This window comes from Cannabis sativa, chromosome 1 (genome assembly GCF_029168945.1).
Source record: "Cannabis sativa cultivar Pink pepper isolate KNU-18-1 chromosome 1, ASM2916894v1, whole genome shotgun sequence".
Taxonomy (NCBI): Eukaryota; Viridiplantae; Streptophyta; class Magnoliopsida; order Rosales; family Cannabaceae; genus Cannabis; species Cannabis sativa.
In genome coordinates this window covers 70,056,700-70,128,788 of record NC_083601.1, presented here as the reverse complement: position 1 = coordinate 70,128,788, position 72,089 = coordinate 70,056,700, and the positions used below count along the sequence as shown (strand labels likewise).

General features: G+C 36.6%; 1 non-coding gene across 1 annotated transcript; it reads left to right on the top strand.

The window, feature by feature from the left end:
* The first annotated feature begins 28,571 nt into the window (after nt 1-28,571).
* LOC133033791 (small nucleolar RNA R71) lies at nt 28,572-28,679 on the top strand. Its single transcript, XR_009685854.1, has one exon. It is a non-coding gene; the product is annotated as a small nucleolar RNA R71 (small nucleolar RNA).
* The last annotated feature ends 43,410 nt before the right edge of the window (nt 28,680-72,089 follow it).

The window sequence follows — 72,089 nt, the reverse complement described above, 5'->3', positions numbered from 1 at the left end:
ATAGTCTTCCATACTATGATTGAGATACCACTTGATGTGTGTGGGCACTACTCATCTCACAAGGATTTCGAAATTTCTCTCTATTTTTCTCTCTTAATTTCGTGGCTTTTCATCCATATAATGATGTGCAAGAGAAGAGAGCAAGGTTCCTTTATATAGGGAAAAGGGAGAGCACAACTTTCCAAATAAAACAGTTCCTTAATTACTGTGTAATTGATTAACTGCCTTATTTAGTGTGATCCACCACTTTCCTCTCATAGCTAGGCTTTGATTAGCAATTACATGGCAATTAAAAAATAAAATAATAATTGGGAAACACAAAGGGAGTGCTTCGGCCATAGAGGGAATATGGGCCTCACTTGGATTTTGCAGTTTCCTCAATTTTATTTCAATTTCTCCAAAAATGCCATTTTTCCAATTCTAATCATTTAAATGCCAAAACTAATTATTTAATAACTAAAATAGATTATTAAATAATATTGTCATTTAAAATAATTATTTATTAGACATATAAAGTCTCTTAATTAATAATTGAACCTAGAAACCCTTTTCTTTACGATTTCATCCTTAAACTGTGAGAATTCGTAAAGTAGACATAGTCTAACTTTTAGAATTATAATTGATTAATTAAAATCAATTAACTGAGTCTTACAAGCAGTATGGCCTCAACTAGTATGGGGACCATGGGTCTATATAACCGAGCTTCCAATAAGTCGAACCGAATTTACCAAGTAAATTCCCTAACTTATTAATTCCTCATTGAATCCACACTTAGAACTTGGAATTGCACTCTCAGTCATATAGAAACGCTCTATATGTTCCACGATATAGACACGTCATTAGTTATCCATTGTTATAACCCTAATGTGATCAATGATCCTCTATATAGATGATTTACACTGTACAGGATTAAATTACCGTAACACCCTACAATGTATTTTATCCTTAAAACACTTAACCCTGTATAAATGATATTTCACCTAAGTGAAATGAGATCTCCACCATTTATCTTCGTTTGGTTAAGCTCGAAGGAAATCATCCTTTACTTCTATTTGCCAAATAGAAGCTATAGATTCCATATTTATGTTAGCGCTCCCCCACTCAATTGTATTACCGTGTTCCCAAAATGTACGTATTACCCTAATACAAAACTAGGCTTAAATAACAAATCAAAGAACACGAATAACACTCTTGAGATTGAGCCTAACCATATCAGGATTTCGATCATGTGATCTAGGATCAACTTATGATATTGAATTGAATAGATATTTACGGTAAGTTTCAAAATCTAATTCAAAGTTCAATATCGGTCCATTCCAATGCATACTCCATGCATCCGATACTGGTAAACTTTGCCAATGTCCTCGAAAGGACATAACACTTTTCCAAGGTGTAAGAATACCTATCCCTGATTATACCATGTCAGTCTAAATCCAGTGTTCTGACAAATCAGGGAATCAACTTTTGAACATATAATAAAGATTATATTCCACTGTGCTGACAACACTATAATCTTTAACCAACTCATATGTTCTGGACTTAAAAAGAATTCATACATTATATACATATAATCATGAAATAAATCATGTGAACTATGCAACATAAAATGTTATTTCTGATCTTTATTAATAAGTAAATCTGATTATATGAAATGAGTTATATTTAGGGCATAAAACCCAACATTTCATTCCTAAGCCAGTGAAGGGGAGGAAGACGAAATTTGATGCTAGACGGGCTGAACGAGCTTATTCGGAGAATGAGCTAATTCAACTGAAGCGCGAGGCTAAGGTTAAAGGAGGTGCAGGGGCCAAGCAATATGCTCAGGAGCACTTGAATCCTGAAGATGAAGCTGAGGAAGAGCAGGTGACTCCGCTGAAGAGGAGGAAGAAACTTCCAGCCCCGCCCAGGCCTATTCAACATGCAATTCGCATTACGGAGAGGTTATTGACCTTTCTGACGAACTAACTGTTGGAAACCCCTCTACTCTAAAAGTTGCTAAGTCCAACGATTATCGAGGAGGAAGTTCGGACATGCCTGAGCAATCCAAATGTAGATCCGAGGTGATGCGGGCTCCTACTCCTCCTTTGCCAGTGCCTCCACAGGCCAAGAAAGGCAAAGAGATGCTCGCCCACTACATGAACGGGTTGGTTCCTGAGTCTTGAAGGAATTCACCAGGGTAAGCTTTTCTTGACGGTTTCCTTTAATCCTCTTTACTTAGATCAGATTATAAAGTTTTTTCTCTGCATAGGTTGGTCTGAAGTTGGCTTACGCATACTACCGGGTTAAGTCTGCTGCTTCCAAGAATGTGGCTCTGTCCAACACTATGAGGGCGGAGGTGGACTTGGCCAGGAAAGACGCTGATGATGCTAGGGTGGAACTTGGAGCTATTCCGATGGAGCTGGGTGAAGTCAACAAGAAGCTTTTTACTACTCAGAAGAAATAACCGAGTTGACTAAGGATCTCGAGGCTTCTAACCGACTTGAGGAGACCATCGAAACCTTATCTGCAGAGGTGAATAGCCTTCATGGTGAAAGGACGTCTCTTCGAGTTGTCCTCCATCGGGTGGAAGAGGAGAAGAAGTCTAAGGAGGAGGAGCTTACAGGCGAGGTGGAGAGGCTGGGAGAAAAGGTCCATGCCTTAGAGACAGCCGGCCTTGAGCTCTTTTATGACTTTCGGAAGGCTAACTCTCAGGCAAACTTTGATTACTTGGGTGAAGCCAAAGGAATGTATCTCGAGTTCTGCGCTTCCGAAGTGGCTTATGGTGAGCCTGATGCGATTGCTTCTTCCTCCGGCCAAAATGCTGATGTACTTCCCGTTCAAACAATAGATCCTCTAGCTTCTACCAGCCCAGAAGATCTGAACCGAGAGCCTGGGATTCCAGCTATTTAAATACTTCTTCTTTTATCCTTCTGTTTTTTATATATCTTATTTGCCCACAAGGCCTTTTTTAACACATCATGACCGGCCAAGCGTTCTTTAATCTTGGTATTACGTGCTTTTGTTATCTTTAATGAATTTCATTCTCTGTTTATAATCATCGTGCAATTGTGGTTGTTTTATCTTTACAAAATGCTTTGTATAGGTATAGGTTCCCCCTAAGTGACCGAGCAGACTTGACTCTTGGTCACTTGTTTATCACAAGTATGGTAACTTAGAAACATGATGATAATTTCGACTCAATTTGAATTTTGAAATAAACATCTTAATTCATATATTGATCGAAAATGTGTTTGTTACCGTAGTAACTTACATCAGACGTATTTGATCTAATCTGATCTTTTAGCTTAACATGAAATAAAACAAATTGCAGAAATAAGAAATTGTACTTTAAACGGTGGTCATCTGATCTGAGTACTTTTTTTCTTTTCTGGAAACCTTTGAGCGTAGTCTGCCCAGCAGGCCATTCACTTAAAAGTAAATGTTCATTCAGTACTTAGTGTGGTCTTCCGACCTTGTACTTTATTGGTAGTATTTTCTTAAATGTTCCCCATTCCAATATCGTGGTACTAGAATGAGTTGCATTTTTTCATCATACTTATCTAATTTGTATGCTCCGGATTCGAGAACTTAGACCACTCGATATGGTCCCTCCAAGTTAGGTCCGAGTACACCTGTCGTACTGTCTTTGGTGTTTAGAAATACTCTTCTTAGGACCATATCTACCACGAATAATTTCTGAGCCTTCACTTGTTTGTTGAAATATCGAGATACTTTTTGTTGATGGGCTATCACCTTTAAGTTTGCTGCGGCTCGTTTCTCTTCGATTTCATCAAGTGATTTGGCCAGGAGTACGTGATTGGTATCTTGGTTGTACGTCAAGCTTCTATGGGATGGTGGCTCCAGTTCTACAGGCAGCATAGCTTCATATCCATATGCCATAGCAAATGGAGTTTGTTCGGTTGCCGTCTTCTCAGTTGTCCGATATGACCATAGAACTTCAAGAAGATCTTCTGGCCAATTTCCTTTGGCATCTTCGAGTTTTTTCTTCAGTGTATCCTTTAAGGTCTTGTTGACTGCTTTAACTTGACCACTTGCTTGAGGATGTGCCACTGTGGAGAAAGTTTTGTTGATACTGTGGTTCGCACAAAAGTCAGTGAAGGATTGGTTGTCGAACTGATTGCCATTATCTGAAACTATTTTGTACGGCAGTTCAAATCGGTAGATTATGTTCTTCACAATGAAGTCTTGAACTTTCTTTGATGTAATGGTCGCGAGTGGTTCGGCTTCCGTCCACTTGGTGAAGTAAGCAACTGCTACCACTGCATACTGCACTCCTCCTTTGCCCTTGGGTAATTGTTCGATAAGGTCAATTTCCTAAATGGCAAAAGGCCATGGACTCTACATCTGAGTTAACTCGTTAGGCGGAGCTCGTGGTATCTTTGAAAATCTCTGGCATTTGTAACATTCTCAACATAGGCCTTTGAATCTTCAATCATCGTAGGCCAGTAATAACCTTGCCTTAGAATTTTCTTAGATGGGATCGTGCCCTGGCAAAGATGATTTCCATAAAATCCGTCGTGCACCTCAGATAGGAGTCATGCAACTTCTTCTGAGTAACACATCTGAGCAATGGCATTGAGAATCCTCTTCTGTACGTAATTCCCTCTACTATGATATACCGTGGAACCTTCCTTCTCATTTATCGAGCTTCATTCTGATTATCTGGGAGTTTCCCAGTGTTAAGGTAGGCGGCTATTGGTGTCATCCAGTTTGTGGAAGTATCAATCATTTCGATTTCTTCCATGCCAGTGATGCTAGGCTCTTCGAGGAACTAGATAGGAACCAAGTTCGCTTTGTCACTTACATTACTGCTTGCCAATCGAGCTAACCTGCACGTCTGCAGTTGTGTTTTCTTCCCTTGGAATTTCTCTGAGACCGTAGCTTTTGAATTATGCGACCAAATCATGTATTTTGGTCAGATATTCTATCATTTTTTCTCCCTGAGCCTCGTATTCTCTAGATACATGATTTACCACCAGCTGTGAATCACTGTAGATTTCAATGTGTTCGGCTTTCATGTCTCGGGCTAGTTTTAGGCCAGTAATTAGAGCTTCATACTCGACCTCGATATTAAATTCTTTAAACCCAAACTTGACTGTAGCGTGTTGGTGTTCCCCCCTAGGCGTGACAAGGGCAATTCCTGCACCAGATAGATGATCTGTAGCTGACCTGTCCACATGTAGTTTCCAGGTCAACTTATCTTCACTATTACGTGGCTGAGGTGTTTGTACCGGCTCGGGGTTGCTTTCTGGTATGCTTTCTTCCTTTCCTGTGCATTCTACCACAAAGTCTGGTAAGGCGTGACCTTTGATTGATGTTCGTGGTTGGAAAGTAATTTCATATTGGCCCAACTCCACTACCCACTTGAGTAGCCGCCTAGAGGCGTATGGCTTTTGCAATATTTGGCGTAATGGGTGGTAGTGTACACCCGAACAGGATGAGCTTGAAAATAAGGCCTCAACTTTCTTGTTGCTAGAATAAGGCAATAAGCGAGTTTCTCTATCAATCGGTATCGGCCTTCTGTGACAGTCAGTAGTCCCGTGATCCGTAAGGGGAAACACCGGGTAAGCTGTGCAATCCCACACCGCCTGGGGAAGGTCAAGTGGGATGATTCTGGGACTGTGTAGGTATGGGACTACACAGTTGAATAGAGCTTAAATGGATTGATTGGTACTACCTATGTCAACAAGGTGCATCTTGTTTTTCGGTAGCCCATCTCGAAAGAACTCCACAGTTAAGCGTGCTTGGCCTGGAGCAATTTCAAGGATGGGTGACCTCCTGGGAAGTTTTCCCAGGATGCGTGTGAGTGAGGACAAAGCACGCTGGAAACACTCGTGTTGGTCTGTAGGGTCAGTCATCAATCCAGGAAGCAGCCAGAGTGACGTGCTCGTGTATAAGAGCCATTATTCCGTGGGTGTAAGGACCCAATGGAGGCTTGAAATGGGGACGTTACAAATGGTATCAGAGCCTTGACCCAGCCGGAAGTGTGGTCGACGAGGACGTCGGACCCCGTAAGGGGGGGTGATTTTGACAGTCAGTAGTCCCGTGATCCGTAAGGGGAAACACCGAGTAAGCTGTGCAATCCCACACCGCCTGGGAAAGGTCAAGTGGGATGATTCTGAGACTGTGTAGGTATGGGACTACACAGTTGAATAGAGCTTAAATGGATTGATTGGTACTACCTATGTCAACAAGGTGCATCTTGTTTTTCGGTAGCCCATCTCGAAAGAACTCCACAGTTAAGCGTGCTTGGCCTGGAGCAATTTCAAGGACGGGTGACCTCCTGGGAAGTTTTCCTAGGATGCGTGTGAGTGAGGACAAAGCACGCTGAAAACACTCGTGTTGGTCTGTAGGGCCAGTCATCAATCCAGGAAGCAGCTAGAGTGGCGTACTCGTGTATAAGAGCCATTCATTCCGTGGGTGTAAGGACCCAATGGAGGCTTGTAGCGGGGACGTTACACCTTCGACCTCAATGACTCGTTTACTGATGTAATAGACTGGGTGATGTATGCTATTCTCTTCTCTGATTAGCACGACACTCACAACATGCTCCGTGACAGCTAAGTATATTCCAAGCTCTTCTCCGTCCAGAGATTTTGAGAGTACGGGAGGTTTTGCAAGTTGTGCTTTTAGCTCTTGGAAAGCTTTTTCACATTCCTCCGTCCACTCGAATTGCTTGTTTCCTCGCAGGATACCCAGATCGTCGTGACAATCTGATCGTCGACATCCTCTCATTCTGTTCAGATTGCTTCTTAGGTCATGAGTTATCCCCAACCTATCAAATACGGAAGCGCTTGGCTGTCTCAGCGATTGATTTGCTTGGTTGACAATGGCACCGTTAACCTAGTTGGAACTATCAGGTATGACCTCTCCTGATGAATTACTAGACAAGGTCTGCCCGCCTACCGCTAGGCCCACAAGGCATTTGGCGGCTGACCATTTATAGTCTGGGAAGTATTCATCGCTGGATCTTTGTTCGTCTCACCCAGGGGATGACACTCGGAGGTTGCTGTCCTACAGTTTGGTAGGCTTTTCATATCAGTATAGTAGCTTGCCGACTACGATTTTCAATGTCAGTATGATGAGCCCTTAACGCTTCCATCTCTTTGTCTCTCCACTCAACAAACATGCGTCTTTGTTCCTCAAACGCGAGATTTACTGCAGCGTGGAGTTCCTCCTGATCATGATGTAGGGTATTGGTATGACCTTGCATGAGTCCAAGAGTAGCGCAGAGGTTTTATATCTCCGTATCATTTCCAATGGTCGCTCGAACGTTGGTACTAGGTGGGAGGACTGTGTTATGAATGCCCTAGCTGGGTGCTTAACTGGTATTCCCAGCCTCTTGCACACCAGGCGCGATTTCATCTACAGGAGTCGTCACACCATGACCTACGTTTGACGGCTTATCAAAATTAACAACTGGGGGAACCCTTGCATTTCTTGGGTTCTGTAATGCAGGATCCACTGCCTGTGGATTAGTTGAATCAACTAGTCCCCTACGAGTCTGTCCCACCATCATTCTTGTGGTTAGATTTTGAACGAAGAGCGATTCTTGATCCATCTCTCAATGAAACACCAAAATGTTGACCTCGATTTTAGCCAACGACATGGAGTCTTATTTAGTAAGCGATAAGTAATTTATAGTGATAGAGATATAGTAAAGCAACGTAAATACACAAGAATTTTATAGAGGTTCAGCCCTAAATAGTTCCGTAATAGCCTAGTCCTCGTTATTTGTATTGACTCAAGAACAAGGAGAAAGTTTCCTTTTCTTATAGCTCTTACAAAGGTATCTCTGAATATGAATTCTTAGATAGTATCTCTCTACCAGAACGTTTTCGACCCTTTGCCCAGTGAGTATGCATCACTATTTATAGGGCTATGTGTTAGGTTTTATGCCCTAAATAAAACTCCATTTCAATGTAATCTATTTTATTCAACATCAATAAAGAAACAGAAGAATTTTTCATTCATTTGTATATGTTTTGGTTCACTTTATCAATTGCTTGTCTATTTGATTTATAAATTCATCTTAAACCCTTTTCACGTACTTGGTCATGTTTATTGTGTTGTCATCACATTGGAAAGTAAACTTGACTATGTGAATAAAATTTCCTAGATTTATCAGACACAGGGTTTTACTGATATGATAATCTACAACAAGAGTTTACTTGCATTTGGAGAAATGCTATGTTCTTTCCAGAACATTGGTTAAAGTAAAGGTCAGGTTGGATGCATGGAGTATGCATCGGAAGGGACCGATATTGAACTTTGACTTAGATTTAATTAAACTTACCGTAAAATCTATTCAAGTCAATATCGCCAAGTTGATCCTAGATCAAATGTTCTTAATCTTGTTATGATTAGGCTCAATCTTGAAAGGCTATTCGTGTTCTTTGATTTGTTAGGTAAGCCTACTTTTAGGTCAGGGTGATACGTACATTTTTGGAACACGGTAGTGCAATTGAGTGGGAGCGCTACCATAAACATGGAATCTAGAGCTTCTATCTGGCGAATAGTAAGCAAAGGATGATCTCCTTCGAGCTTGACCAAACGAAAATAAATGGTGGAGATCTCATTTCACATAAGCTGAAATATCATTTATACGGGGTCAAGTGTTTTAAGGATAAAATACATAGTAGGGTGTTACGGTAATTTAATCCCTTTACTGTGTCGATCATTCATATAGAGGATAATTGATCACATTAGGATTATAACAATGGATAACTTATGATGTGTCTATATGGTGGAACATATAGACCATTCTATATACTGAGAGTACAATTCTAAGTTCTATGCGTGGATTCAACGAAGAATTAATAAGTTAGTGAATTTTAGTGCTAAAAATGGTTGAATCCACGCATAGAACTTAGAATTGCACTCTCAATATATAGAATTCTCTATATGTTCCACCATATAGACGCATCATTAGTTATCCATTGTTATAATCCTAATGTGATCAATGATCCTCGATATGAATGATCTACACTGTAAAGGGATTAGATTACCGTAACACCCTACTATGTATTTTATCCTTAAAACACTTGACCCCGTATAAATGATATTTCAGCTTATGTGAAATGAGTACTCCACCATTTATGTTCATTTGGTCAAGCTCGAAGGAGATCATCCTTTGCTTACTATTCGCCAGATAGAAGCTCTAGATTCCATGTTTATGCTAGCGCTCCCACTCAATTGCACTACCGTGTTCCAAAAATGTACGTATCACCCTGACCTAAAAGTAGGCTTACCTAACAAATCAAAGAACACGAATAGCCTTTCAAGATTGAGCCTAATCATAACAGGATTAAGAACATTTGATCTAGGATCAACTAGGCGATATTGACTTGAATAGATTTTACGGTAAGTTTAATTAAATCTAAGTCAAAGTTCAATATCGGTCCCTTCCGATGCATACTCCATGCATCCAACCTGAGCTTTACTTTAACGAATATTCTGGAAAGAACATAGCATTCTCCAAATGCAAGTAAACTCTGTTGTAGATTATCATATTAGTAAAACCCTGTGTCTGATAAATCTAGGAAACTTTATTCACATAGTCATGTTTACTTTCCAACGTGTTGACGGCACTATAAACAGGATCAAGTATGTGAAAAGGGTTTCAGATGAATTTATACATTATGTACATATAATCATGAAATAAATCATGTGAACCATGCAACATTAAATGTTATTTCTGATCTATATTAATAAGTAAATCTGATTATATTGAAATGAGTTTTATTTAGAGCATAAAACCCAACAAACTCCCACTTGCACTAATATAAAACAAAAAGTGCGTTTCAAATAATCTCAATACCTTGATATACAAATCAAGTGTAGTAGTAGTAAACTCCTCGTAATAGGATCTGAAAGGTTGAATTAACCACAACCTTTTCTCCACCATTACTCTTCCTTTAATCACAAAATCATTGATAATGTGAAATTCCTCTCTATATGTCTACTCTCTTGGGATACTGGATTCTATATCTTTGGCAACTACATTTGGTTAATCAGGAAATTAACACTGTAGTTTAAGGCAATTTGGAATGATGCCAAAAATGTATAGAACTTTCCTTAGACTGAATAAGTACCTTTCCTGCAACCTTAACATTCAGTCCCTCTCTGGTAGACCTAGAGACTTCAGATAGGTTTTTACACTTCTCCAAAATCACTATTCCACCCCCAGAGTAACCACCATCTTATGAGAAAGATTTACTAGCACAAAGGAAAATTTCGAAATCTGATATGTTGTAGTCTATGAGTTTTAAACATACCCTTATAGACTAACATATATTTCCTCTTCTTAATCTTAAGATTTACTTGATTGTCTTCCAATGTTCTTCTCCTGGATTAATCTGATACCTACTCATTACTCCCACTCAACAGCAGGTGTCTGGTCTAAGGCATACAAAAGCATATCTAAGACCTCTCACTGTTGATTTAAGAAATTCTTTCATGGCTTTATCTTTTCTGGGATAGTTGAAACTTTTCCTTAGATAAATAAAATCTATACCTTAGAAGTTGTGAAGCTTCTATAGATTTCCATTAGAAAGAAAATGCTTCAGCATCTTACTAAAATAAGTTGCTTGCATTAGAGTAAGTAATTACCAGGTATACCACAAGCCATAGGTTTAGATAAACTCAAACCTATAATACTAGGAACAGGAAGTTTTGTTAAGTCCATTGAATGGACTTATAAACGAAAATTTCCTTTTCTGTCCTTGTCATAGAAAACTTTAGGTTACTCCATGTGAATGGATTAAACCATAGTTCTATTGGCTTTCTTCTTAGTTTCTTATCTTAACAATCCATTACTTGTTTAAACTCACAATGGATATTAATCACTAGTGTCTCCCAAGTCATAAGAAGGTGAGTTCCTAGAAACTCTCCCACTACGACAAGGCACCGTGAATTATGTCTAAGAAAACTAAATGATATTGATCTCTTCGGTTGTGACAAGACAACAGAGGCAGTGGGATCATCATATGTTATATAAGATGATAGAACACTTTTGGAATCAAGAATTAAATATCTCCTTTATTTGCTACTTGTTTTCAGACTTAGTCATTATCTTAGAAAAGTAGTATTTGTTTGAACAAACACTTTCTTATCTATTGACAATGGGATGGTCCACCCCTAATCACTTAGAAAAGCTAACAAACCATGGTTAACAATTCTATCTTTTCTTAAGATTTTTGATTAGGTCATCCATGAATCTAGTAATGTTTTACATTAAGTATACAACCATTACATCATTCTGAAATTGTATTACCATAGAAGGAATTAGGCAACGACTAGTAACTAATCATCAACATGCAACTCGAAATTTCTGGGGAGGTAAGTTTGGATATAATTCAAAAATCAATTTAATGATCTCTGAACTGCATATCTACTAACTATTTCTCCACCCCTATCAGTTCGCAAGATCTTTAACCAGTTACCTTAATGGTTTTAACCATTGCTAGAAATTAATGAAATTTTTCAAACATTTCAAATTTCTTGCTAAAAGGTATAATCTAGAGTTATCGTTTGAAGAATACAACGAAAAACTCATATCCACCCCTGAATGTACATTGATCTGCGAATGAGATGAACTACTTTCAGTGGATATAGGCATATTAACTCTTTGCAGAGATTGATCTTGTCAAATCCACTATGAACAAGATACAAATGCCATAGATTAAAAAAAAAATGTGGTAGTGTCTTTTGATGACATAGGTTTAGTTACATCAAAGAGTTCTTAGAATACTGCAAGTGGATCCTGGTCACAGAATACCTAACTCATATTCCATACAGTTTTAATCCATTAATAGAAGATGAATGTTGAACACTTGAGAAAGTGTAACTGTATTGTATTATGGAATTAGAAATATAAGAAAATTTCTGTTTGGAATCTAAAATTAAAGTCAAAGACTTAAATTTATACAAAATATAATGAGTAATTCTATCTTGGACCACCACTACTAATACAAACTCTAAGTCAGATTTGCCCATACAAGTAGAAGATTTCTAAGATTGAGAATTTATATCAATTGGGAATAGAATTTCGGGATTATAATCATATGCGTCATTTAATTTCTTAAGAGAAAATATAATAACATGAAATGATTTATAGACCATTCATCCAATGATATATTATGGAGCTAATTCGAAATGAATAAGCTAAGAGGAATTAGGATAATTTCGTTTATAAATAAGAATCCAACGATGCTTCGATTAGCGAAAGACAAAGTAATCTTATTTATGTAATCTTCTTATTTCATATCGTAAAAATACTAGTCTAAGGTGTCATCAATTGATGAACAGCTAGATATTGCATATACAATATTTATCTTTCGAGATCTAACACTATTATGTATGTCTAATGGTGAAAATCCATTAGGGATTTATCTCATTAGAAAAACAAACATGTTAGACCAACAATGAAGATTCGAAATTAAACTACAACTTAATAACAAAAAATAACATGGTTCAATATAAATTCATACACAATTCAGAAATTATAAGCATATAGCAAGTAGGAATGACAAGTGAAAATACTAAAACATACAATCCTAAATAATTTCCAAGGTTTTTCAACAAACTGATACAGTGTACCGTTTAGGCGAGAGTCAAAGCATCATCCATTGAATAGAGTTGTCAGCTCATCTAAAATGATAACCATTCTAGCAACCTTTTATTCGATCAAGATTGGAATTCAGCGTTGTCCCGTTTAGGCGAGAGTCAAGGCAATTCTATCTTATGAGCTTCCACCATTGTTTCATAATTTGTAAGTCAAGTATGGTCGCCACCATTAGGGTGATCCATACCATACAAAACACTTACAAACTACTTATCATGCGAGGTTAAACGGTGCGAAATTGCTAATGAACGTTCCTCCATTAGGGAGGATTACTCACTAAAACAAACGCGGTGTAAAACCCACAATGGAGATCGAATATCTTAATAATAATCAAGCTCATTATTTAAAGTGAGTTGTATTTTCTTTGATTCTCTTTATTTATTCTATTTATTTTAAATATATATTTATTTAATTAAAATTTCCAATTTAGAATGAAAAATTCCAAATATAAATTTTAATTTAATATTTATAAATTTTACTTAGATGGATATGAAAATAACATGAATTATTTCCATCTTAGTAATAATTTCCAATAAATATTTAGAAAAATATTCAATTTAAGTTGTTATAAAATTAATTTAAATTAATTTACAACTCAAATTTAATTTTCTATAAATATATATTGCATTTCGAAAAATTAAAGTATATAAGAATACAATTTTCGAAAAATGCATATTAAAATAAAAAAATAAATCCTGGAAAAATTATTCTAATTTAATGTTGGCCCAAAATTAATTAATAAAATTAATTTACAACAAAAAATATAATTTTCCTATTTAATTAAATATATATAAGAAAGATTTCAAATATTTAAGTATGATGATGAAAATCAACTTAAATATTAATTTTCTATTTAATTAAATACACTAGAAAAATACTTCAAGCAAAAATATCATCTATCTAGATTTTCCTTTGACTAATTAATTCAATTTCTAATAATATACTTTAATTCAATTTATTTTAAATTAATCAATAAATGAAAAAATCATTGATTTAAGTTGATCCAAGAATTAATTAATTAATTTACAACTTAATCTATTTTTCAAGGTAAAATTCGAAATTCTAGCATTTAAGAAATGCAATTTCAAAAATTGATTAATAAAATAAAGAAAAATATATTTTGAAAATTATTTAAATTTAGTTGAAAAAATAAATTTCAACTAAAAATAATTTTCTATTTAATTAAATATCATGAAAAAGAAATATTTATGTATGATGATAAAAATCAACTTAGATATTTAATTTTCAAATTAATTAAATGTATTAAATTCAAGAAATAAATAATTAAGTGTAGAGAAGGCTTAATTATTAATCTCTATGTAACACCCTAACTATTTTAGGCGTATTACGTGATTTTTAAACGTACTGTGCAGCTCGTTGCTAATCAACGAGGTTTATGGAAAAACGTGATTAATTAAAATTTTGCTTTTTCATTAAACTTATAAACCATTTTACAAAAGTCTCGGGATCCCGATTTATAAAATCATTTACAAACGTTTAAACTGTTTAACTTTTACATCAAAATGAAAGTCGTCTAACGACAGTTACAAAAATCTCAGCCTTGCTGTCCCGAGGATCGTACGCTCCAGGCCTAACCGCCCCGACATGTACAATCTCATAAGCTCGCTCACGGTCCATCGCCCATGCCTTGCCTTTACCTACACACGAACATAACCTGTGAGTCGACGTACTCGCAAGAAAAGCATAATAATATCATACATAACTAACTGCCGTGTCCAACACGATACTGAGTCCCGCTACTGCCATGTCCAACATGGTACTGAGCTACTACTGCCATGTCCAACATGGTACTGAGTTTTGAACGTTCAGGGGACGGTACTATTGACAAGTATCCTCCTGATCGGTCGAACCGGTCATACTCCGGCTGCTGGTCATACTCCGGCTATCTGCGACGGGATGGGTCGATAATCTTCGAACCACCAACCAAGTGTCAGCCTGATCGGTCGAACCGGTCATACTCCGGCTGCTGGTCATACTCCAGCCTGTACCGACGTGACAGGGTTGGATGGTTCGAAGCCTAAATACATGACTAATGTAATCTAGCAGGCTTCCTACATGCACGCTAAACATGTAATCTACATATGCATACTGTTATACTAATCTTACCTGGATTCCGATTTCAGGTGTGCCGGTCAACTTTGTGTTGGGAACCCGAAGTCGAACGGCGGATTGCGGCTCCTAAACCATAAAAATCACAACGCTATAAGTGACACGCTAAATCACCTCCCGGGGACTAAAACTTGGAACTAAAAGTTTCCCTATCGATAAAAAACATGGCAATACCCCTAAAAACCTAAAAACGAGGAAAACTAGGGTTCTGAAAAATCCCCCAACCGGAAGACCGGTTGCCCAACCGAAATTCCGGTTCTGGGAAATTCAGGACCCCCATCCGGAATTCCGGATGCACAACCGGAATTCCGGTTCCTCGCAGGCAGCAACCATAAAAATTCATAACTCGACCAATTCAACCCCAATTGGTCCCAAACTTTCCAGACCTGTTCTATATGTCCCAAATAACATATCCAAGGCATCAAACCTACCCAGAAACCACAGATACAAAATTTGCCATTGGAGCTCAAGCTTGAGTTCTAAACTCAAACTTGAGCAAAAACACCTAAACATGCAATCAAACCCACTTAATTCTACATAATCAAGCATAATATCACCTCTGAAAACTAACAGAAATTACAGCAACAACACAGAAACATAATCACACTATTTTCCTCCAAAAACCACATTTTTTCAAAGAAAACTCAAACTTTGAACAACCTAGCTACTCATGCTTCAAACAACTCAATTAACATCAAATAATCATGCTTTGAACTTCAGAAAATAATAACCAAACACAGCAACAAGAACAGCCACAAAAGCATGCATGCATCAACAATAAACCAAACTTTTCCTAAAATAAAAGAGGAGAAAGCTAGAAGACACCTACCACAAACAAGAATTCACTAGAGCTTTGCAAAACTAGCTTGAATCACCACAAAAATCCAGCTCCAAGCACCCAAAGGTTCAGCCGAAAAGAGAGAGAGAAAAGAGAGTGTTTGCTTTAAAAATTCTTTCTTTTTTTTTTTCTAAACTTAGAATTTTGAGAAAATGAAAAGGAATTAAAATAACTAAGTACTATTCATTTCAGCCAAATAAACCATGAAATAAACATTTAATTTTTCAAATAAAAAGTCACTAAAGACAAAAAGTCATTGGGGCAAAAAGACCATTTTGCCCCTCCATCATAAAATCACATAATTCATACTAAAGGGGTATTTTTGGGACATTCTAAATTCCCGGCCATTCCCGACATTCCCAATGTCTAAAACCCGTCCCCAAAATACTAACATACTAAGTTGTGATTTCTACTGAGCCAAACGCCGAGTTCCAAAATACCGGACACCGGAAATGCGAAATATAAAAGCTACAGATGACATAATCATGCATTTCTGAATTCCATGAATAACAGTAATAAATTATTTAAATAGCTATAAATAATTTCATAATTAAACATAAACAACTGCTAATTTCCAAATTAACTAAGCGGGCTTTACAACTATTCCCCCCTTAAAAGGATTTCGTCCCCGAAATCTAACCTGAATAACTCTGGATATTGAGCTCTCATATCTGACTCTAGCTCCCAGGTGGCTTCTTCCACCTTACTGTTTCTCCAGAGAACCTTGACCAATGCTATGGTCTTATTCCGAAGGACTTTATCCTTTCTATCCAGGATCTGCACTGGCTGTTCCTCATATGACATGTCTGGCTGAAGCTGAAGGCTCTCATAACTGAGTATATGAGAGGGGTCTGAAACGTATTTTCTCAACATAGAGACATGAAATACGTTGTGCACTGCTGATAAGGCTGGAGGTAATGCTAACCGGTATGCCACTTGACCTATCTTCTCGAGAATCTCGAAAGGTCCTGTAAATCTAGGGCATAACTTGCCTCTTTTCCCGAAACGTTTAATCCCCTTCATCGGAGATACTCGCAAAAACACATGTTCCCCTACTTGGAACTCGACATCCCTGCGTTTCGGATCTGCGTAACTCTTTCGTCTGCTCTGTGAGGCAAGCATTCTAGCTTTTATCTTCTCTGAACTGACTCTGGACCTAGGTATTTCCTCTCCCCTGTCTCATCCCAGTGGATAGGGGATCTACACTTCCTACCGTACAACAGTTCATAGGGTGCCATCCCTATCGTACTCTGATAACTGTTGTTGTATGAAAACTCTATTAACGGTAGGTATTTACTCCATGAACCCTCAAAGTCCATAACACAGGCTCTCAACATATCCTCCAATATCTGAATTGTCCTTTCGGACTGACCATCTGTCTGAGGATGGAATGCTGTACTGAATTTTAGCTTCGTACCCATTGCCCGTTGCAAACTTTGCCAAAATTTGGAGGTGAATTTCGGATCCCTGTCCGAAACTATAGACTTCGGTACCCCGTGAAGTCTCACTATCTCCCTGACATATAACTCTGCCAACTGATCCACTGTAAACGTTGTTCTAACCGGCAGAAAATGAGCAGATTTCGTAAATCGATCCACCACCACCCAGATGGAATCATACATACCCGTGGTCCTAGGTAACCCGACCACAAAATCCATCGTAATATCCTCCCATTTCCATTCTGGTAGGGTTAGAGGCTGCAACAACCCTGCTGGTCTCTGATGTTCAGCCTTGATCTGCTGACACGTGAGGCATCTCGATACGAATTCTACCAAATTCTTCTTCATACCGTTCCACCAGAAGTACGGTTTCAAATCTTGGTACATCTTGGTGGTGCCGGGATGCAGAGAATACGGGGTAGAATGAGCCTCCTCAAAGATCTCGTTTCTCAATTCCACACTGTTCGGAACACAAACCCTGGCTTTATACAAAAGCATCCCACTATCTGACACTGAAAAGTCTTTGGCTTGACCAGCCAATACCTCATCTCGGATCTTCACTAACTCCGGATCTGTCGTCTGAGCAACCTTTATTCTTTCTAACAGATCAGATTGCAGCGTTAAGTTGTGAAGCTGACCTACCACAAACTCAATGCTGGATCTAACCATATCCTCTGCTAGCTGAGGTGAGATCTGAACCATGCTAGCTACTTGCCCGGGACCCTTTCTGCTCAGGGCATCGGCCACTACATTGGCTTTTCCGGGATGATAGAGGATCTCGCAATCATAATCCTTCACTAACTCCAACCAACGCCTTTGTCTCATGTTCAAATCTTTCTGAGTAAAGAAATACTTGAGACTTTTATGGTCGGTATAGATCTCGCACTTCTCCCCATAAAGGTAATGCCGCCAAATCTTCAGTGCAAAAACCACTGCGGCCAATTCTAAATCATGAGTCGGGTATCGCTGTTCATAATCCTTTAACTGACGGGAGGCATAAGCGATAACCCGATCGGCTTGCATCAATACGCACCCCAAACCCTGTTTGGATGCGTCACAATAGACTACGAACTTCTCCTTGTCCGAAGGCAAAGCTAGTACCGGAGCAGTAATCAACCTCTGTTTCAGCTCCTGAAAACTAGCTTCGCATTTATCTGACCAGATAAATCGCTGATTCTTCTTTGTAAGCTCGGTTAGGGGCATTGAAATTTTGGAGAACCCCTCCACGAACCTACGGTAGTACCCAGCTAATCCCAAGAAGCTTCTGATCTCTGTCACTGTCTTCGGTCTCGGCAAATCCCTGACGGATTCAATCTTCCCGGGATCCACCTTGATCCCGTCTTTACTCACAATGTGCCCTAGGAAGGACACCTGAGACAACCAGAACTCACATTTCTTGAACTTGGCGTAAAGTCTATGTTCTCGAAGTCGTTGTAGTACCATCTGAAGATGTAACTCATGCTCCTCTTCTGACTGAGAGTACACGAGGATGTCGTCGATAAACACAATCACACAGATATCGAGGAAATCCTTGAATACTCTATTCATCAGGTCCATGAATGCCGCAGAGCGTTGGTTAGTCCGAATGACATAACCGTAAACTCGTAGTGTCCAGACCTAGTGCGGAAAGCCGTCTTTGGAATGTCCTCCTCTCGGATCCTCAACTGATGATAACCCGAACGGAGATCAATCTTAGAAAAGACCGTCGTCCCCTGAAGCTGATCGAACAAGTCATCGATCCTAGGTAATGGATATTTATTCTTCACCGTCACTTGTTCAACTCTCTCGTAGTCGATGCACATCCTCATAGATCCATCCTTCTTCTTGACGAACAAAACCGGGCTCCCTGTGGTGACACACCGGGCCGAATGAACCCTATGTCAAGCAACCCTTGGAGATGAATATTTAATTCCTTAAGTTCACTCGGAGCCATCCTATACGGGCTTTGGAAACCGGATCCACCCCTGGTGCCAAGTCAATCACGAAGTCAATCTCCCGCTGAGGTGGTAACCCTGGAAGTTCTTCGGGAAAAACGTCCAAAAATTCCCGAACCACCCTGATGTCCTCTGGCCGAATGGTGTCTGGCCGAGTGGTGTCCACCACCACGGCCAGAAACCCTAAGCACCCACCGTGCAATAATTCTCTCGCCGACATAGCCGAGATCACCGGATCCGAGATCCCCGAACCGAACCCACAAATACAAACGGTTCTTCACTTTCCGGTTGGAAGACCACCATCTTCCTCTTACATCAATGCTCGCCGAATATTTAGATAGGAAATCCATTCCTAAAATAATATCGAATTCGACTAAGCTCATCTCTATCGGATCGGCGCTTAACTCTCTACCATCTATCCCGATTGGCATAGACCTAATCCACCTATTGGAGATAACCAATTCTCCGCTGTGTAACGGGGTTCCAAACCCCGATTCATATCTATCAAAGGGTCTACCCAACTTACTAAAGACCGGCCGCCACATAAGAATGTGTAGCCCCTGAATCAAACAAAGACCGAATAAAGCGAGTTGTTAATAAAAAGCCGACTCCGTAACAACCGATGGGCCGGCATCCGCATCGGCTTGCGTGATAGCGAACACCCCGGCCGGAGTGGGTATCGCCGGAGCTCTCGGTGCCTCCGGCCGAGCCGGGGACATTCCCTCTTGAAGTGTCCGGCATGCCACAATGAAAGCATCCCTGCCCCTTGCACTCACCCCGATGATGCCTCTTGCAGCTAGGGCACTCGGGATAGGAGAATCGGGTCTCATTACCACCAGGACGACTCCCTCGTTCGGTTCCCCCGAACCTCTTGTTCGACTCGAGCCGCCGGAAGCGGTGGGTGCCCTCTTCCTCCGATCAATGGCCGAACCACTACTCCCCCTGCTATATGGCTCGATGCGGGGAGGGGTAGGAGCTCCGCCACTAATCGGAGTACTAGCTGACTCTGACATGCACCCCACCGCGCCCTCGCCCGCGGTGCCTTCTCCACCATCCGAGCATAGGTGGTGCCGTCGTCGGTGGTAATCATCGTGTCATGCCCGATCTTGGGATTCAACCCGTCCGGATACTTCTCCTTCCCCGCCGAAGTCGGTCGGCACAATTCCAGAGGCTAACCTCGCCAACCGGTCAAACTGAGTAGTATACTCAGTGACGCTCATGTTCTCCCGCTGGGTCAGGTGAACGAACTCTTTCCTCTTGGCGCTTCTGACCGCCTCATTATAGTATTTCGCGTTGAAGAGTTCTTGGAACCTTTCCCAAGTAATGGTGGTGACGTCATGGATCTGAGACACCATGTCCCACCATACCAGGGCGTCCTCCTGGAACTGAAATGTGGCGCACACCACTCTGTCATTACCGGTGACACCCATGAAATTCGGATTCGGTAATCACCGTCGCCCACTGCTCGGCTTTCGATACATCTGGACCTCCCAGGAATACCGGAGGTGCTTGCTTCCGGAACCGCTCATACAATGGTTCCAATCTATGGGCCGCCACCACTATCTCGGCCTGGGCAGCAGGGGCAGGTGCCACTGGAACTACGGGCACTGTAACTGCAGGAGCACCCTGCTGTGTCAACCTCTGAATCTCGAGGTCTTGCTCTTCGATCTGGGCTTGCATCTCCGCAAACCGTAACTCCCAATTCGGGGCTCCCTGATCGGCTGGGGGAGCCTGGGCAGCCTGTGGCGGGTTCTCATCACCCCGGCCACGAGCCCTGCCTCGGGGACCTCTGCCTCGGCCCCTAGCAGGTGGGGGAAACTGAGCTCCCTGTCCCTGATTCGACCCTACGGAGTTGCCCTGACTCCTGGTAGTCCGCCGGGCGTCCATCTAGTTAGAACCGCCTGCGAAACCAAGAGTTGGCATATCAGGTCGTATTCAAGGCGAGCTTACTAATGCCGCTTAATTTGGAAATTAGAAATGAAACATGCGCCTATTCTACTATCAGGCTACTAACATGCTTCCTAACAGGCTTTTCTTTTTTTTTTTCATACCTGAATAAAATAAACTACTAAAGCAATAAAGGCTTACTGAACCGTGAACCGAGCTAACTGCTGATGATGATTGTACATGTCGTGACGATCTTCAGAAGACAACCTGGCGGCTCTGATACCAAATTGTAACACCCTAACTATTTTAGGCGTATTACGTGATTTTTAAACGTACTGTGCAGCTCGTTGCTAATCAACGAGGTTTATGGAAAAACGTGATTAATTAAAATTTTGCTTTTTCATTAAACTTATAAACCATTTTACAAAAGTCTCGGGATCCCGATTTATAAAATCATTTACAAACGTTTAAACTGTTTAACTTTTACATCAAAATGAAAGTCGTCTAACGACAGTTACAAAAATCTCAGCCTTGCTGTCCCGAGGATCGTACGCTCCAGGCCTAACCGCCCCGACATGTACAATCTCATAAGCTCGCTCACGGTCCATCAGCTACAGCCTTGCCTTTACCTACACACGAACATAAACTGTGAGTCGACAGACTCAGTAAGAAAAGCATAATAATATCATACATAACTAACTGCCGTGTCCAACACGATACTGAGTCCCGCTACTGCCATGTCCAACATGGTACTGAGCTACTACTGCCATGTCCAACATGGTACTGAGTTTTGAACGTTCAGGGGACGGTACTATTGACAAGTATCCTCCTGATCGGTCGAACCGGTCATACTCCGGCTGCTGGTCATACTCCAGCCTGTACCGACGGGATAGGTCAATAGTACTGAACCACCAACCAAGTGTCAGCCTGATCGGTCGAACCGGTCATACTCCGGCTGCTGGTCATACTCCAGCCTGTACCGACGTGACAGGGTTGGATGGTTTGAAGCCTAAATACATGACTAATGTAATCTAGCAGGCTTCCTACATGCACGCTAAACATGTAATCTACATATGCATATCGTTATACTAATCTTACGGATTCCGATTTCAGGTGTGCCGGTCAACCTGACTGGAACTGAAGCTGAACGGCGGATTACTGGCTCCTAAACCATAAAAATCACAACGCTATAAGTGACACGCTAAATCACCTCCCGGGGACTATAACTTGGAACTAAAAGTTTCCCTATCGATAAAAAACATGGCAATACCCCTAAAAACCTAAAAACGAGGAAAACTAGGGTTCTGAAAAATCCCCCAACCGGAAGACCGGTTGCCCAACCGGAATTCCGGTTCTGGGAAATTCAGACCCCCATCCGAATTCCGGATGCACAACCGAATCGGTCCTCGCGAGCAAAGAACCATAAAAATTCATAACTCAACCAATTCAACCCCAATTGGTCCCAAACTTTCCAGACCTGTTCTATATGTCCCAAATAACATATCCAAGGCATCAAACCTACCCAGAAACCACAGATACAAAATTTGCCATTGGAGCTCAAGCTTGAGTTCTAAACTCAAACTTGAGCAAAAACACCTAAACATGCAATCAAACCCACTTAATTCTACATAATCAAGCATAATATCACCTCTGAAAACTAACAGAAATTACAGCAACAACACAGAAACATAATCACACTATTTTCCTCCAAAAACCACATTTTTTCAAAGAAAACTCAAACTTTGAACAACCTAGCTACTCATGCTTCAAACAACTCAATTAACATCAAATAATCATGCTTTGAACTTCAGAAAATAATAACCAAACACAGCAACAAGAACAGCCACAAAAGCATGCATGCATCAACAATAAACCAAACTTTTCCTAAAATAAAAGAGGAGAAAGCTAGAAGACACCTACCACAAACAAGAATTCACTAGAGCTTTGCAAAACTAGCTTGAATCACCACAAAAATCTAGCTCCAAGCACCCAAAGGTTCAGCCGAAAAGAGAGAGAGAAAAGAGAGTGTTTGCTTGAAAAATTCTTTCTTTTTTTTTCTAAACTTAGAATTTTGAGAAAATGAAAAGGAATTAAAATAACTAAGTACTATTCATTTCAGCCAAATAAACCATGAAATAAACATTTAATTTTTCAAATAAAAAGTCACTAAAGACAAAAAGTCATTGGGGCAAAAAGACCATTTTGCCCCTCCATCATAAAATCACATAATTCATACTAAAGGGGTATTTTTGGGACATTCTAAATTCCCGGCCATTCCCGACATTCCCAATGTCTAAAACCCGTCCCCAAAATACTAACATACTAAGTTGTGAATTCTACTGAGCCAAACGCCGAGTTCCAAAATACCGGACACCGGAAATGCGAAATATAAAAGCTACAGATGACATAATCATGCATTTCTGAATTCCATGAATAACAGTAATAAATTATTTAAATAGCTATAAATAATTTCATAATTAAACATAAACAACTGCTAATTTCCAAATTAACTAAGCGGGCTTTACACTCTAGTTTAATACTAGGAAAAAATAAACTTAAAATAAATTGTACCAAAATTAATTATTTAAATAATTAATTTCACAATGTATAATATTTTCCTATTTAATATTAGAAATAATAAGTAGCCTAGAAATAACTATCTAGAAAATATCTTATTTGACTAAGTATCTTTTCCACAAAATTTGAAAAAAATATCTAATTTAAGTTGTACTAGAAAAAATCTAGAACTTAAATATTTTCAAATTTAAATTTAATTAAATATCAAAAATTAAGTTGTAACCACTTAATTCAAAAATATTCCATTTTAAGTTAATATTCGAAAAGATATTAACTCAAAAAATATCTAAAGAATCTTAATAACCAATGCCTAAAATTCCTCAACTTAATTTTGAAATTTGAAATTCAAAAGATATTCAGATTTAAGTTGGTTAGTTGTAGATAACTAAATATCAACTTAAATAAGAATATTTAATGAAAAATTTAAATTAAGTTCCAGAAAGAATCTAGATGGTTATAATTCTATATTTAATTAAATACAAGAAAATACATATAGTTTAGCTTAGAACAAAAATTCTTTACACTATAATTTTTCTTAAATTAATTTCAAAATAAATGAAATTAATTATGTTGCTAATCAATTTTATTAGGTTAAACTAGTGTAATTAACCTAGTACAGTTGTTCAAATCAGGCAAATGGGCCTTCACAATTGGGGTGGTTCATGTGAGGGGGTGCTGGGTTCAGTATGTCGTCCCATTTCTATGGCTCCCAACTCTCACACAAGGCCCAAAAGAGAGGAATTTAACCTTAATAAGAACAACTGTTATTAATTGAATATGCCCAAAAACTAAATGGGAATAAATAAATTCTATCAAGAACTATGATAATTTATTTTAGCAACAACAACCTATATGTATCTATAATCAAATTAAACACATAGGCTCACACAGGCACACTTTGGATGGGTCCTATCATGTTGCTAGGTCATACACAGATGAAAGAAGATTGTAAATATACCTGTTGCAAATTATTAACTTGACCAAGGGAGCCATCAGATCATTAGATCTTGCAAAAAGTAACCATGGCTATTTGCAATCAAGTAATAATAGGTTTTGAAAACTTACAAACAAGCTAAAACACATACTCCTGCAACAAGGTTAGTTGGATAGTTGGATGTAGGATTTATTTAATTTTAAATTAAATATTTAATTTCGAAATAATTAATTAAATAATAAAAAAAAAATCGATAAATTTAAAAAAAAATTTGAAAAATTCGAAATTTTTAAAAAATTTAAATTTAAAATTAAACCTACAATTTTTGAAAAATTAGGTTTTAACCAACCTAAATATCATTTCAAAAATTTGCTAACTACTTTTAAATTTTAAATGTTATTTTATAAATAAAAATTAAATAAAAAATTAGAAAAGATAAATAAATATCTTTTTCAAATTTTAAATGTAATTTAAATAAATAAAATAACAAAATTTAAAAAATTAGCAAAAATATCTTATATCATTTAAAAATTACATGATTATAAATATCTTATTTTTAAATTTAAAATAAGATAAGATATAATCAAATTTTAAAATAAGATAGATTTCTAAGCAAGAAGATAGATACTAATTCTATTCAAATTCAAATTACACTAATATCTTGAATTAAATTTAAAAAATATTAAATTAATTCAAAAAGATAATTAGAATTGAATTAGGAATAGTAATAGTATAAATACAAAACTATACAAAAAAATTGGAAGTATTCCATGAAAAAGCATGAAAAATCGAAGAAAAAAGAAAAAATTGTGAAATGTATGGACAGATTTGCGATCGCAGGAAAATATGAGCACAGCCCCGATTTTTTCAAATCTTCAAAAAATCATACCTAATTCAAATAAAATCCAAATTAAGTTCTGTAAAAGGCTAACTTTCTTAATTTTTCCCATACTATCCAATAAAATAATTCCAGAAACAAAATCGCAATTATTTTTCACGAAAATTTACAAACATCAATCAATCATCAAATAACACTCAATACAACATGATACCATCCAAAGAACATACAAACATTCGTTTTAAAGTCCAAATTTCTTGCAAGTAAATCAATTACCATGGCTCTGAGGCCAGTTGTTGGAAATTATTTTACCAGGATCTTAGATCTACTCACAAGTATGTTTATTAACATCCTAAATATGAACCTTCTAAAACGATGAAATAAACACATATAAAGTTTAGGAAACCTTACATTGGGTGCAGCGGAATAATATGACTCCTTCCGTTCAGATATCTAGCCCTTGATTCCTTTCTGTAGCAGAGCATTATCAATATCTGAACCTGGATCTCTTTCTCTGAATCTTTGATGCTGAAACTCCTTTGCTGATGATCTTTCTTCACGATCTTCCTCACTATGATTGAGGTATTGCTTGATGTGTGTGGGCACTACTCTAATCACTAAGGATTTCGAAATATTGAAGAAGAAGAGAGGGAATGGTCAGCCAGATAGGGAGAGAGAAGGCTTAGGTTTTTCTGATTCAGAAAGTGTCAGGAAAAAGTCTGTAATTTTCCTGAAGCCTTCACTATCTATTTATAGCATTCCACTAGGGTTAGATTTGAATTATATGGCATTAAAATAATGAAAAAATCAACTTAAAATACCTACAAAGGTGGCCGGCCATGCACTTAGTGGATTGGGCCTTGCTTTTTGCAATTTTGCAATTTTAACACCTTTTGTATCTGATTTTCTCAAAAATGCAAATTTCCTAATTCAACCATTTCAATGCCAATTCTAACTATTTAACAATTATAAATAATTATTAAATAATATTGTCATTTATCATATTTATTAATTGAACCATACAAAGTATCATAATTGACAAATATGCCCCTATAAACTCTTTCTTGACAATTTCGCCCTTACTTAGTGAAAATTTCACAAATAGACATAGTCTAATTTGAGAATTATAATTGATTAATCAAAACCAATTACATGAGTCTTACAAACAGTATTATCTCAACTAGTGGGGGGACCATGGGTCTATATAACCGAGCTTCCAATAAGTAGATCAAGAATTTAGTACTAAAATTCACTAACTTATTAATTCTTCGTTGAATCCACGCATAGAACTTAGAATTGTACTCTCAGTATATAGAATGCTCTATATGTTCCACCATATAGACACATCATAAGTTATCCATTGTTATAATCCTAATGTGATCAATTATCCTCTATATGAATGATCTACAGAGTAAAGGGATTAAATTACCGTAACACCCTACTATGTATTTTATCCTTAAAACACTTGACCCCGTATAAATGATATTTCAGCTTATGTGAAATGAGATCTCCACCATTTATTTTCGTTTGGTCAAGCTCAAAGGAGATCATCCTTTGCTTACTATTCGCCAGATAGAAGCAATAGATTCCATGTTTATGCTAGCGCTCCCACTCAATTGCACTACCGTGTTCCTAAAAAGTACGTATCACCCTGACCTAAAAGTAGGCTTAACTAACAAATCAAAGAACACGAATAGCCTTTCAAGGTTGAGCCTAATTATAACAGGATTAAGATCATTTGATCTAGGATCAACTAGGCGATATTTACTTGAATAGATTTTACGGTAAGTTTAATTAAATCTAAGTCAAAGTTCAATATCGGTCCCTTCCGATGCATACTCCATGCATCCAACCTGAGCTTTACTTTAACGAATATTCTGGAAAGAACATAGCACTTCTCCAAATGCAAGTAAACTCTGTTGTAGATTATCATATCAGTAAAACCCTGTGTCTGATAAATCTAGGAAACTTTATTCACATAGTCATGTTTACTTTCCAATGTGTTGACGGCACAATAAACAGGATCATGTATGTGAAAAGGGTTTCAGATGAATTTATACATTATGTACATATAATCATGAAATAAATCATGTGAACCATGCAACATTAAATGTTATTTCTGATCTATATTAATAAGTAAATCTGATTATATTGAAATGAGTTTTATTTAGGGCATAAAACCCAACACAACCTTCACCAGTACATCTTCAATTATCCCACGAGGATGACTAAAAGAATGATCCCCCAGTTGTAAAGTCACAGTTGTGGGCTTTGCTCTTCCCAATCCTAGCCTTTTGAAGATAGATAAGGGAATTATATTAATGCTTGCTCCCAGATCACATAGAGCTTTAGTTTCCACAGAACCCCCTATAGAGCATGGAATATTGAAACGGTACTCGTCAATGAGTGCCACTGTCTCGAATTCTTCCAACTTCCTTTTCTTAGCTAAAATTTCTTTCATGAACTTTAGGTAAGTTGGCATTTGCTCCAAGGACTCCGTAAATGGAATGTTAATGTGCAGTTTCCTGAATATTTCAAGAAATTTTGAAAACTGCTTGTCGAGGTTGTTCTTGCGGAGTCTTTGAGGGTAACGAATTTTAATATGGTGATCTATGTTGATCGGAGGCGAAGCTTCTTTCGGTGCAAGACCCTCAGTAGTGCTCTTTTCCTTTGGTGCCTGTGTCTGTGCCTGTTGATCCCTAACCCCATCTTCAACTAGTTGCTTGCCACTAGGTCCCTTATAACTCTTTCCACTCCTTAAGAAAATTGCTGTACATTGCTCTTTTCCTTTTGCCTCAATAGTGCTAGGTGAATTTCCTTGAGCTTGTTTTGCCACCTGAGTAGCCAATTGTTTCATCTGAGTTTCTAGAGTTTTAATAGAGGCTTTAGTCTCCATCATGAATTGGAGCAATAAGTCAGCTTGGATACTTAAGCCTCCACTAGGACTTTGTTGTTACAGTTGTTGTTGGTTTTGTTGGGGCTGATTTCTCTGCTGGTAGAACCCCTGTTGGTTGTACCCATAATTATAGTTTTTAGAATAGTTCCCAATGGCTTTCGCTTGATCCATTGGCAAAATGTTCACATCTACTGGGCATTCCTCATATGGGTGAGGGCCCCCAAAAAGCTCACAAACAACTTGAGCCTATTTTGCATGCACAACTATCAGTTTTGTCAGGGCCTCAACCTGGGTTGTCAGTTTGTTGATGGTATCTACCTCATGCTTACCAGCCACCTTCTTCGTTTGGCTTCTTTCAGTTGGCCATTGTTGGTTATTCATGACCATTTCTTTGACCAGCTGCGGCGTCTATAATTGTTTTGGTATTACCAATTAGCCCATTGTAGAAATTATGAACCAACATCCACTTTTCGATCCCATGATGTGGACATTTTCTGATGAGATCCTTGAACCTCTCCCAAGCGTCATAGAAAGATTCATTGTCCAGTTGACAAAAACTTATTAATTTCCCCTCGCAGCTTAACAAACTTTGCAGGAGGAAAGAACTTAGATAGAAACTTCATTGCCAAATTTGTCCATGTTGCTATAGAATTCGGTGGCAAGGAGATCAACCAACTCTTGGCTCGCTCTCTCAGTGAGAATGGAAAAAATCTCAAGCAGATGGCATCATCACTAACTCAATTGACCTTGAAAGTCTGATATAACTCCATGAAGTTTGACAAGTGCAAATTAGGGTCTTAAGAGGAAGTCGACCAAACAAGACTGAAGACTGCACCATTTGGAGTATTGCAGGCTTAATTTCGAAGTTGTTGGCATCTACGGCGGGCGGCATGATGCAAGACTTGTTGGTTTTTGTGCCCTAAATAAAACCCATTACAATCTGGTTAGTTATCAATTTAAGAAATTTGAAGTGATTTATGTTAACATGTATTTTTCATGCTTATGGTTTAATATATATATATATATATTTAATATATGCACAAAATCAGTTAAGTCCAGAACATATATTTATTCACAATTACAGTATTGTCAACAAAGTGGAATGTGATTGTGATTATATGATTCAAAAGACTAAGTCCATGTTTCATCAGTGTTTTGGATTTACACTAATGTGATAATCAGCGATGAAGTATACTTACACTTGGAGTAAGTGTTATGTTCTTTCCAGTACATTGGTAAAGTATACTAGTTTCAAATGTATGGAGTATACATTGGACTGGACCTATATTGAAATTAGTCAAGATGTTATAAACTTACCGTTGTGTCTTTCCAAGTCAATATCACTAGTTGATCTTAGATTAAAACAATCTAAATCCTGATATGCATAGGCTCAATCTCAGGACTGTTATTCTTGTTCTTTGATTTATTAGTTAAGCCTACTTTTGGGTCAGGGTGATACGTATATTTTGGGAACATGATAGTATGACTGAGTGGGAGCGCTGACCATAAATATGGAATCTATAGCTTCTACTGGTGTATAGAAGTCAAGTGATGATTCCCTTCGAGCTTAGCTAAATAGAATTAAATGGATGAGCTCTTGTTTGAGTGACTATATCTTAGATCACTAAAACATCATTTGGAGGTAGCTAAGTGTTTTAAGGGGCCAAATACATTGAGGGGTGAAACCGTAAATTTATCCCTTCTCGGTGTAAATCATCTATATAAAGGATCTTTGATCAAATTAAGATGATAACGATGGTTAAATGAGATAGCGTATCTATATCGTGGTTTTACATATAGAACACTCCATATAAGTCTGAGAGTGCAATTCCAAGTTCTATGAGTGGATTCAACAAGGAATTAATAAGTTAGGGAATTTACTTGGTAAATTCGGTTTGGCTTATTGGAAGCTCAGTAATATAGATCCATGGTCCCCATTCTAGTTGATGTTGGGTTTTATGCCTTAATTAAAACCCATTACAATCTGATTAGTTATCAATTTAGAATTTTTGAAGTGAATTATGATTATATGTATGTTACATGTTTATGGTTTAATATATATACTTGATATATGCACAAAATCAGTTAAATCCAGAACATATAGTTATTCACAATTACAGTATTGTCAATACAGTGGAATGTGATTGTGATTATATGATTCAAAAGATTTGGTCCCTGTTCATCAGTCTTTTGGATTTACACTGATGTGATAATCAACGATGAAGTATACTTACACTTGGAGTAAGTGTTATGTTCTTTCCAGAACATTGGCAAAGTATACTGGTTTCGAATGTATGGAGTATGCATTGGACTGGACCGATATTGAACTTGGTCAAAGATATTGTTAACTTACCGTTGTATCTTTCCAAGTCAATGCAGAAGTTGATCTTAGATTAAGAGAATCTAAATCCTGATATGCTTAGGCTCAATCTCAGGAATGCTATTCTTGTTCTTTGATTTATTAGTTAAGCCTACCTTTGGGTCAGGATAATACATATATTTTGGGAACATGATAGCATAACTGAGTGGGAGTGCTGAACATAAATATGGAAATCTATAGCTTCTACTGGTGTATAGAAGTAAAGTGATGATTCCTTTTGAGCTTAGTTAAATAGAAGTAAATAGATGAGCTCACGTTTCGGTGACTATATATCAGATCAGTAAAACATCATTTACAGGTAACTAAGTGTTCAAAGGGGCAAAATACATTGAGGGGTGTAAACGGTAAATTGGTCCCACCTCGATGTAAATCATCTATATAGAGGATCTCTAAATCACATTAAGATTATAACAATGGTAAAATGAGATAGCATATTGATATCGTGAAACATATGATATGCTCTATATAAGTCTGAGAGTGCAATTCCAAGTTCTAAGAGTGGATTGAACGAGGAATTAATAAGTTAGGGATTTACTTGGTAAATCGGTTCAACTTATTGGAAGCTCAACATATAGATCCATGGTCCCCATTCTAGTTGAGACTATACTGTTTGTAAGACTCTGTAATTGATTTATGATTAATCAATTATAATTCTAAAAGTTAGACTATGTCTAATTTGTGAATTCTCACAATTTAAGGATGAAATTGTAAATAGGAGGGTTTCTAGGTTTAATTATTAATTAGACAAGCAAAGTCTCTTAATTAATAATTATTTTAAATGGTAATATTATTTAATAATCTATTTTAGTTATTAAATAATTAGTTTTGGCATTTAAAAGATTAGAATTGAAAAAAATGGCAATTTTGGAGAAATAGAAATAAAATTGAGGAAACTGCAAAATTCTAGTGAGGCCCATACACACCATGGCCGGCCACCCATTGCATGTTTCCCAATTATTATTTTCAATTTAAATTGCCATATAATTGCTAATCAAACCCTAGCCTAAATAGGAAAGTGGTGGATCACACTAAATAAGGCAGTTATTCAATTACACAGTAAAAGAGGAAACTGTTTATTTGGAAAGTTGTGTTCTTCCCATTTCCTATTTATAGCCGCCCCCTCTCTCTACTCTTGGTATGCTTGGAAAAGCTTTTGCTTTGCATTGTGTCACACGAAATCAAAAGAGAAAAACAAGAGAGAATTTCGAAATTCCTAGTGAGAGAGAAGTGCTCACACACAGCACTCAGTACCTCATCATAGTTTGGAAGACTGTGAAGGATCACATCCAACTGAAGAACTTTCGGGCTCAGATCTTAATTATACTCTGCTACAGACAGGAATCAAGGGTTAGAGATCTGAGTGGAAGGAGACATTAATTCCGTTGCCATCACTGTAAGTTATTCTTAACTTTCATGTGTTGAGTTGCAAATTAATTTAAATTAATACAACTTAAATTAAGTAATTTTCTTAATACTTGTTGAAAAAATTAATACTAAGATGGAAATAATTCATTTTGTTTTCTTAACCATCTAAGTTTAATTTTACAAATATTAAATTAAATTTTATTTAGATTCTATTCTAAATTTAAAATTTAATAAATATATATAGATTTAAAATAAATAAATAATAGAAGAAAATGCAATTTTAAATAATGAGCTTTATTATTTTAAGATATTCGATCTCCATTGTTTGTTTTACATAGCTATTGTTTTAGTGAGTAATCCTCCCTAATGGAGGAACGTTCATTAGCAAGTTAGCACCGTTTAATCTCGAAAGATAAGTATGTTTGTAAGTGTTTTATATTGGTATTGATCACCCTAATGGTGGCTACTGTATAAGACTTACAAACGTATGAAACAATGGTAGAAGCTCATGAAATAGGAATTACCTTGACTCTCGCCTAAACGGGACAACGTCGGATTCTCTTTTCGATCGAATAAAAGGTTGCTAGAATGTTTGTCATTTTAGATGAGCTGAGAACTCTATTCAATAGATGATAGCTTTGACTCTCGCCTAAACGGGACACTGATATCAGTTTGTTGAAAACGTTCGAAATTATTTAGGCTTGAATTTTTTTTGTATTTTCTCTAGTCATTCCTACCTGCTATGTTCTAATAATTTCTGAATAAGATTTTGTGTTAAACCATAATTCATATCTATGTGTTATCTTGTAGTATCCTGAATTGCAATGTTGAATCCCATGTTGTCACTCTTAACTGAAAATAAGCTAAATGGGTCTAACTTCCCAAAGTGGAGAGAGAACATTAACATTGCCCTCATAGGTGAAAGTGCCTCGTTTGTGTTGACTAAGCCGTCCCCTGAGCAGCCAGGTGACAATGCAACCAAAACTGTGAAAGAGAAGTTCGAGCGTTGGCAGAATGCTAACAATAAAGCTAGTTACTTCATGCTTTCCAGCATGGTTGACACCTTGAAAACAAGGTTTGCAAACACTGTCACGGCTGCAGAAATCATGACGCAGTTAACTGAGCTATTCGGTATGGCATCTATCCAGTCTCGTTTTGACGCGATTAAGAAATTCATCAACGCACAGATGGAACCCCATCAGAATGTGCGTGATCACCTTCTCCAGATGGATAGTTATTTCCAGGAAGCCCAGAATCATGGTGCTGAAATGGATCAGACTACTCAAGTGAGTCTCATCTTGAATAGTCTGACTCCAGATTTTCTGCCCTACACATCAAATTATGTCATGAATAAGAAGGAACAAGACTTTCATACTTTAGTCAATGACCTTCAGACATATGAAAATTTGATTGGAGGTCCCAAGAAAAGAGGGAATAAACCTCAGAATTCTGGAAATGGTAATAAGACGAGTAATCCTGAGGCACATGTTGCTTCTACTTCCAAATTTAATCATAAGAAGAAGTGGAAAAATGCCAAGGAGCGAGCTCAAGCTGCGAAGGCAGCTAAGAACAAAAAGGCTGGAGCTTCTGGTGATACACTAAAAGGAAAGTGTTTCTACTGCAATGAGAAAGGCCATTGGAAATCCCAATGTCCTAAGTATCTCGCAAAGAAACAAGGTATTTTCTTTATAAACTGATGTGTTTTTAGTGTATTATTATCCTTTTGGATTATTAATTCTGGACTACTAACCTTGTTTATTATTCTTCTTATAGCTCAAGCTTCTTAAACTCGGATACTGTCTTAGCGAGTTGGATTAGAAAGCTGGATGGTGGATGGAGATCGTCTACGATAAAGAAGAAGCTCAATTTTTGAATTAATTGTTTAGTTTTTCAAACAATTTGGAGTTCAAGTTTTGGGATCTTATTCCCTGTTTGGTTCTCATAATATTGCAAACAATTTTTTGGTTTATAATAAAGTATCTTTTTCAAATAAATTGCAATTTATGAGTTGAGTTTCAGTACTTTATCTTATCTATTACCAATTGTTATATTTATTATGTTTGTATGTGTATGTGTTTTTATTATTCATACAAATTCTAAAGGTATTTAAACTCCTTACAGAGTTATTACTACATAAACACTAGAAATTATTTCTATGTTTATGAATAATTGTTAGTTCCAAAACAATTATTTGAGAATTTGATTAATAAAAAGATCTTTTGATCTGATAGGGGTGGAGAAAAGTTAAGAATAATATGCAGTTCAAACGATCTTTTATATCAAATGAACTATGGATTATATTCGACTCCACAGACTCTCTATCACACTTAGAGATTTACAACCTTTAGGGGTGGATCATAATCTCTATAAACTTAGGGGTGGACTTTATTCTACAGTACCCTTTGTGACACATAATTTTAAACATGGAAATAATATAATAAATTAGCTATTATCAGAATAAATCCTTGATCTTGATTATATGTTCCAGTTTAGATTTACTGTTGTAATAGTTATTGATACCATTAAAGTTCTTTGATAATGTATCACATTACCTTAGTTGAGTGGGAGAATATAAATTCTTTACCCATCTTCGTTTGGTTGATAATTATGATAGGAACTTAAGAACACCTCTGATAAAAACAAGTCTAACCATTCACATGGATAGAAATAACTTATCAGAATTATGAGAGTAAGATAGAAGAATTCTTGCATAGTCTATTCAAAAGACTTGATTCAAGATGTCTATTCCTCATAACATTTTATGGTATCTTGATTTGATTGCTTAAATCTCTAGCAAGTAGTTTACACTTCAAATACTAGACTGCTATGTTGTTGACCTAGTCTTAGAGAAACTTACAGTTTCAGTTTAAGATAATAAGTCACAATGAGATGTTCCCAGAAACAATAGTAAAAGGTTAAAAGTTTCTAACCAGACATCTGCTATTGAGTGGGAGCCATCTGAGATGTAATCAAATGAGGAACATTAGGGGACAATGAAGAAAGATTTATAAAAGTGACCTATATGTTATTAAGGATCTATGCATTAGTGATCCCAATATCCACACCAACTCATCAAGAATTGTGAGATGGTGGTTACTCTGGGGGTGGAGGAATCATTATAGAAGAGTGTAAAAGCCCATCTATAATAATTCAAGCTTCATCAGAGAAGATATAACTTTGTAAATTTGAAATTACCAGAAAGTTATTTTACTGAAGAAAATTCTACACTGCATTATCTCAATTCCAAATTTTAAAATTTGAGAGATATGTCTTCTGTTTGTTCAGATGTACTTAATGGGCAGTATGGATTTCAGTATCCGTTGATGAGTAAAGCATATAGTTAAGGAGGTTTCATAAGTTTTATGAACCTGGTTCCAGATATATGGGTGGATTCAAATATACTACACTTGATCAGAGGATCAAGGCAAAAGATTGATTGTAATGCTCAACTTGTTTTATGTTAGTGCAAGTGGGAGTTTGTTGGGTTTTATGCCCGAATTAAAACCCATTACAATCTGATTAGTTATCAATTTAGAATTTTTGAAGTGAATTATGATTACATGTATGTTACATGTTTATGGTTTAATATATATACTTGATATATGCACAAAATCAGTTAAATCTAGAACATATAGTTATTCACAATTACAGTATTGTCAATACAGTGGAATGTGATTGTGATTATATGATTCAAAAGATTTGGTCCCTGTCCATCAGTGTTTTGGATTTACACTGATGTGATAATCAGCGATGAAGTATACTTACACTTGGAGTAAGTGTTATGTTCTTTCCAGAACATTGGCAAAGTATACTGGTTTCGAATGTATGGAGTATGCATTGGACTGGACCGATATTGAACTTGGTCAAAGATATTGTAAACTTACCGTTGTATCTTTCCAAGTCAATGTCAGAAGTTGATCTTAGATTAAGAGAATCTAAATCCTGATATGCTTAGGCTCAATCTCAGGAGTGCTATTCTTGTTCTTTGATTTATTAGTTAAGCCTACCTTTGGAACAGGATAATACATATATTTTGGGAACATGATAGCATAACTGAGTGGGAGTGCTGAACATAAATATGGAAATCTATAGCTTCTACTGGTGTATAGAAGTCAAGTGATGATTCCTTTTGAGCTTAGTTAAATAGAAGTAAATGGATGAGCTCTTGTTTCAGTGACTGTATATCCGATCACTAAAACATCATTTACAGGTAACTAAGTGTTCAAAGGGGCAAAATACATTGAGGGGTGTAAACGGTAAATTGGTCCCATCTCGTTGTAAATCATCTATATAGAGGATCTCTAAATCACATTAAGATTATAACAATTGTTAAATGAGACAGCATATTGATATCGTGAAACATATGATATGCTCTATATAAGTCTGAGAGTGCAATTCCAAGTTCTAAGAGTGGATTGAATGAGGAATTAATAAGTTAGGGATTTACTTGGTAAATCGGTTCAACTTATTGGAAGCTCAGCATATAGATCCATGGTCTCCATTCTAGTTGAGACTATACTGTTTGTAAGACTCCGTAATTGATTTATGATTAATCAATTATAATTCTAAAAGTTAGACTATGTCTAATTTGTGAATTCTCACAGTTTAAGGATGAAATTGTAAATAGGAGGGTTTCTAGGTTTAATTATTAATTAAGAGACTTTGCATGTCTAATTAATAATTATTTTAAATGGTAATATTATTTAATAATCTATTTTAGTTATTAAATAATTAGTTTTGGCATTTAAAAGATTAGAATTGAAAAAAATGGCAATTTTGGAGAAATAGAAATAAAATTGAGGAAACTGCAAAATTCCAGTGAGGCCCATACACACCATGGCCGGCCACCCTTTGCATGTTTCCCAATTATTATTTTCAATTTAAATTGCCATATAATTGCTAATCAAAGCCTAGCCTAAATCGGAAAGTGGTGGATCACACTAAATAAGGCAGTTATTCAATTACACAGTAAAAGAGGAAAATGTTTATTTGGAAAGTTGTGTTCTTCCCTTTTCCTATTTATAGCCGCCCCCTCTCTCTACTCTTGGTATGCTTGGAAAAGCTTTTGCTTTGCATTGTGTCACACGAAATCAAGAGAGGAAAACAAGATAGAATTTCGAAATTCCTAGTGAGAGAGAAGTGCTCACACACATCACTCAGTACCTCATCATAGTTTGGAAGACTGATAAGGATCACATCCAACTGAAGAACTTTCGGGCTCAGATCTTGATTATACTCTGCTACAGACAGGAATCAAGGGTTAGAGATCTGAGTGGAAGGAGACATTAATTCCGCTGCCATCACTGTAAGTTATTCTTAACTTTTATGTGTTTAGTTCATCGTTTTAGAAGTTCAATATTAGGTTGTTAAATCAACATACTTGTGAGTAGATCTAAGATCCTGGATAAATATAATTCCAACAGTTGAGACCATACAGCTTGTAAGACTAAATAATTGATTTATGTTTAATCAATTGTAGTTCTAAACTTAGACTATGTCTAGTTTGTGAATTTTCACTAAGCAGGGGCGAAATTGTAAAGAAAAAAGATTCTAGGTTTATTTATTAATTAAGAGACTCTATATGTCTAATTAATAATTATGTTAAATGACAATATTATTTAATAATCTATTTTAGTTATTAAATAAATAGTTTCGGCATTTAAGTGGTTAGAATTGGAAAATTTGCGTTTTTCAGAAAATAGAAATAAAAATTGTGAAAACTGTAAAATCCAAGTGAGACCCATTAAGACCATGGCCGGCCACTTGAATAGCTTTTTCCTATTATTATTTTTATTATTTTAATGCCAATTAATTACTAACCTAAACCTAGTAGTTGCCTATAAATAGAAAGTGATGGCTCACACCAAAATAAGCAGTTATTCAGTAATTTAGGAAATTGCCTTTTTTCACAAAATTGAGCCATCTCCTTCTCTCTCTATAGCCAACCCTCTTCTTTCTCTTTTCCCCTTCACAATTTCGAATTACCCTAGTGAAAGAGTAGTGCCCACACACAGCTAGTGGTACCTCAATCATAGTCTGGAAGATCGTGAAGAATCCAAATTAAAGAGAAGCACATTCGAACTCAGATCTTGATAATACTCTGCAACAGAAAGGATACAAGGGTTAGAGATTTGAGTGGAAGGAGACATATTATTCCGCTGCAACCAATGTAAGGTTTCCTTAACTTTATATGTGTTTATTATCGTTTTAGAAAGTTCATATTTAGGATGTTAAATAACATATTTGTGAGTAGATCTAAGATCCTGGTAAAATAAATTCCAACAACTGGGATCAGAGCCGTGGTAATTGATTTTCTTGCAACAAATTTGGACTTAAAACGAGTTGTATGTGATTTGGATTGTTTCATGTTGATCTATGTGTTATATGATGATTGATTGATGTTTATGAATTTTTCGTGAAAAAATTATTGAATTTTTGTTTCTGCAATTATTTTTATTGGATAGTTTGGAAAAAATTAAGCAATTTACTTTTTTACAGAACTCAATTTCGATTTTATTTGAATTAGTTATGATTTTTTGAAGATTTGAAAAAAGATAGGTGGATCACTCAAGCCCACGCGCGGAACCGAGTGTCCCTCGGTCAGGTGCGTGTTCGGACATGTCATTGTCCGAGTGACACACCCAGGGGTGTCATAAACCCCTTATTCGCGGGCGGAAATCATGCAAGGGAGCCTTGCGCCGAGTTTTCTCGGTGATCACCACTATGAGCGCGCGCGGACAGTATACAATGCATACTGTCCGTATCACTGGCAATTTTTTTCGTTTTCTTCGATTTTTCATGCTGTTTCATAGAATTAACTTCCGATTTTTTGTGTAGTTTTGTATTTTGATTTTTACTTTTCATATTTCAAATATAATTATCAGAAATAAATTAATTTGAATTTTTTTAAAATTAATTTTAGATATTAGTGTAATTTGAATTTGAAAATAGGTAAAAATCTATCTTTTTGTTTAATTTTTATCTTATTTTTAAATTTGATTATTTTATCTTATTTTTTAAATTTAAGGCTAGATATTAATTTTTTTTTAAATTATTCTATTTTTAAATAATTTGACCTAATTTAAATTTAAAATAAGATTACTATAATCATGATTTTTTGAATAGAAATAAGATATTTTGCTAACTTTTAAATTTTATTATTTTTTTATTATTTAAATTAAATTATAAAATCAGAAAAGGATATTTATTTATTTTTTTTTATTTTATTGAATATTTAATTTATAAAATAACATGAAATTTAAAAGGTGGTTAGCAATTTTTTTTTGAAATGATATTTAGGTTAGTTTAAACCTAATTTTTCAAAAATTGTAGGTTTAATTTTAAATATTATTTATTTCTTTTAAAAATCTGAAAATATTTTTTTTATTATTTAATTATTTTCGAAATTTAATTTATCATTTAAAATTAAATAAATCCTACTTCCAACTATCCAAATTCAACTTGTTGCAGGAGTTTGTGTTTTAGCTTATGTGTAAGTTTTATAAAACCTATTATTGCTTGATCTAAACTGCCATGGTTAACTTGTTGACAGATCCAATGATCTGATTTTAACCCATGGTTCAATTGTCAATAGGTCAAGTAAATAATTTGTAACAGGTAAATTCTACATTCTTCTTTCATCTGTGTATGACCTAGTAACATGATAGGGTCCATCCAAATCTGTGTGCCTGTGTGAGCCTATATGTTTATTTTATTATAAATGCATATAGGTTGTTGCTAAATAAAATGTCACACCCTGATAGATTTTATTTAGGTCCATTTAGTTTTTGGACCTATTAAATTAATTACAGTTATTTATTTTAAGGTTAAATTCCTCTCTTTTGGGCCTTGTAGGAGAGATGGGGGCCAATAGAAGTGGGTACGACATACTGGACCCAGCTCCACCTCACATGAACTACCCCAATTGTGAAGGCCCATTTGCTTGATTTGAATAACTGTACTAGGTTAATTAAATTAGTTTAACCTAATAAAAATTGATTAGCAACGTAATTAACTTTTAAAATATATGAAATTTGTTTTCATTTTAATATTTTAAAGTTAATTTTAAGAAAAACACTCTTAGTTTAGGATATTATTTCTAGATAATCTATTTGTATTTTTCTTGTATTTAATTAAATAAAGAATTTTAACTAACAAGATTGTTTCTGAAGCTTATTATTTCATTAAATATTCTTATTTAAGTTATAAATTAGTTATTTCTAACTAATTTTAATATCAACTGAAATTTGAATATCTTTTGAATTTAAAATTAAGTTTAGGAATTCTAGGAGTTGGTTATTGAAGATTCTAGAGATATTTTTTAAGTTGTTAAACTTAAAATGGAATATTCTTAAATTAGGTGGTTACAACTTAATTTTGATATTTCATTAAATTTATTTGGAAATATTTAAGTTGGTTATTTTAGATTCTTTCTATAACAACTTAAATTAGATATTTTTTAAATTTTTGAAAAGATACTTAGTTAAATTGAGATATTTTCTAGATAGTTATTTCTATACCAGTTAATATTTCTAATATTATAATAGAAAAATATCAATGATTGTGAAATTAATTGTTTAATAATTAATTTTGGTACCATTCAAGTTAAGAATATTTTTCCTAGTCTTAAACTAGAATTAATAATTAAGCCTTCACTATACTTCATTATTTATTTCTTGAATTTAATACATTTAATTAAATTGAAAATTAAATATCTAAGTTGATTTTCATCATGATACTTAAATATTGTTCTTTTCATGATATTTAATTAAATAGAAAATTATTTTAAGTTGGAAATTTTATAACAACTTAAATTTGAATAATTTTCAAAATATATTTTATTTATTTTATTAATCAATTTTCGAAATTGCATTTGATTATGCTAGATGATTTTGAACTTATCTTGAAAAATAGATTAAAATTGTAAATTAATTATTTTAATAAATTTTGGAACCAACTTAAATCAATGATTTTTTCATTTAATGATTAATTTAAAATAAATGAACTAAAATGTATTATTATTAGAAATTGAATTAATTGGTCAAAGAAAATCTAGATAGATAATAGTTTTGCTTGAAGTATTTTTTCTAGTAAAGATTAAATTATTTTTTTAAGTATTTCGAAAATTGTATAATTTTATACTTTAATTTTTCGAAATACAATATATATTCTTATAGAAAATTTAAATTTGAGTTGCAAATTAATTTAAATTAATACAAATTAAATTAAATAATTTTCTTAATATTTATTGGAAAATTAATACTAAGATGGAAATAATTCATTTTATTTTCATAACCATCTAAGTATAATTTTATAAATATTAAATTAAATTTTATTTAGAATTTTATTCAAAATTTGAAATTTAAATTAAATAAATATATATTTAAAATAAATAAATAATTGAAGAAAATACATTTTAAATAATGAGCTTTATTATGATTAAGATATTCGATCTCCATTATTGGTTTTACATAGCTATTGTTTTATTGAGTAATCCTCCCTAATGGAGGAACGTTCATTAGCAAGTTAGCGCCGTAGAATCGAGAAAGATAAGTATTTTTGTAAGTTTTTTATATAAGTATTGATCACCCTAATGGTGACAACTGTATATGACTTACAAACGTATGAAACAATGGTGGAAGCTCATGAAATAGGAATGGCCTTGACTCTCGCCTAAACGGGACAACGTCGGATTCTCTTTTCAATTGAATATAAGGTTGCTAGAATGGTTATTATTTTAGATGAGCTGACAACTCTATTCAATGGATGATAGCTTTGAGGCTCGCCTAAACAGGACACTGATATCAGTTTGTTGAAAACCTTGGAAATTATTTAGGATTGTTTGTTTTAGTATTTTTTCTTGCCATTCCTACTTGCTATGCGCTAATAATTTCCGGATAAGATTTTGTGTTAAACTATAATTGATTTCTATTTATCATTTTTGTAGTATCCTGTATAGCCATGTCCAATCCCATGTTATCACTGTTGACTGAAAATAAGCTAAGTGGATCAAACTTTCCTAAAGGGAAAGAGAACATTAATATTGCTCTCATAGGTGAAAGTGCCCTGTTTGTGTTCAGTGAGCCGTCTCCTGAATAGCCGGGTGACAATGCAACTAAAGCTGTTAAAGAGAAGTTCGAGCGTTGGCAGAATGCTAACAACAAAGCTCGATACCATGGTTGATCTTCAACGACACCTCCGTAAGAGTTGGGAGAATGTAATCTCTCAGACTTCGGCCATTTGCTTGATCTTCAACGACACCTCAATTATTACTGTTGTTACCTCCATTGTTACCGCCATTAGCATTCTCAGCAATGATTTCTTGTGTTTCAGTAGTTGCTAAAACTCTTTCTTGCCTCTTGTTTCTTCTGTTTCTCCTGCAAGTCTTCTTGATTTGAGGATCAACTGGCAATATGACTCCTTGTCCTTGACGACGCATACACCTTGAATTCATGAAATAGACAAAGACAATATCGAAAGAAACAGGTGAGCAATTAGCAAGAAAAATAAACCAATGTAGAATTTAATACAATCTTATGTAATATCAATCTTTAAACAATTCCCTAGCAACAGCGCAAAAAACTTGTTACAAAAATTATGAACAACACGCAAGTGCACATAATCAAGTAATAAATTCACGCAGGTGAGGTCGAACCACAGGGAATTGATTTGAATACCACTAAATTAGACTTATGATTCTATTTGGTAGATAAATAATTTTAATAGATTTTTAAATAAAAAAAAAAAACTAGAAAATTAAAGAAAGCAATAAAGGTGTTTCATCAAGGATGAGAAATTAGGGAAAAGAATCATGTTAATTTAATTACCCAAATGTTAATGCTAATTAATATTCCTCTTTCTTTCTGTGAATGACAGATTATAAAATTAACCTAACTCTTTTCAGATCTTTTAGGTGCTAAATCACATGTTATCTATGTTGGAATTTATTTTACCAGGATCTTAGATCTACTCACAAGTATGTTTATTAACACCCTAAATATGAACTATCTAAAACGATGAAATAAACACGTATAAAGTTTAAGAAACCTTACATTGGGTGCAGCGGAATTAAATGACTCCTTCCGTTCAGATCTCTAACCCTTGTATCCTTTCTGTAGCAGAGTATTATCAAGATCTGAACCTGGATTTATTTCTCTGAATCCTTGATGCTGAAACTCCTTTGCTGATGATCTTTCTTCACGGTCTTCCTAACTATGATTGAGGTATTGCTTGTTGTGTGTGGGCACTACTCTAATCACTAAGGTAATTTCGAAATATGAAGGAAGAAGAGAGAGAGAGGGTGGTGGCCAAGGTAGAGAGAGAAAGGCTCAGGTTTTCTGATTTAGAAGTGTAATTTTCCCGAAGCCTTCACTATGTATTTATAGCATTCCACTAGGGTTAGGTTTGAATTATTTGTCATTAAAATGATGAAAATATCAGTTTAAAATGCCTACAAAAGTGGCCGGCCATGGCTTGATGGATTTGGGCCTTGCTTTTTGCAATTTTGCAATTTTAACACTTTTGTATCTGATTTTCTCAAAAATGCCAATTTTCCCATTCCACCATTTAAATGCCAATTCTAACTATTTAATAACTATAAATAATTATTAAATAATATTGTCATTTATCATATTTATTAATTGAACCATACAAAGTATCATAATTAACAAATATGCCCCTAACAACTCTTTCTTTACAATTTCGCCCTTACTTAGTGAAAATTTCACAAATAGACATAGTCTAATTTGTGAATTATAATTGATTAATCAAAACCAATTACATGAGTCTTACAAACAATATTATCTCAACTAGTGCGGGGACCATGGGTCTATATAACCGAGCTTCCAATAAGTAGATCAAGAATTTAGCACTAAAATTCACTAACTTATTAATTCTTCGTTGAATCCACGCATAGAACTTAGAATTGCACTCTCAGTATATAGAATGCTCTATATGTTCCACCATATAGACACATCATTAGTTATCCATTGTTATAATCCTAATGTGATCAATGATCCTCTATATGAATGAACTACACTGTAAAGGGATTATATTACCGAAACACCCTACTATGTATTTTCTCCTTAAAACACTTGACCCCGTATAAATGATATTTCAGCTTATGTGAAATGAGTACTCCACCATTTATGTTCGTTTGGTCAAGCTCGAAGGAGATCATCCTTTGCTTACTATTCGCCAGATAGAAACAATAGATTCCATGTTTATGCTAGCGCTCCCACTCAATTGCACTACCGTGTTCCCAAAATGTACGTATCACCCTGACCTAAAAGTAGGCTTAACTAACAAATCAAAGAACACGAATAGCCTTTCAAGATTGAGCCTAATCATAACATGATTAAGAACATTTGATCTAGGATCAACTTGGCGATATTGACTTGAATAGATTTTACGGTAAGTTTAATTAAATCTCAGTCAAAGTTCAATATAGGTCCCTTCCGATGCATACTCCATGCATCCAACCTGAGCTTTACTTTAACCAATGTTCTGGAAAGAACATAGCATTTCTCCAAATGCAAGTAAACTCTTGTTGTAGATTATCATATCAGTAAAACCCTGTGTTTGATAAATCTAGGAAACTTTATTCACATAGTCATGTTTACTTTCCAATGTGATGACAACACAATAAACAGGATCAAGTATGTGAAAAGGGTTTAAGATGAATTTATAAATCATATAGACAGGCAAGTGATAAAGTGAACCAAAACATACACAAATGAATGAAAAATACTTCTGTTTCTTTATTGATGTTGAATAAAATAGATTACATTGAAATGGAGTTTTATTTAGGGCATAAAACCTAACATACTCCCACTTGCACTAATATAAAACTAATTAGTACATATCAATTAGTCCTAAATTCTGACGGTGCTTTTCAAAGGCTGTCACGGCCAGGACTTTGGTAAATGGATCAGCTAGGTTGTCCTTTGTGTCAACTTTCTCAACTAGTACATCCCCTCTTGCCACGTATTCTCTGATAATGTGATAATTCCTTTCAATGTGTTTGCTTCTCTTGTTGCTTCGAGGCTCTTTACTGTTTGCTATTGCTCCATTGTTATCACAAAGTAAGACCAGAGGCTTTTCCATTCCAGGAACAACAACTATACTGGTGAAGAACTTTCTTAGCCAAACAAGTTCTTTAGCAGCTTCGGCTGCAACTATGTATTCAACTTCCATAGTTGAGTCCGATATCGCGGTTTGTTTAACACTTCTCGAAACCACTGCTCCACCCCCAAGAGTAAACACCATCCCAGATGTAGATTTCCTGTCTTTAAGACTTGCCTGAAAATCTGAATCAGTGTAGCCTATGGGATTTAAAGCACCACCCTTGTAGACTAACACAAGATTCCTTGTACTCTTCAAGTATTTCAGAATACACTTAACTGCATTCCAATGTTCATGTCCTGGATTAGACTGATACCTGCTCGCGATTCCAACAGCATAACAGATGTCAGGTCTAGTGCATAACATTGCATACATTAGACTTCCAACTGCAGAGGCATAGGGAATTTTCGCCATGTCCTCTATCTCTTGAGGATCAGTCGGAGACTGTTCCTTAGATAGACGAATACCATATCTAGAAGGCATGTTTGCCCCATTGGTGTTGTTCATGGAGAATCTCTCTAAGACTTTGTCTATATAGGTTGTTTGAGAGAGAGCAAGAGATCTGTTCTCCCGGTTTCTAATAATCTGAATACCAAGAACATAGGCTGCTTCACCCAAATCTTTCATATCGAATTGAGTGTTGAGCCATTCCTTGATGTGAGTCATTTTCCTGACATTGTTTCCAATAATCAAAATGTCATCAACATAAAGGACTAGGAATACTACTATTTGGTCTTCCTTGATTTGGTAAACACAAGGTTCATCTTCATTCTGAAGAAAGCCGTAGGTCTTGATGATTTCATCAAACCTTTTGTTCCATGAGCGAGAAGCTTGCTTAAGTCCATAGATAGACCTATTTAATTTGCAAACTTTCTTTTCATGCCCAGGAAGAACATAACCTTCTGGTTGCTCCATATAGATGGTTTCTTCAAGTACCCCATTAAGGAAGGCAGTCTTGACATCCATTTGCCAGATTTCATAATCAAAAGCAGATGCTATGGAGAGAAGAATTCGGATGGATTTGAGCATGGCAACAGGACTAAAAGTTTCCTCATAGTCCACGCCTTCTCTTTGGGTATAACCCTTGGCTAGAAGTCTAGCTTTAAAAGTTTCGACTTCGCCTCCAGCTCCTCTTTTCTTCTTGTAAACCCACTTGCATCCTATCGGATGATAGTCGTCAGGTGCGTCTACATATTCCCAGACTTTGTTCTTTTTCATGGAATCCATTTCTGAATCCATGTCGGCTGACCATCATTTCCGTTGCGGACTAGCCATTGCCTGTTTATAGGTTAATGGATCTTCATCAATACCATCACCTACGACCATATTCATTTCACCATCCAAGCCATAACGAGCAGGTTTTGTTGAAACCCTCCCACTACGACGAGGTACGGTGGTCTTCTGAACAGAAACTTTAGTAGTAGATTTCTTAGTTTGTTCAACTGAGGGAGTGGGATTGTCATCTTCACGAGTGGAAGAGGACGGAACATTGGAAGGACTTATATCTGATAGCAATTCCTCTAGAACAACTTTACTTCTCGGTTTGTAGTCTTTAATATAGTTCTCTTCAAGGAAAGTAGCATTCGTAGAAACAAACACTTTGTTATCCTTGTGACTATAAATAGTCCACCCCTAGTCTCTTTAGAATTTCCGACAAACATGCATACTTCGGTACGTGATTCAAGTTTGCCTTCTTTCTTTCTTAAGACATGAGCAGGGAACCCCCAAATTCTGTAATGGCGTAAACTAGGTGTACGACCATTCCAAAGTTCGACGGGTGTCTCAGGGACTGCTTTAGATGGAACAACATTTAAAATGTCATTTGCCATCTGTATAGCATATATCCAGAAGGACGTAGACAGAGTTGAATAACTCAGCATAGATCTAACCATTTCCAAAAGAGTGCGATTTCTTCTTTCTGCAACTCCATTTTGTTGTGGAGTGCTTGGGGTAGTGTATTGGGATTCAATTCCAAGTTCAATTAAATGATCTTTGAACTGCATATCCATATATTCTCCACCCCTATGAGTTCGCAAGATCTTTAATGATTTACCTAATTGGTTTTGGCCCAAAGCATGAAACTCCTGAAACTTTTCAAACGTTTCAGATTTCTTTTGCATTACGTAAAGAAAACTGTATCTAGAGAAATCGTCAATGAAAGTGACAAAATACTCATAACCACCTCGGGCTTTGACATTCAAAGGTCCGCAGACATCGGAATGCACTAACCCTAGAGGGATTTTGGCACGCTCTCCCTTTGCAGAGAAAGAACGTTTAGTCATTTTTCCTTCTAGACAGGACTCGTATACTGGCAGTTCACCTAACACGACATTTTTCAATGGACCGTCTTTGGTGAGCCTCTTGAGTCTATCAAAGCCTATATGACCTAAACGTAAATGCCATAGATAAGTTTGATCATCATTATCAATCTCTTTTCTTTTGAGGTTTCTAGGTCTAGCTACACTGAAAAGTTCACTATTTAGTGCGATTTGAGTACTCGGTCTTAAAACATAAATCCCTTTTTCCATTATAGCAACACATATTTGAAATCCATTACGAGAAATTGTACAATTTGTACTCAAAAAATTTAATATATAAGATTGTGTTTGCAAACATAAGACAGTAATCAAGTTTCTACTAAAGTTTGGAATAAATAAAACATTTTCTAAAATTAAAAATCTTTGTTGAAACTTGATGCGGGCTTTTCCTCTAGCTTTGACCGACACTAATTCGCCATTGCCAACTTTAAGCTTTAACTCTCCTGGAAGCAGATTTTCCCAAGTTTCAAGCAACTGCAGTGAAGAACATACATGGTTAGTAGACCCAGAATCAACAATCCAGATGGATTTGTCGTTCTCTAAAACACATGATTCAAAGACAAAAGCATTACCTTCGTTTGAATTGTTTAGAAGCCTGGGACATCGTTCTTCACGATGTGCCTTTTCATTACAATTCGAACATAGAAGATCATGTCTGATAATTGTACTTGAAGAAGCAGCTTTGCTAGATCCTTCATACCTAGTCCTTTTCCTTCGATTATGGATTGCAAACCCAGGGGAACCCATTGCAATCAAATTCCGTTCATGGGCTCGTAATTCTGCTTCGAGCTTGTCCATGTCGGTGGAGTTAGAATTGTTGATCATGTAAGAGATAACAAATTCATTATACTCCGGAGGACGACTATTAAGGATGAGTTGAACCCATTGTTCTCTTGATAAATCAATTCCTAGTAGATTTGTGTAACGTCCCCGCTTCAAGCCTCAATTGGGTCCTTACACCCACGGAATCATGGCTCTTATACACGAGTACGCCACTCTGGCTGCTTCATGGAATGACGACTGACCCTACAGACCAACACGAGTGTTTCCAGCGTGCTTTGTCCTCACTCGCACGCTTCCTGGGAAAATTTCCCAGGAGGTCACCCATCCTAAAATTGCTCCAAGTCAAGCACGCTTAACTCTGGAGTTCTTTCGTGATGGGCTACCGAAAAACAAGATGCACCTTGTTGACATAGGTAGTACCAATCAATCCATTTAAGCTCTCTTCAACTGTGTAGTCCCATACCTACACAGTCTCAGAATCATCCCACTTGACCTTCCCCAGGCAGTGTGGGATTGCACAGCTTACCCAGTGTTTCCCCTTACGGATCACGGGACTACTGACTTTCACAATCACCCCCCTTACGGGGTCCGACGTCCTCGTCGACCACACTTCCGACTAGGTCAAGGCTCTGATACAATTTGTAACGTCCCCGCTTCAGGCCTCCATTGGGTCCTTACACCCACGGAATCATGGCTCTTATACACGAGTACGCCACTCTGGCTGCTTCATGGAATGACGACTGACCCTACAGACCAACACGAGTGTTTCCAGCTTGCTTTGTCCTCACTCGCACGCTTCCTGGGAAAACTTCCCAGGCGGTCACCCATCTTAAAATTGTTCCAAGTCAAGCACGCTTAACTGTGGAGTTCTTTCGTGATGGGCTACCGAAAAACAAGATGCACCTTGTTGACATAAGTAGTACCAATCAATCCATTTAAGCTCTCTTCAACTGTGTAGTCCCATACCTACACAGTCTAAGAATCATCCCACTTGACCTTCCCCAGGCGGTGTGGGATTGCACAGCTTACCCGGTGTTTCCCCTTACGGATCACGGGACTACTGACTGTCACAATTTGCCTTTTGGAACTTCGGATTCATCATAAACAGGTGCGAGTTAATGCAACTACCAGGATGCATTTTCACACTATAAAGTTCTTTTGCTAAGATATTAACTAGGAGAGGATCGGGGTGAGAGTTATTCATAATGACACTACAACACATCAATAAAACAGAAGTAAGGTTTTGGCTCATAAATTCATACACAGTTCAGAAAATAACAAGTAATGACATATGTTATAGAAATACTAAATCTAACATAGTTTATTTTCCAAGGTATTTCAACAAACTGATACAGTGTCCCGTTTAGGCGAGAGTCAAAGCATCATCCATTGAATAGAGTTGTCAGCTCATCTAAAATGATAACCATTCTAGCAACCTTTTATTCGATCAAGATTGGAATTCAGTGTTGTCCCGTTTAGGCGAGAGTCAAGGCAGTTCTATCTTATGAGCTTCCACCATTGTTTCATAATTTGCAAGTCAAGTATGGTCGCCACCATTAGGGTGATCCATACCATACAAAACACTTACAAACTACTTATCATGCGAGGTTAAACGGTGCGAAATTGCTAATGAACGTTCCTCCATTAGGGAGGATTACTCACTAAAACAAACGCGGTGCAAAACCCACAATGGAGATCGAATGTCTCTTGATTAAAAGCTAATTATTTAAAAAATATTATATGTATTTTGTATAATCATTTTAATTCGATATTATAATAATGAAAAATTACAAACTAAAGTTGGTTCAAATAAAAAATAAACTTTAATTAATTTTCAATTATTATTTAATTTGAAAAATAAATTTAAATAAATATCGAACAAGTTCCATAATATAATAATGAAAAATTACAAATCAAAGTTGGTTTAAATAAAAAATCAACTTTGATTAATTTTCCATTATTAATTAAATTTGAAAAATAAATTCAAATATTAAATGGAACAAATTTGAAAATATCTTGTTTAAGTTGTTTTAGAAGAATCTAAAAAATCAACTTAAATATCTTTCAAATCAGATTTAATTAAATTAAAATTAAGGTTTCACCACTTAATTTGAAAATATTCCATTTTAAGTTAATATTCAAAAAGATATTAACCTAAAAAATATCTAAAATGTTCCATTTTAAGTTAATATTCGAAAAGATATTAACTTAAAAAAAAATATCTAAAGAATCTTAATAACCAATGCTTAAAATTCCTTAACTTAATTTTGAAATTTTAAATCCAAAAGATATTCAGATTTAAGTTGGTTAGTTGTAGATAACTAAATATCAACTTAAATAGGAGTATTTAATGACAAATTTAAATTAAGCTTCAGAAAGAATCTAGATGGTTATAATTCTATATTTAATTAAATACAAGAAAATACATATAGTTTAGCTTAGAATATAAAATTCTTTAAACTATGGTTTTCTTAAATTAATTGCAAAATAAATGAAATTAATTATGTTGCTAATCAATTTTATTAGGTTAAACTAGTGTAATTAACCTAGTACAATTATTCAAATCAAGCAAATGGGCCTTCACAATTGGGGTGGTTCATGTGAGGGGGTGCTGGGTTCAGTATGTCGTACCCACTTCTATGGCTCCGAACTCTCACACAAGGCCCAAAAGAGAGGAATTTAACCTTAAAATGAACAACTGTTATTAATTGACTAAGCCCAAAAACTAAATGGGCCTAAATAAAATCTACCAAGAACTATGACATTTTATTTAGGAACAGCAACCTATATGCATCTATAATGAAATTAAACACATAGGCTCACACAGGCACACTTTGGATGGGTCCTATCATGTTGCTAGGTCATACACAGATGAAAGAAGATTGTAAATATACCTGTTACAAATTATTAACTTGACCAAGGGAGCCATCAGATCATTAGATCTGGCAAAAAAGTAACCATGGCTATTTGCAATCAAGTAATAATAGGTTTTGAAAACTTACACACAAGCTAAAACACATACTCCTGCAACAAGGTTAGATGGATAGTTGGATGTAGGATTTATTTAATTTTAAATTAAATAATTAATTTCGAAATAAATAATTAATTAAAAAAAAAATCGAAAATTTTAAAAAAAAAATTGAAATAAAAAAAATTTCAAAATTAAATTAAAATTTAAATTTAAAATTTAACCTACAATTTGAAAAATTAGGTTCAACCAACCTAAATATCATTTCTGTAACACCCTAACTACCTTAGGCGTATTACGTGATTTTTAAACGTACTGTGCAGCTCGTTGCTAATCAACGAGGTTTATGGAAAAACGTGATTAATTAAAATTTTGCTTTTTGATTAAACTTGTAAAATAATATTACAAAAGGCTCGGGATCCCGATTTATAAAATCATTTACAAAAGTTTTAACTGTTTAACTGTTACATAAAATAAAGTCGTCTAACGACCAGTTACAAAAATTCAGCCTTGCTGTCCCGAGGATCGTACGCTCCAGGCCTAACCGCCCTGACATGTACAACCTCATAAGCTCGCTCACGGTCCATCAGCTATAGCCTTGCCTTTACCTACACATAAGCGTAAACTATGAGTCGACAGACTCAGTAAGAAAAGCATAATAATATCATACATAATTCTAACTGCCGTGTCCAACACGATACTGAGTCCCGCTACTGCCATGTCCAACATGGTACTGAGCCACTACTGCCATGTCCAACATGGTACTGAGTTTTGAACGTTCATAGGGACGGTACTATTGACAAGTATCCTCCTGATCGGTCGAACCGGTCATACTCCGGCTGCTGGTCATACTCCAGCCTGTACCGACGGGATAGGTCAATAGCACGGAACCACCAACCAAATGTCAGCCTGATCGGTCGAACCGGTCATACTCCGGCTGCTGGTCATACTCCAGCCTGTACCGACGTGACAGGGTTGGATGGTTCGAAGCCTATATACATAACTAATGTAATCTAGCAGGCTTCCTACATGCACGCTAAACATGTAATCTACATATGCATACTGTTATACTAATCTTACCTGGATTCCGATTTCAGGTGTGCTTAGGTCAACCCGACAGAACCGAAGCCGAGCGGCGGATTATCGGCTCCTAAACCATAAAAATCACAACGCTATAAGTGACACGCTAAATCACTTCTCGGGGACTAAAACTAGGAACTAAAAGTTTCCCTATCGATAAAAAGCATGGCAATACCCCCTAAAACATAAAAACGAGGAAAACTAGGGTTTCTGAAAATTCCCCAACCGGTAGACCGGTTGCCCAACCGGAATTCCGGTTCTGGGAATTACTGGACACCCATCCGGAATTCTGGTTGCACAACTGGAATTCCGGTTCCTCGCAGGAATTTTTCAAAAATTCCTAACTCAACCAAATCAAACCCAAATGGTTCCAAACCTTCCAGACCTGCTCTAAATACCCCAAAGAACAAATCTAAGGCAACAAACTAACCCAGAAATCACAGAAACAAAAATCACCATTAAAGCTCAAGCTTTGAGTTCTAAACTCAAACTTGAGCAAATCCCATAAACTTGCAATCAAACCTGGTTAATTATACTTAAACATGCTTAAACTAGCTTCTGAAATCAAATAAAAACATCAACAACAACCCAGCAACAGATTCAATCAATTCTCTTTGAAAACCATATTTTGAGCTAAAACTTCCAAATTTGAACAAAGCACTTAACATTCATTACTAACAACCTAAATAATCACAAATCAACATACTTAAATCTCAGAAACAACAACAATATTTCAGCAGCAACAAAATCAAAGAATCAAGCATGCATCACATTAAAACTCATCCAAAATTTCAAAGAACATGTAGAGAAGCTAGAGCAAGGTTTACCTTGTCTAGGATTACTTAGATTTTGCTAAAATAACTTGAATTCACCAAGGAAATCCAGCCCTAGCTGCTCCCTAAGCTTGGCCGAAAATGAGAGAGAAATGAGAGTGTGTGAATTTGGACTTTTCTTTCTAATTTGACTAAGTGTGGAAATAAAGGAAAAATGATTTTCAAGCCAAATATACCACTTTACTTCAGCCAATTAAACACATAAAATAAACATTTAATTTCCAAATAAAAAGTCACTAAAAGACAAAAGTCATTGGGGCAAAAAGACCATTTTGCCCCTCCACCATAAAATCACATAAATCATACTAAAGGGGTATTTTTGGGAAATTCTAAATTCCCGGCCATTCCCGACATTCCCAATGTCTAAAACCCGTCCCAAACTAATAACATGCTAAGTTGTAATTTCTACCGAGCCAAACGCCGAGTTCCAAAATACCGGACACCGGAAATGCAAAATATACAAACTACTGATAACATAATCATGCATTTCTGAATTCCATAAATAACAGTAATAAATTATTTAAATAGCTATAAATAATTTCATAATTAATCACAATCAACTGATAATTTCCAAATTAACTAAGCGGGCTTTACAACTATTCCCCCCTTAAAAGGATTTCGTCCCCGAAATCTAACCTGAATAACTCTGGATATTGAGCTCTCATATCTGACTCTAGCTCCCAGGTGGCTTCTTCCACCTTACTGTTTCTCCAGAGAACCTTGACCAATGCTATGGTCTTATTCCGAAGGACTTTATCCTTTCTATCCAGGATCTGCACTGGTTGTTCCTCATATGTCATATCTGGTTGAAGCTGAAGACTCTCATAACTGAGTATATGAGAGGGGTCTGAAACGTATTTTCTCAACATTGAGACATGGAATACGTTGTGAACTGCTGATAAGGCTGGAGGCAATGCTAACCGATATGCCACTTGACCTATCTTCTCGAGAATCTCGAAAGGTCCAGTAAATCTAGGGCATAACTTGCCTCTTTTCCCGAAACGTTTAATCCCCTTCATCGGAGATACCCGTAAAAACACATGTTCCCCTACTTGGAACTCAACATCTCTGCGTTTCGGATCTGCGTAACTCTTCGTCCGCTTCTGTGAGGCAAGCATTCTAGCTTTTATCTTCTCTATTGCCTCATTGGTCCGCTGTACTGACTCAGGACCTAAGTATTTCCTCTCCCCTGTCTCATCCCAGTGGATAGGGGATCTACATTTCCTACCGTACAACAGTTCATAGGGAGCCATCCCTATCGTACTCTGATAACTGTTGTTGTAAGAAAATTCTATCAACGGTAGATACTTACTCCATGAGCCTTCAAAGTCCATAACACAGGCTCTCAACATATCCTCCAATATCTGAATTGTCCTTTCGGACTGACCATCTGTCTGAGGATGGAATGTTGTACTAAATTATAGCTTTGTACCCATTTCCCGTTGCAAACTTTGCCAAAATTTGGAGGTGAATTTCGGATCCCTGTCCGAAACTATAGACTTCGGTACCCCGTGAAGTCTTACTATCTCTCTGACGTACAGTTCTGCCAACTGATCCACTGTGAACGTTGTTCTAACCGGCAGAAAATGAGCAGATTTCGTAAATCGGTCCACCACTACCCAGATGGAATCATACAAACCCGTGGTTCTAGGTAACCCGACCACAAAATCCATCGTGATATCTTCCCATTTCCATTCTGGTAGGGTTAAAGGCTGCAACAACCCTGCTGGTCTCTGATGTTCAGCCTTAATCTGCTGACACGTGAGGCATCTCGATACGAATTCTACCAAATTCTTCTTCATACCGCTCCACCAGAAGTACGGTTTCAAATCTTGGTACATCTTGGTAGTGCCGGGATGCAGAGAATACGGGGTAGAATGAGCCTCCTCAAAAATCTCATTTCTCAGTTCCACACTGTTCGGAACACAAACCCTGGCTTTATGCAAAAGCATCCCACTATCTGACACTGAAAAGTCTTTGGCTTGACCAGCCAATACCTCTTCTCGGATCTTCACTAACTCCGGATCTGTCATCTGAGCGACTTTTATTCTTTCCAATAGATCAGATTGCAGCGTCAAGTTGTGAAGCTGACCTACCACAAACTCAATGCTGGATCTCACCATATCCTCTGCTAGCTGAGGTGAGATCTGAATCATATTAGCTACTTGCCCGGGACCCTTTCTGCTCAGGGCATCAGCCACTACATTTGCTTTTCCGAGATGATAGAGGATCTCACAATCATAATCCTTCACTAATTCCAACCGACGCCTTTGTCTCATGTTCAAATCTTTCTGAGTAAAGAAATACTTGAGACTTTTATGGTCGGTATAGATCTCACACTTCTCCCCATAAAGGTAATGCCGCCAAATCTTCAGTGCAAAAACCACTGCGGCCAATTCTAAATCATGAGTCGGGTATCGCTGTTCATAATCCTTTAATTGACGGGAGGCATAAGCAATAACCCGGTCGGCTTGCATCAATACACACCCCAAACCCTGTTTGGATGCGTCACAATAGCCTATGAACTTCTCCTTGTCCGAAGGCAAAGCTAGCACCGGAGCAGTAATCAACTTCTGTTTCAGCTCCTGAAAGCTAGGTTCGCACTTATCTGACCAAATAAACCGCTGATTCTTCTTTGTAAGCTCGGTTAGGGGCATTGAAATTTTGGAGAACCCCTCCACGAACCTACGGTAGTACCCAGCTAATCCCAAGAAGCTTCTGATCTCTGTCACTGTCTTCGGTCTCGGCCAATCCCTGACAGATTCAATCTTCCCGGGATCCACCTTGATCCCATCTTTACTCACAATGTGCCCTAGGAAGGACACCTGAGACAACCAGAACTCACATTTCTTGAACTTGGCGTAAAGCTTATGTTCTCGAAGTCGTTGCAGTACCATCTGAAGATGTAACTCATGCTCCTCTTCTGATTGAGAGTACACGAGGATGTCGTCGATAAACACAATCACACAGATATCGAGGAAATCTTTGAATACTCTATTCATCAGGTCCATGAATGCTGCAGGAGCATTGGTTAGTCCGAATGACATAACCAGAAACTCGTAATGTCCATACCTAGTGCGGAAAGCCGTCTTTGGAATGTCCTCCTCTCGGATTCTCAACTGATGATAACCCGAACGGAGATCAATCTTAGAAAAGACCGTCTTCCCCTGAAGATGATCGAACAAGTCATCGATCCTAGGTAATGGGTATTTATTCTTCACCGTCAGCTTGTTCAACTCCCTGTAATCGATGCACATCCTCATAGATCCATCCTTCTTCTTGACGAACAAAACCGGGGCTCCCCAGGGTGACACACTGGGCCGAATGAACCCTATGTCAAGCAACCCTTGGAGCTGAATCTTTAATTCCTTAAGTTCAGCTGGAGCCATCCTATACGAGGCTTTGGAAACCGGTTCCACCCCTGGTGCCAAGTCAATCACGAAATCAATCTCCCGCTGAGGTGGTAACCCTGGAAGTTCTTCGGGAAAAACGTCCAAAAATTCCCGAACCACTCTGATGTCCTCTGGCCGAATGGTGTCTGGCCGAGTGGTGTCCACCACCACGGCCAGAAACCCTAAGCACCCGCCGTGCAACAATTCTCTCGCTGACATAGCCGAGATCACCGGGATCCGAGATCCCTGAACTGAACCCACAAATACAAACGGTTCTTCACTTTCCGGTTGGAAGACCACCATCTTCCTTTTACAATCAATGCTCGCCGAATATTTAGATAGGAAATCCATTCCTAAAATAATATCGAATTCGACTAAACTCATCTCTATCAGATCAGCGCTTAACTCTCTACCATCTATCCTGATCGGCATAGACCTAATCCACCTATTGGAGATAACCAATTCTCCGCCAGGTAACAGGGTTCCAAACCCTGATTCATATCTATCAAAGGGTCTACCCAATTTACTAAAGACTCTGGCCGCCACATAAGAATGTGTAGCCCCAGAATCAAACAGCACTGAATATAGCGAGTTGTTAATAGAAAGCTGACCTGTGACTACTGATGGGCTGGCATCTGCATCAGCCTGCGTGATAGCGAATACCCTGGCTGGAGTGGGTATCGCTGGAGCTCTCGGTGCCTCTGGTCGGAGCTGGGGACATTCCCTCTTGAAGTGTCCGGGCATGCCACAATGAAAGCATCCCTGACCTTTGCACTCACCCCGATGGTGCCTCTTGCAGCTAGGGCACTCGGGATAGGAGAATCGGGTCTCAGTACCACCAGGACGACTCCCTCTGTTCTGGTTCCCCCGGAACCTCTTGTTCTGACTCGAGCCACCGGAAGCAGTGGGTGCTCTCTTCCTCTGATCAATGGCCGAACCACTACTCCCCTTGCTAAAGCCTGATGCAGGAGGGGTAGGAGCTCCGCCACTCACCGGAGTACTGGCTGATTCTGACATACACCCCACTGCGCCCTCAGCTCACAGTGCCTTCTCCACCATCTGAGCATAGGTGGTGCTGTCGTCGGTGGTGATCATCAGGTCATGCCTGATCTTGGGATTCAACCCGTCTAGATACTTCTCCTTCTTGCTGAAATCGGTCGGCGCAATTCCCGAGGCTAACCTCGCCAACCGATCAAACTGAGTAGTATACTCAGTGACGCTCATGTTCTCCCGCTGGGTCAGGTGAACGAACTCTTTCCTCTTGGCGCTTCTGACCGCCTCATTGTAGTATTTCGCATTAAAGAGTTCCTGGAACCTTTCCCAGGTCATGGTGGTGACGTCATGGATCTGAGACACCATGTCCCACCATACCAGGGCGTCCTCCTGGAACTGAAATGTGGCGCACACCACTCTGTCGTTACCGGTGACACCCATGAAATTCAGTATCTTGGTGATCACCGTCAGCCATTGCTCGGCTTTCATTACGTCCGGACCTCCCAGGAATACCGGAGGTGCTTGCTTCCGGAACCGCTCATACAATGGTTCCAATCTATGGGCCGCCACCACTATCTCGGCCTGGGCAGCAGGGGCAGGTGCCACTGGAACTATGGGCACAGGAACTGCAGGAGCACCCTGCTGTCTCAACCTCTGAATCTCGAGGTCTTGCTCTTCGATCCGGGCTTGCATCTCCGCAAACCGTAACTCCCAGTTCGGGGCTCCCTGATCGGCTGGGGGAGCCTGGGCAGCCTGTGGCGGGTTCTCATCACCCCGGCCACGAGCCCTGCCTCGGGGACCTCTACCTCGGCCCCTAGCAGGTGGGGGAAACTGAGCTCCCTGACCTTGATTCGACCCTACGGAGTTGCCCTGACTCCTGGTAGTCCGCCTGGCGTCCATCTAGTTAGAACCGCCTGCGAAACCAAGAGTTGGCATATCAGGTCGTATTCAAGGACAGCTTACTAATGCCGCTTAATTTGGAAATTAAAAACGAAACATGCGCCTATTCTACTATCAGGCTACTAACATGCTTCCGAACAAGCTTTTCTTTTCATAACTGAATAAAATAAACTACTAAAGCAATAAAGGCTTACTGAACCGTGAACCGAGCTAACTGCTGATGATGATTGTACATGTCGTGACGATCTTCGGAAGACAACCTGGCGGCTCTGATACCAAATTGTAACACCCTAACTACCTTAGGCGTATTACGTGATTTTTAAACGTACTGTGCAGCTCGTTGCTAATCAACGAGGTTTATGGAAAAACGTGATTAATTAAAATTTTGCTTTTTGATTAAACTTGTAAAATAATATTACAAAAGGCTCGGGATCCCGATTTATAAAATCATTTACAAAAGTTTTAACTGTTTAACTGTTACATAAAATAAAGTCGTCTAACGACCAGTTACAAAAATTCAGCCTTGCTGTCCCGAGGATCGTACGCTCCAGGCCTAACCGCCCCGACATGTACAACCTCATAAGCTCGCTCACGGTCCATCAGCTATAGCCTTGCCTTTACCTACACATAAACGTAAACTGTGAGTCGACAGACTCAGTAAGAAAAGCATAATAATATCATACATAATTCTAACTGCCGTGTCCAACACGATACTGAGTCCCGCTACTGCCATGTCCAACATGGTACTGAGCCACTACTGCCATGTCCAACATGGTACTGAGTTTTGAACGTTCATAGGGACGATACTATTGACAAGTATCCTCCTGATCGGTCGAACCGGTCATACTCCGGCTGCTGGTCATACTCCAGCCTGTACCGACGGGATAGGTCAATAGCACGGAACCACCAACCAAATGTCAGCCTGATCGGTCGAACCGGTCATACTCCGCCGTCGGTCATACTCCACCGTACCGACGTGACAGGTTGGATGGTTCGAAGCCTATATACATAACTAATGTAATCTAGCAGGCTTCCTACATGCACGCTAAACATGTAATCTACATATGCATACTGTTATACTAATCTTACCTGGATTCCGATTTCAGGTGTGCCGGTCAACCTGACTGGAACTGAAGCTGAGCGGCGGATTACTGGCTCCTAAACCATAAAAATCACAACGCTATAAGTGACACGCTAAATCACTTCTCGGGGACTAAAACTAGGAACTAAAAGTTTCCCTATCGATAAAAAGCATGGCAATACCCCCTAAAACATAAAAACGAGGAAAACTAGGGTTTCTGAAAATTCCCCAACCGGTAGACCGGTTGCCCAACCGGAATTCCGGTTCTGGGAATTACTGGACACCCATCCGGAATTCCGGTTGCACAACCGGAATTCCGGTTCCTCGCAGGAATTTTTCAAAAATTCCTAACTCAACCAAATCAAACCCAAATGGTTCCAAACCTTCCAGACCTGCTCTAAATACCCCAAAGAACAAATCTAAGGCAACAAACTAACCCAGAAATCACAGAAACAAAAATCACCATTAAAGCTCAAGCTTTGAGTTCTAAACTCAAACTTGAGCAAATCCCACAAACATGCAATCAAACCTGGTTAATTCTACTTAAACATGCTTAAACTAGCTTCTGAAATCAAATAAAAACATCAACAACAACCCAGCAACAGATTCAATCAATTCTCTTCGAAAACCATATTTTGAGCTAAAACTTCCAAATTTGAACAAAGCACTTAACATTCATTACTAACAACCTAAATAATGACAAATCAACATACTTAAATCTCAAAAACAACAACAATATTTCAGCAGCAACAAAATCAAAGAATCAAGCATGCATCACATTAAAACTCATCCAAAATTTCAAAGAACATGTAGAGAAGCTAGAGCAAGGTTTACCTTGTCTAGGATTACTTAGATTTTGCTAAAATAACTTGAATTCACCAAGGAAATCCAGCCCTAGCTGCTCCCTAAGCTTGGCCGAAAATGAGAGAGAAATGAGAGTGTGTGAATTTGGACTTTTCTTTCTAATTTGACTAAGTGTGGAAATAAAGGAAAAATGATTTTCAAGCCAAATATACCACTTTACTTCAGCCAATTAAACACATAAAATAAACATTTAATTTCCAAATAAAAAGTCACTAAAAGACAAAAGTCATTGGGACAAAAAGACCATTTTGCCCCTCCACCATAAAATCACATAAATCATACTAAAGGGGTATTTTTGGGAAATTCTAAATTCCCGGCCATTCCCGACATTCCCAATGTCTAAAACCCGTCCCAAACTAATAACATCCTAAGTTGTGATTTCTACTGAGCCAAACGCCGAGTTCCAAAATACCGGACACCGGAAATGCAAAATATACAACCTACTGATAACATAATCATGCATTTCTGAATTCCATAAATAACAGTAATAAATTATTTAAATAGCTATAAATAATTTCATAATTAATCACAATTAACTGATAATTTCCAAATTAACTAAGCGGGCTTTACAATTTCAAAATTTGCTAACTACTTTTAAAATTTAAATATTATTTTATAAATAAAAATTAAATAAAAAATTAAAAAAGACAAATGAATATCTTTTTTAGATTTTAAATGTAATTTAAATAAATAAAATAACAAAATTTAAAAGTTAGCAAAATATCTTACATCTTTTTAAAATTACATGATTATAGTTATCGTATTTTAAATTTAAATAAGGTCAAATAATTTAAAGATTTAATATAATATATTTATAATCTGACCTTAAATTTAAAAATAAGATAAGATATAATCAAATTTAAAAATAAGATAGATTATTAAGCAAATAAGATAGAAACTAACTATTTTTAAATTCAAATTACACTAATATCTTGAATTAAATTTAAAAAAATATTAAATTAATTCATAATGATAATTAAAATTGAATTAGGAATAGTAATAGTATAAATACAGAACTACACAAAAAATCGGAAGTTAATTCCATGAAAAAGCATGAAAAAACGAAGAAAAACGAAAAAATTGCGAGCTGTACGGACGGGATGCTGTGCATACCCATCCGCGCGCGCATGGGTGTGTCATGGGCGAGTTTGTGCGGCGGAATCATTTCGTGCATGATTTCCGCGCGCGCATGCAAGTTTCAGCACAACTCTGATTTTTTCGAATCTTCAAAAAATCATAAGTAATTCAAATTAAATCGAAATTGAGTTCTGTAAAAAAGTAACTTGCTTAATTTTTTCCATAATATCTAATAAAAATAATTCCAGAAACAGGTATTCAATTATTTTTAACGAAAATTCACAAACAACAATCAATCATCAAATAACACTCAATACAACATGATACCATCCAAAAACAAACAAACAATCGTTTTAAAGTCCAAATTGCTTGCAAGTAAATCAATTACCATGGCTCTGAGGAAATTTGTTGGAATTTATTTTATCAGGATCTTAGATCTACTCACAAGTATGTTTATTAACACCCTAAATATGAACTTTCGAAAACGATGAAATAAACACGTATAAAGTTTAAGAAACCTTACATTGGGTGCAGCGGAATTAAATGACTCCTTCCGTTAAGATCTCTAACCCTTGTATCCTTTATGTAGCAGAGTATTATCAAGATCTGAACCTCGCTTTCTTTCTCTGAATCCTTGATGCTGAAACTCCTTTGCAAATTAATTTAAATTAATACAACTTAAATTAAATAATTTTCTTAATATTTATTGGAAAATTAATACTAAGATGGAAATAATTCATTTTATTTTCATAACCATATAAGTATAATTTTATAAATATTAAATTAAATTTTATTTAGAATTTTATTCAAAATTTGAAATTTAAATTAAATAAATATATATTTAAAATAAATAAATAATAGAAGAAAATACATTTTAAATAATGAGCTTTATTATGATTAAGATATTCAATCTCCATTGCTGGTTTTACATGGCTATTGTTTTAGTGAGTAATCCTCCCTAATGGAGGAATGTTCATTAGCAAGTTAGCGCCGTAGAATCTAGAAAGATAAGTATATTTGTAAGTTTTTTATATAAGTATTGATCACCCAAATGGTGACAACTGTATATGACTTACAAACATATGAAACAATGGTGGAAGCTCATGAAATAGGAATGACCTTGACTCTCGCCTAAACGGGACAACGTCAGATTCTCTTTTCAATCGAATAAAAGGTTGCTAGAATAGTTATTATTTTAGATGAGCTGACAATTCTATTCAATGGATGATAGCTTTGACGCTCGCCTAAACGGGACACTGATATCAGTTTGTTGAAAACCTTGGAAATTATTTAGGATTGTATGTTTTAGTATTTTCTCTTGTCATTCCTACTTGCTATGTGCTAATAATTTATGAATAAGATTTTGTGTTAAACCATAATTGATTTCTATTTATCATTTTTGTAGTATCCTGTATAGCCATGTCCAATCCCATGTTATCATTGTTGACTAAAAGTAAGCTAACTGGATCAAACATTCCTAAAGGGAAAGAGAACATTAATATTGCTCTCATAGGTGAAAGTGCCCTGTTTGTGTTCAGTGAGCCGTCTCCTGAATAGTCAGGTGACAATGCAACTAAAGTTGTTAAAGAGAAGTTCGAGCGTTGGCAGAATGCTAACAACAAAGCTCGATACTTCATGATTTCAAGCATGGTTGATCTTCAACGACACCTCCGTAAGAGTTGGGAGAATGTAATCTCTCAGACTTCGGCCATTTGCTTGATCTTCAACGACACCTCAATTATTACTGTTGTTACCTCCATTGTTACCGCCATTAGCATTCTTAGCCATGATTTCTTGTGTTTCAGTAGTTGCTAAAACTCTTTCTGGCCTCTTGTTTCTTCTGTTTCTCCTGCAAGTCTTCTTGATTTGAGGATCAACTAGCAATATGACTCCTTGTCCTTGACGACGCATACACCTTGAATTCATGAAATAGACAAAGACAATATCGAAAGAAACAGGTTAGCAATTAGCAAGAAAAATAAACCAAAGTAGAATTTAATATAATCTTATGTAATATAAATCTTTAAACAATTTCCCAGCAACGGCGCAAAAAACTTGTTACAAAAATTATGAACAACACGAAAGTGCACATAATCAAGTAGTAAATTCATGCAGGTGAGGTCGAGTCAGAGGGAATTGATTTGAATACCACTAAATTAGACTGATGATTCTATTTGGTAGATAAATAATTTTAATAGATTTTGAAATAAATAAAAAAAACTAGAAAATTAAAGAAAGCAATAAAGGTGTTTAATCAAGGATGAGAAATTAGGGAAAAGAATCATGTTGATTTAATTACCCAAATGTTAATGCTAACTAATATTCCTCTTTCTTTATGTGAATGACAGATTATAAAATTAACCTAACTCTTTCTCAGATCTTTTAGGTGCTAAATCACATGTTATCTATGTTGGAATTTATTTTACAAGGATCTTAGATCTACTCACAAGTATGTTTATTAACACCCTAAATATGAACTTTCTAAAACAATGAAATAAACACGTATAAAGTTTAAGAAACCTTACATTGGGTGCAGCAAAATTAAATGACTCCTTCCGTTCAGATCTCTAACCCTTGTATCCTTTCTGTAGCAAAGTATTATCAAGATCTGAACCTGGATTTATTTCTCTGAATCCTTGATGCTGAAACTCTTTTGCTGATGATCTTTCTTCACGATCTTCCTCACTATGATTGAGGCATTGCTTGCTGTGTGTGGGCACTACTCTAATCACTAAGGTAATTTCGAAATATGAAGGAAGAAGAGAGACAGAGGGTGGTGGCCAAGGTAGAGAGAGAAAGGCTCAGGTTTTCTGATTCAGAAGTGTAATTTTTCCTGAAGCCTTCACTATCTATTTATAGCATTCCACTACGGTTAGGTTTGAATGATTTGGCATTAAAATAATTAAAATATCAGTTTAAAATGCCTACAAAAGTGGCCGACCATGGCTTGATGGATTTGGGCCTTGCTTTTTGCAATTTTGCAATTTTAACACTTTTGTATCTGATTTTCTCAAAAATGCCAATTTTCCAATTCAACCATTTAAATGCCAATTCTAACTATTTAATAACTATAAATAATTATTAAATAATATTGTCATTTATCATATTTATTAATTGAACCATACAATGTATCATAATTAACAAATATGCCCCTAACAACTCTTTCTTTACAATTTCGCCCTTACTTAGTGAAAATTTCACAAATAGACATAGTCTAATTTGTGAATTATAATTGATTAATCAAAACCAATTACATGAGTCTTACAAACAATATTATCTCAACTAGTGCGGGGACTATGGGTCTATATAACCGAGCTTCCAATAAGTAGATCAAGAATTTAGCATTAAAATTCACTAACTTATTAATTCTTCGTTGAATCCACTCATAGAACTTAGAATTGCACTCTCAGTATATAGAATGCTCTATATGTTCCACCATATAGACGCATCATTAGTTATCCAATGTTATAATCCTAATGTGATCAATGATCCTCTATATGAATGATCTACACTGTAAAGGGATTAGATTACCGTAACACCCTACTTTGTATTTTATCCTTAAAACACTTGACCCCGTATAAATGATATTTCAGCTTATGTGAAATGAGTACTCCACCATTTATGTTCGTTTGGTCAAGCTCGAAGGAGATCATCCTTTGCTTACTGTAAAGACCGCATAGTTTAATTTGGAAATTAGCAGTTAATCATGTTTAATTATGGAAAATTATTTATAGATATTTAAATAATTATTTATACTGTTATTGTTGAATTCTGAAATGCATTTTAATTATGTCATTTAGTGATTTTCATAATTTTGCATTTCCGGTGCCCAGTAACATGGAACTCGGTGTTTGGCTCAGTTAAATCACATCGTAGTATGTTAGTATTTTGGGGACAGTTATTTAGACATTGGGAATGTCGGGATTGGTCGGGAATTTAGAATTTCCCAAAATACCCCTTTAGTGCTCTTTATTCTATTTTAGTGGAGGGGCAAATTGGTCATTTTGCCCCATTGTTATTTTGTCCTTTAGTGGACTTAGTAATTGGAAAATATGTGTTTTATTACATTAATTGTTGGCTGAAATAACTGCTATGTTTGCATGCTTTCTCTCATTATTCAAGATTTCAAAACTTAGAAAAAAATTTGAAATTTACAAAGCTCTTTTCCTCTCTCTCTCTCTCTTGGCTGGTATGGTGTGCTAGGGCTGGGATTCCTTTGATTTTCAAGCTCTTTTTCTTTCAATCTAAGTGTTCTTCAAGTGCTTGGTAAGACCCTTGTATCTTACTCTTTAAGTTTCTTGAATTTTGATGAAAAAGATGATGTTTTGCATGCTTAGTTGAGTTGATATTGCTGCTGTGTTTTTGATGTTGTTTCTGAAGTTTAAAGCATGATTATTTGAGTTGAATTGAGCTGCTGGTAGTGCATGATAGTTAGGTTGTTTAAAGTTATGAATTTTCTATTCAAAAACTTAAGTTTCAAAGAGAAATTTTTGAAATTGGTGGCTGTAGTTGTTGCATGAGTTAGAGATTGTTTTCTGCAGCTTTGTTATGCATGAATATGTAATTTTAGTCAGTGTTTGATGCTTGTAGGTGAGCTTTAGCCAAGTTTGAGTTTGAAACTCAAAGCTTGGAGCTCACATGGCATTTTTAGTATCTGTGTGTTCTGGGCTGTTTTAGTGCTTTGGATTTGTTCTTTAGGGTATTTAGAACAGGTCTGGAAGTTTTTGTATGGTTTGGAATTGATTTGAGCAATGTATGAGTTTTTGATTGTTTTCTGCGAGGAACCGAAATTCCGGTTGTGCATCCAGAATTCCGGATGGGGTTCTGAAAATTCACAGAACTTGAATACCGGTTGGGCAACCGGTCTGCCGGTTGGGTGATTTTCAGGAACCCTAGATTTCCTCATTTTTATGTTATTTGGGGTATTGCCATGCTTTTTATCGATAAGGAAACTTTTAGTTCCTAGTTTAAGTCCCCGGGAAGTGATTTAGCGTATCACTTATAGTGTTGTGATTGTTATGGTTTAGGAGCCTGTAAACCGACGCGCAGTTCGTTCCAGCCAGGTTGACCGGCACACCTGAATTCGGAATTGAGGTAAGATTAGTATAGCAGTATGCATATGTATTACATATTTAGCGTGCATGTAGGAAGCCTGTTAGATTACATTAGATATGTATGTTGGCTTCGTACCATCCGACTGTGTCACATCGGTACAGGCTAGAGTATGATTAGCAGCTGGAGTATGACCAGTGTACCGAGTATAGGCTGACACTATATCACATCGGTACAGGCTAGAGTAGGACTAGCAACTGGAGTATGACCAGTGTACCGAGTATAGGCTGATACTTGGGTTGGTGGTTCTGTACTATTTGACGTATCACATCGGCACAGGCTAGAGTATGACTAGCAACTGGAGTATGACCAGTGTGCCGAGTATAGGCTGATACTGTAACACATCAGTACAGGCTAGAGTATGACTAGCAGCTGGAGTATGACCAGTGTACCGAGTATAAGCTGTTACTTGTCAATAGTACCGTCTTATGAACGTTCAGGACTCAGTATTGTGTGGGACACGTCAGTTAGGGTTATGGTCAGGGGTATGGGCGTCTGATCATAACTCGGGATTTATGTATGTTATTTGATTAAGCTTTTCATACTGAGTGTGTCGACTCACAGTACTATGTTTATGTGTAGGTAAGGGCAAGGCTAAGGCTAAAGGACCGTGAGAGCGAGCCGGTGAAGATTGTACATGTCGGGGCGGTTAGGCCTGTAGCGTACGATCCTCGGGATAGCAAGGCTATTTTTGTAATTAGTCGCTAGGCGACAAGTATTTTGTATAGTCAGTGAACTTTTGTAAAATGGTTTGTAATCGGGATCCCGAGTATTTTTGTATAAATATTTTATAAGTTTAATTAAAAAGCAAAAATTTTAATTAATCACGATTTCTATAAACCTCGTGAATTAGCAATGAGTTGCACAGTATGTTTAAAAATCACGTAATACGCCTATGCTAGTAAGGGTGTTACACTTACTATTCGCCAGATAGAAGCTATAGATTCCATGTTTATGCTAGCGCTCCCACTCAATTGCACTACCGTGTTCCCAAAATGTACGTATCACCCTGACCTAAAAGTAGGCTTAACTAACAAATCAAAGAACACTAATAGCCTTTCAAGATTGAGCCTAATCATAACAGGATTAAGAACATTTGATCTAGGATCAACTTGGTGATATTGACTTGAATAGATTTTACGGTAAGTTTAATTAAATCTAAGTCAAAGTGCAATATCGGTCCCTTCCGATGCATACTCCATGCATCCAACCTGAGCTTTACTTTAACCAATGTTCTGGAAAGAACATAGCATTTCTCCAAATGCAAGTAAACTCTTGTTGTAGATATTCATATCAGTAAAACCTGTGTCTGATAAATCTAGGAAACTTTATTCACATAGTCATGTTTACTTTCCAATGTGATGACAACACAATAAACAGGATCAAGTATGTGAAAAGGGTTTAAGATGAATTTATAAATCAAATAGACAAGCAATTGATAAAGTGAACCAAAACATACACAAATGAATGAAAAATACTTCTGTTTCTTTATTGATCTTGAATAAAATAGATTACATTGAAATTGAGTTTTATTTAGGGCATAAAACCTAACAATCTAATCATCTTTGAGATAGATTAACATATAATCAGCATGAAGCAATAATCTAAATGTCACAAAGGCTATGCAAATACTTTCGTTTCACATCAAAACCTAGTTTATCCAATTTTAGCATTCCCAATTCCCACTTTTCAGATTTTGAATTGGGATCACAGAGCATGTAGAAGGTGAGCAATCTTAAACATGCACTACTAAAAAATCGAGTTTTAGTGACACACATTGAGTAACTCTAAAAGTGTATATTGACACTTTAACGCGCGTCACTAATGAGGGTGACTGGAAAGACTATTTTTAGTTACACTTCACACGTGTCACTGAAACCTTTTGCATTCACTTTCTGCATGTCACTATAGGCGTATAGAGTTAGGTTTTGTCAGACTGAAAAGGTAACAACCACACACATGAAGTGTCACTGTATCCTTTTTTTTTTCTTTTTGATTAATAATTTTAGAGATATGACACACAATAAGTGTCACTATATTAACTATTTTTTTTTTAAAAAAATAATATTCAATTTAATTTAATACAAATCTGTATTAAAAATTTAAATGAGTATAATTATCAATTTAAATTACAAATTATATAAATACATACAGATTTTATTAAAATAATATAAATACATCTAAATTAATATCCAAAAGAATACACAAAAATAATTATATTAAAATTAATAGCAGTAACACAAAATAAGTTATTAAAAAAAAATACATAAACAAAATACAATAACAGCAAAAAAAAAATATGACTACAAACTTAGAAATTGGTATGAATAATACAACAAAAAAAAACAAACAAAATTCTCAAATCCAATGGCTCTTCAATCTCGGCCAGAACCACCTTAAATCGCCACCATCACTGTCAGTTTGCAAAGAAAAATATGAGTTAATCACAATGGGTATAAATATAAATTTTAACCAAAAAAAAAAACAAACAAACACAAAATGAGAAGAAGAAAGGAAGATGATCAAGATGATAACTTATTCTGATAAGTTTACCTATGCTTGATCATTCCCTCAAAACATTCATTTTTAAGTCACTTAAAAAAAATCCCTAAATCAAAGACTCGCTTAGATGTTTGAAAAAAAAAAATTTCTAGTTTAACAATCTGCTACAATCTTAATGAATCTAACATTTAATAAAATTAGGCATTTATTGGCATAATACACTTCAAGCAGAATATATGCAACAACTTAAACACTAGATCCTAGCAAGCCAGAAGCACTAAGCCCAATAATCAGCTAAGAAAAGCTTCAAACCTTAAAACCATAACAATACCTTCTTTTTCTGCTTGCCTCCCCCTGACTTAGCGGGTTTGGATGACGGTGGACCAGTCTTTTCCTTCTTCGGCGCCTGCAATTGCAAATCAAAAATAAAACAAAAAAATGGAATCATAAATTTCTGGAGAATAATTAAAGATATTAGATTTTCTTGAAGCAAACGAAAACGGCAAAGAAAATTACCATTGCGATGTCCGGCAAAGATTAATCGCTACACGAGAGCAAAAAGCAGAGAACGAAACTATATATTTGGTTTTTGTTGTTCGTCGTTCGCCGTTTGCCATTCGTCGTTCACCGTTCAACTGGGGTCAATAGAGGCGCAGAAGGAGAAGACGAAAGAGAAGACGAAGAGATAGAGGGAGAGGAAGGAACGACCGTTCACGTTGAGAGCTGAGATATTTTCAGAGAGAGAAAGGAGGCAGTAAGAGAGGGTGAGAGAGAATGAGATGTTTAGGGTTTCATATCTTAATCTTATTTATTTATTATTTATTATATTATGTTTGATTTAATTATATTATTTATATAATAACAAAACCCATAAAAATAACCACCGACCCTAAAACTAAAATTATTATTTTTTTATTTTTATTTTCTTTCCCTTTAATTTAATATAAATGAATAAATAAATATTATTTTAAAAATATAAATAAATTGCCACTGTACCAGTGTGAAGTGGCTTACGCGCAATGCGTGTTGGTACATATTTTTCCAGTCTCTCTTGGAGTGACTCTATAGGTGAATATTTTTAATAAAAAAATTCATAAAATTAATTATGGCTGTTAGTCTTTAGTGACACTTCACATTTTTAGTGACACAAATTATAAGACACTAACATCGAATTTTAGAGACTAATTGTGCATGTCACTAAAAATTACTTCTAACCTTTCAGTGACTCGCGCAAATGAGCGTGTCACTAAAGAGTGTCACTGAAAGCCAATTTTTTAGTAGTGATGTAATTAAACACGAATATGCATAAATTCACAATCAAGAAAGGAGAAATAACAATTATCATTAACCAAAAGTAATTTCAATCAACATTCATCATCTCCCCAAATAGGAGTCTAGTTCATAAAATCCATAATAACATCTATAATCAAAACTAAAACGGAAATTAACATAGAAATCAAGAGTTTAAGAAAGAACTAGTTGGTGATTGCATTCCGGATCGCCACCATTGCTTTCTTTGCCTCCTTCTTTCACTTTTGGGTCCAATTTTTACCTCCCTTTGTTCTAAAACACGAGCCCCTTAAATAGAAATTAGGGTTGCTACCTCTAAAAAAGTCAAAAATTGGCCAAAAATCCCGTGTTTCGCCCCTGGTCGCGACTACTTAAAACCAAGTCGCAACCATAGGCAAAATACAAAAATAAACTTGTTGTCTGGCCTCCTAGTCGCGACCTTGAAAAAGGGTCGCGACCATGGAAAGTGGTGGTCGCAACTACTGAAGCAAATTTAAAATGTACATAACTTTCACATACAAACTCCAAATGTGTTGATTCAAGATGCGTTGGAAAGAAGAAAAAGAAATCTAAAGCTTCCATGTTTTGAGTTTTCCCAAAATTTGAACAGATTTTAGTCAAATTTAAGCTTGAAGTTTCAGCTTTATCTAGAAATTCCCGAACCACCTTGATATCTTCTGACCGAATAGAGTCAGGCCGAGTGGTATCCAATACCACGGCCAGAAACCCTAGACATCCCTCTTGTATCAATTTCTTGGCTATTAGTACTGAATTTATTGGGATCTAAGTCACCACTCAACTCCCTATCCTCAATTCTCATCGGCATAGACCTAATCCACCTTTTGGAGACAACTAATTCTTTACCAGGCAGTAGGGTTCCAAACCCTGATTCATACATATCGTGGGGTCTACCCAATTTACTAAAAATTTTGGCTGCCACATAAGAATGAGTGGCCCCAGAGTGAAACAATACAGAGAAATAAGAGTTGTTGAACGAGAGCCGACTTGTTACCACTGAAGGGCTAACTTTAGCATCAACCTAAGTTATCGCAAACACCCTTGCTGGAGTGCGTTTCACCGCAGTCTTCGATGCTTCAATCTTGAGTTGGGGTCAATCCATCTTGTAATGACCTGACATACAACACTAAAAGCACCCCTGCCCGCTACACTCCCCTAGATGATGCTTTTTACAACTAGGGCACTCTAGGTAAGTGTATCGGGTTTCGGAGCCACCTTGATGGTTGCCTCGACCCTGGTTCCCCCAAAACCTCTTATTCTGACCTGAGTCGCTGGATGCAGTAGGTGCCTTTCTTTTCTGATCAGTGGGCGAGCCACTACCTCCCCTACTAAAACCTCAAGTAGGAGGAGTAGGAGCCCCACCAACAACTGGAGTCCCTCGAGACTCTAGGGTGCACTCCAGTGCGCCCTCAGCTCGTAGTGTCTTACCCACCATATCCACATAGGTTGTGCTATCATCAGTAATGATCATTAAGTCATGTTTGATCTTCGCATTCAGTTGGCACGATTCTCGAGGCCAATCTCACCAAACAGTCAAATTGAGTCGTGTATTCAGTAACACTCATGTTTTCTTTCTGGGTGACTTGAGTGAATTCTAACTGCCTCATTATAATACTTCATGTTAAACAGTTCATAGAACTTTTCCAAGGTCATCGTAGTAACATCCTAAGTCAGGGACACCATGTCCCACCATACCAGAGCGTCCTCTTGAAATTGGAATGTGGCACAGGCTACTCTATCATTGCTAGTGACGCCCATAAAGTTTAAGATTCTGGCACAGGCCACACTGGAGGTTCTTGCTTACGAAACCTTTCATACAAGGGTTCCATTCGGTTCACTGTAACTACAGGTTCTGCCTGCACAACAAGGGTAGGAGCTATTGGTATTTCTGGAGCAGGGAATGCAAGAGCACC